The sequence below is a fragment of the Cyprinus carpio genome, chromosome A4, assembly GCF_018340385.1.
Source record: "Cyprinus carpio isolate SPL01 chromosome A4, ASM1834038v1, whole genome shotgun sequence".
Taxonomy (NCBI): domain Eukaryota; kingdom Metazoa; phylum Chordata; class Actinopteri; order Cypriniformes; family Cyprinidae; genus Cyprinus; species Cyprinus carpio.
Genome location: NC_056575.1, coordinates 3204013 through 3276101, shown reverse-complemented (window position 1 = coordinate 3276101; position 72089 = coordinate 3204013). Strand labels below are relative to the sequence as shown.

The 72089-nt window shown below is 36.8% G+C and overlaps 2 protein-coding genes across 2 annotated transcripts in view; both read right to left on the bottom strand.

Moving 5' to 3' along the window:
- The window catches only part of LOC109046943 (transmembrane protein 229A-like), a 1573-nt gene extending 761 nt beyond the window's left edge, over positions 1 to 812 (bottom strand). The window contains exon 1 of the mRNA XM_019064711.2: positions 1 to 812. This exon is cut by the window's left edge and continues 761 nt beyond it. Within this exon, the coding sequence (XP_018920256.2) occupies positions 1 to 680 (680 nt within the window). The 5' untranslated portion in view covers positions 681 to 812.
- A 38078-nt stretch (positions 813 to 38890) lies between these two features.
- Positions 38891 to 48885, bottom strand: LOC109065517 (prosaposin receptor GPR37-like). The gene is made up of 2 exons (XM_019082484.2): positions 47129 to 48885; positions 38891 to 40245 (listed from the first exon to the last, which is right to left on the bottom strand). The coding sequence occupies exons 1-2, from the start codon at positions 48140 to 48142 to the stop codon at positions 39415 to 39417; spliced, it is 1845 nt and encodes a 614-aa protein (XP_018938029.1). The 5' UTR covers positions 48143 to 48885; the 3' UTR covers positions 38891 to 39414.
- Between the last annotated feature and the right edge of the window lie 23204 nt (positions 48886 to 72089).

Sequence of the window (72089 nt, the reverse complement as noted above, 5' to 3'; positions counted from 1 at the left end):
GTTCCCCATCCTCTCTTGAAGTGCAGATGGAAGTAGAGCTTCTCCACCACGAAGCTGCAGCTCCCATACATGAGGAAGGACCACAGGGACGTGTGGCCACTCAAGGTCCGGTCTGCTTTCTCAAACAAGTTGAACACAGAGGTGAAGACCACCTCATCCAGAAGGCCATGCATCCCGAAGAACACGAAGCGCAGGACGCCGGGTAACCCGTTTGGGGAGGATGACCTCAATAACACCCGCTTGTCCTGATACTGCAGACTCAGGAAGCCTTTATGAAAGACACTTGTGAAGTACAAAGCCAGGATGTAATGCACAACGAGCTGCGTGATGGAAACCACTCTGATGTTCTCCGTGCAGGTCACCACATTCCCAATTAAGATCTGCAGGCAGATGTACAAGGAAGGGTAGAAGACGAGGTGGAAAACGACAGGTCGCTCTTGGAAATATCTTTTTTGCAGGTAGATCTTCTCCAAAACCAGATGCGTGATAGAGTGCACGATGCACAAGTACGGAGAGGAGAACCCCAGCAGTCTAAAGTCGTTGTCATCCAGGAATCGGCGCGCGGAGGACAGCAGGATGTCCAGCGTGACTCCGTGCATCCCGTAGAAATACATGCGCATCCACTGCGGTAAAGCAGGCTGAGCTCGCAGGCTGTCCGCTCGTCTCGTCGTCATCCTCATATCTGTCCTCAAACGCTGTCAAATGCGTCTTTGTCTGACGGTCATTTTACGCCGCGACTCTCCGGTGACACGCTGCGCCCCCACGAAGGCCAAAATCGCACTAACCGCATTTGTACTTGCACGAAAAGGGAAGAAAAGAAAAGACAGACACATAATAAAACCCACCACAAGATGGCGCTGTCCTGTTCACCCAAACCTATACAAGGTGCAACGTCTCAAAAGTTTACCATTATACACAGCTCCGCACATCAACACAATATTATATTATATTATATTATATTATATTATATTATATTATATTATATTATATTATATTATATAAAATAAAATAAATAATTATTATAACATATTATATTATATTATATTATATTATATTATATTTATTATCACACTTATTTTAAGATCCAATTCAATGCTATTAACAAAACATTAACTATGATTTTTGCCTCAATAAACTCCTAATATGCTGCTTATTAATAGATAGTAAGGTAGTTGTTAAGTTTGGGTATTTGGGATGTAGAATATGGTCATGCAGAATATGTGCTTTATAAGTACTAATAAACAGCCAATATGTTAATAATAGACCCACTAACAAGCAACTAGTTGATAGTGAGAATTGGTCACTAAATTAAAGTGTTACTTATATTATATTATATTATATTATATTATATTATATTATATTATATTATATTATATTATATTATATTATATTATATTATATTATATTATATTATTATAATTTCTTTATATGTTAAAATTAAAATTATTTTATTTTATTGTTATATTGTATTTAATTTAAATATATATATATTTTAGATTTTATATATTACATTTAATTAAGATAATTAATTTTTGTGTTATTTCATAAAATAGCATACTATTTTATCATATTAGATACTATTATGTATTATATCAATTTATAAACATGATATATATATATATATATATATATATATATGTGTGTGTGTGTGTGTGTGTGTGTTACATTACATTTTTATGTATATTATTTTAGATATTTTATAATATTTAATTATGTTCATTTTCACATTTTCTTTGATAAAAATACTATATTACATAAATATATTAACACTTTTATATTTATACCTATTATATATCGTTATATACGTTATCTTTATTATATATATTTATTATTGTATTGCTCTATATTATTTTGGATTTTTCTACCATTTGATATTAATTATTTTTAATACTTTTAAAATATTTATTTTATTTTGATTTTATTTTATAAAATTACTATAGGTTATATAAATATATTTATAGTTTATGAATAAGTTTGGCCCTCTTTTAACGATCTGAGCGCACGGTCTGAAGCGCGTGGCGCAGGTGCTTTTAGGGCGTGTCCAAGTTTAACGACGGAAAGAACGGTCGGCAATGGTCAAAAGGGTCATGGGTGTGTTTTGGGCGTAACGTGCAAACCAATCAGTCTCATCTCCCCATCCCTTTAAATTGCTTTGCTTTAAATTGCTTTGAATAAAAGTGTCTGCTAATTAAAATGACATCATTCTGCTATAGCACTGTCAATATTGAACCAACTATAAAATGTCTATATAAATATATTGGAAGAAAATAACAAATTACTTACAAAATGGCAACAGTTCTGTGTGATTTTCATTTGTGTTTCACTGTGCAACATAATGGCAAAAAAGTAAGTTTTTTAAATTTATTTAATTTATTTATTTTTTTAATTCCTACAATTAACAACGGCTGCAGCAACACTGCAATTAATAAAGCGGCCACTAGATAGAAGCAAAGTGAGATTTTAACCTGCGCCACTGCTCATTCTGTCCTTAGGGAAAAAACATAATTGTATGTGAATGGCAAATTATTAGGAAGCTGGTACATGACAGGGTCTTTGAGAGCATGACAGCAATACTGAAAGTAATAAATCGCTTTAATTTATTCCAGCACAGGCACAGCATCTCAGAGTAGCAACACCTGGCTTGAATATGTTAATATAGGCTATTATCAGATTTGTTTTTTTCTATTGTAAGTCTATGGCCATGCCGTGTGTTCACTTACACTATAATCACTTTAAGATAAAGCATTTGTATTGACTTATGTACGTTTGTCTCGATTCAAATTCAAAGTTTTAAATCCCATTAATAGACATTAGTCAGGGAAGTGCCATATTTATTTTTTGACAGGAATGAAAACGAGGGTGTGAGGAATAGATGTAAATGCGTTCAAATTATTTAAAAAAAAATAAAATAAAATAAATAGAGAACATTATGTAAACAAATATGGAAGGAGTTACAATACAAAAATATAAAATAATAAAAAAATATATAATAATGAAAAAAAAATAACAATAAAAAACCACAATAAAAAAAAAAAATTTAACAAATCAATCAAAAAAAAAAAAAAATACTATTCACTATATAAACAAAAAAAAAAAAAAAAGCTTTTGACTTGAGAGAGAATTTAAATTTATGTATATACAGTTTTGTTATATAAGATATAAATATGAAGTAAATATATATTTTTTTTCAAGTAACAAATCCAAACAAAACATTTCCCCAATGTATAGATTTAAAAAAAAAAAAAAAAAAAAATATTCTCATTAACAAATAAGGGGAAAAAATCAACAGCAATTTAGACCAATGACAGTGTCAAAATAAATGCACTATAATCTCTGGCTGCTGTTAACAAAAAGTACAGTTTGGATCAATATCTTTTTTATTTCTTTAAGAAAGTATTAAAAGGATTTATGCAATGGATAATTCAAAATGACATTTCTTTTATCTTATTTGTAATTAAGTATCTATTCGGAATCAGCCAAACTTTCCTCCAGGCAATATCAGAAACAAAAGCATTCCAATAAACTGAAACATTTGGAATTGATACAAATTGATCAAGAAATAACAAATGTATTGATTTATTAGAAGAAGTTGTTGTGATTTAGTAGAAGAATGTTTCCCCACCACAGAAACAGAATCTAAAGAAGGTAAAACAGAAGGATAGGGATCTTCTGAAACAGTCTAATAACTCCAGATGGAACATTATTTTGTGTATTTGGTGTAATTAAATGTTTTTATGCAGTTTAAGGTTTAAAAAACACATTATTTTCCACATACTGTACATTATTGTCTCTCCTCTATGCCCCGCCTTCTGAAACACGTTGTTTTTTTACAAAGCTCATCATTCTGAAAAGCGAGGTGTGCTCTGATTGACCAGCTATCCAGTGCTTTGTGACAAGACAAAAACAATAAAACCTGTTACCAACGAGGCATTTGTTGCATCCAGTGGAGACATAATTATGGATTATGATGACTTATACTGTCTTTTTATGTGTTGCGTTGGATCGCACCGCGTAAACATAAAACCATGTCTGCATTTGTGATCAGACAAATGACAAACAACAAGTGCTACTCTACACTGCTTAAAACTCAGATTTGAATCATCAGTGGCAAATCCTTTAAATATGTAAACGTACTTACAGGCTGTGAGTCAGAACAGCCGGCATTGTAGTCTACTCTCCCAGGATCAGGAAACAGTCCTCCATAAGATGCGCTGCACATACTGAATCTTACATCTTACAATCTTACGACAAACAAAACCGAGTGATAAAACCAGTGTCACCTGTAAGTAATTAAATTTTTATTAATTGCACAAATATAAAACTAATCTAAATTTAACAACTTATATGCGTTATACTTCTCTAAGAGGGTGAGAGCATAAGAACATACCCATAATGCATTGCAATATCAACAGCCAGTCAGAACTCTTCACACTATCTGTAGATCCTTTTTTAAAAAAAACATTTTAAAGCACACACAATTCGAACCTGGATTCTCAACAGGAGGGCGACACTCACATCTCTGACCTTTTAGAAAAGCTTCATGTGACAGGCTGCTCATGAGCCTCATGTGATCTTGGTCTGTCAACTAGTTAGTCTCAGTAACTACCAAACATCCCCAAAGCTCTCAGAGAGTCTCAGGAACTCCTGACTGAAGCACTTCTTTCTGCTCTGAGACTCATGATGTTTGATGAGCTGAGAAGATCAGTCACAGTAACGTTTTCAATTTGAACTGATTTATGATTTATTCATTTAAGACTATAAGTAATTTAAAAGAGACACACCAAAACATCCTTTATTTACATTATTATTTCTGTTTCACAACTCTAACACATAACTGTTACTAAACAGCAAAGAAAGTAATTTCTTTTAGACACCATTTCTGAAGACTATACAACGCAAGCCAGAGGAAATTCTTGCATTCAATTATTTTGCATTGAAAAGTATTTACTAAATTGATTATTCAATAATGAGAAATATTTATAAAATATCTCTATTATTAAAAAAAAAATCACATAAATCTGTAAACTTGTATTAATATCAATTAAAAATTTAAATGCAGGAATATCTTGTATTGTTCTGTTAATCTCATGATTTGCTAAAATACATTTTTAAAACATCCAAGTCAAAATATCTTTAAACACCTCTTGTAGTGAATTGTTGGAATTGCACAGAATTTATTTCAGCTATAACTTGAGCCAGACATAAACCTTGAATTCAATTATTTTGCATTGATTTAATATTTATTCATAAATTGATTACACTCTGAAGCAAAATAAAACAAAAACACGCATCTGGCAAATAATTTATTTTGCTTAGTACAAATATATCATTAGATTTTCATCCGTCCATCCCTTCTTCAAACTGCTTGTCCTCTGTAGGGTCGAGAGGATCTGGAGTCTGTCCAATGTCTCGGACCGCAGACGGAGAAACGCTGGACACATCGCCAGTCCAGTCCCTCACAGGGCTTCATCTGTAATATATTATACACATATATCCACAAAAATAAGTTTTTATAATTTATAGATATGACCAACAGCTTTGCATGAATGATGTTGTCATCTATTTTGTGCCGTCAGGCCTGTGAAAAAGATGAACTCAGTGCATGATTTCAATGGATATCTAAAAATGTAATTTCAGATCCCATTTCCTCCAATTTGCATCTCATTGGTTTGAGCGGCTCTGTGCATCTGGTTTAGTGTCAGAGGGGCACAGTCGGGTCACGAGGGGGAGGAAAAAACAAAGTCCCACAAGTCACTCTGGTTTATGGTTTCTAGGCTTTATTAGGCATTCCCTTCACTTCCTGCTCTCCCTCGTTCCTCCGTACCGAGCCTTGCATCCATAATGAGGTTTTAAATGATCTCGGTTGAGATTTCCACAGCGTCCATGCTAGTCTAGACAGCTAGTTCAGAGCCAAGAGTGAGCGGAGTGAAGCTCCGACCAAATCTGCACAGAAACTGCCAATATATCTCCATTACACATACACCCGAGCAATTGCTTGACGCTATCTTTACCTCTCATCTGTAATTCATATCTCTGAGGTTACATTCTAAGGCTGATGAAGGTCATCGCCATGGAGACAACGACTTCAGCTGCAGTCCTTCTCCTCACATATTCACATTCGGTCAGTTAGCATGTTTACAGCTGAGGCCGGATAAGCATCAGAGCGAGGAGGTGAAAGGTAGGAAAGCGGCGTTTTCTCAGCGTTCGACAGAAGGACAGCTGGATGCTGGAGGGCTGCGTGTCCTCAGCACGTCCTTGCATCTCGCAACAAATGCTGGCTTCCGGCTGTGCCATCACCTAGCTTTATCCAGCAAAACACCTTTGCATTTTACATCTGCTTGTGTTAGCCCTGTGTGAGAAATAAATAAAGACATTTTTTAATGAGCTCCCATGGCAACCTGAGTATAACCTGCAAACTAGTCTGAATGTTCTTGTGTTTGAACCGGAGGAAACAATGCATTTCAGGTTGAAAGGCTACAGGACATGTTTCACGTGACTGCTGCTGAGGGAGAACAACATCCTGCCAAACTTGAGGAATATAGAGAAAGACTACAGAACAAACTGACAAAAGATGTAGAATAGAACTAGAAAGGGTATCTTCTTGTTTTAGGGAAGTTCATGTTTGATTATATATCCGTCAATAGCCTTGACATCGTAATATATTATAATATAACATTTTACTTAGTAATACTTTTAATAAAATTTTAAATTCCAACATAAAAACAACTTTCAACAAAAAAATATATAATAAACAAAAATAAACCCCGAAAACAAAACAACTGTTTTCAACAAACCATTAGATAATAATCAGAAATGTTTCTTGAGCAGCAAATCAGAATGTCTTCTGAAGGATCATGTGACACTGAAGACTGGGGTAAGGATGCTAAAAAAATTCAGATTTGCATTACAGGAATAAATTACATTTTTAAATGTATTCAAATAGAAAAAAGTTATTTAATATTTTAATAATATTTCACTATATTACACTTTTCCCTGCATTTTTGATCAAATAAATGCAGCCTTTGTGAGCAGAAGAGATTTATTTCAAAACAAAAAATAATTGTTTATAAATGAATAGCATGATTTGAGCAATAGCAAAAGTGATGCTTGTCTTAGCATACACCTAATAAGCAGTCTGGCACTTCTGGTGTTTCCACTTGAGTGGTAACTCCTGGGAATATGTAATACAGTAAGGGCATAGAGACAATTAACTAGCTGAAGACGGGCATTACTATCAGTGGTTAGTATTGGTTTACACTGAGGTCACGGGGACAGGATATGATGTCGTCAGCAACTAGATTATCTACAGGATATGGCCACTTAGTGATAACTGAGAGGGTATTAGTTGTGTTCCTAAACCTAGTGAGCTCATTGCTGTCTGCACAGACTACATCCTTATAAGCAGGGTTATTATAGTTACTAAAACTAAAAACTAGGGCTATTTTTTAATCTAAGTAATAATAAAATGTGGTGATTATTAATCTAATTAATTGCAAATAAAGTAATTATTGTGCTAAATAAGCAAAGCATCGAATGGACATTACAAAAAGCATCTTTAGAAAGATTCAGTACAGAATTTATTACACCTAAAATGTGTAGGCTACAACTGCCATTATTTTATTTATTTATTTATTTTTAGTAGCTGCAGCTGAATTGGTATTTAGATATATTTACAGACTGTTTGTTGCAGCTCAGGGGTGGCATGAATGCATTTAAACTGCTATTACACTTACATACATAAAGCCATGAGATTAATGATTATTTTAAAAGGCCATTAAAGGGATAGTTCACCCCAAAATTAAAGTTCTGTCATCATTTACTCACCCTCATGTCGTTCTGTGGAACATAAAAAAAGAAAATTATAATAAATGTCTTTTTTTATTATTATCATTTCTTTTTGTCATACAATGGAAATCAATGGTAACCAAAACAGTTTGTCCAAAAACCAAAACAGTCATTTTTCAAAATACCTTTTTTTCCCAGCTATTTGCTAAGTAATATTTCTTATTGTCATTTACTTTAACTTGATATAATAAAATAAGTAAAACTAAAATAAAATAAAATAAAAATGAATAAAAACAATATTTTATTAACATAAAAAACTAGTAAAAATGTCAAAAACAACAACAACAACAACAACAACAACAATAAACTATAACAGTATCTCTTACAGAACAGTATCTAACACTGAAATAACACTGTTTCTAAATTTGGGATCTTTTCCCCACCGACCTCAACACAGTGCATTCTGGGACTGTAATCTCTGCGAAGGTTAGCTCTAGTTTTATGTTGAATCTTTAAAAATCTAAATAACTAGGTTGGTGCAAGGTCTGCAGTCTGACAGATTGGCTTGCCTAAAGTTTGGAAATATTATTTGATATATTATTGCCATAACTGGTGTAAAAGACTGCTGAAATCCTGTTCATTAAAATGGAAAATATTGCTGAGGGAAGGAACAAAGAGCTGCTACATCAGAGATGGACATTTTATCAAACTGCTGAGATTTCAGTATCCATGCAGTTGTTGAATAAAGAGAACAGATGCATGAATATACAAATCTGAACTGAGTTCAAATATACTGACCAGAGGACAGAGGTCTGGCTATGTGAAGGTCATGCATTGTTGCTGGATTGAGTATTTGTTTGCTCACCCTGGAGAACTCAATTATTATTTATAGTGTTACTCATAATAAATGCAAAAATCTGAAGGGCTGGGTTTTTCATATCCTCTTTAGAAACGTTTGGATAAAATGCCAGAAGAATGTCAAACTAATGTCAGCAATTAGACCAGAGTCACAATTTGCATCAGCTGCCACATCCATCATATGAGAGAAAACTTTTGGGGAAGCCATTAGCCTCGTTAGAAAGGCAGGAAAGGTGGAGTTTTCAGAGGCTTTTTGCACCAGCATTTCACTTTATTAATTATTATTAATTGTTCTAGCGAGATAATGACATAATTTAGCATTTTAAGATAAGGTAGAAGTGACAGAGAGACTGAGCACTCATCATCTCTCCACATCTAGTTACAGATATCTGCTCCACTAGGGACACAGACCTGCACAGAGCAAATCAAATCATTTCCCTTTTTTAATCACTGGCCTTCCAGAATTGACTTAAAGCAGGAGATTCATATAATAACTACAATTTTATATTGTCTTAACAAAAAATGATTGGTGCTTTTACTGAAATCATTGCCATGAAGCTAAGATAGAGTAGGTGCCAGAATGTTGCTATGTGGTTGCTAGGATATTTATAGATGTTTTAGAATGTTGTTACAGAATAGGGTTGCTAGGATGTTTAAAGATGTTTTTAGAACATTGCTATGTGGTTGCAATGATGTTCATAAATGTTTTTAGAACGTTGCTATGTGGTTACTAGGATATTCACAGATATTTTTAAAATGTTGTTACAGTATACAGTTGCTAGGATGTACATAGATGTTTTTAGATCGTTGCTATGTTTGCTAGGATTTTCATAAAGGATTTTATTTTGTTACAGTATGTGGTTGCTAGGATGTTCATAGACAGTGCTGGGTAGATTACTTACAAATTGTAGTCTGTTAATGATTCCAGATTACATGATGAAAACTGTAGTCAGTAATGTAATCTATGACTTATTTTAGTTAATGTATTCTTACCACTTCAGAATTACTTTTAGATTACTTTTTACCTAACTTGTTTATTGATTTAAATGGGTTTAAATAAGGGATTATAAAATAAGAAAGGAGTAAAATATATGACCTTAAACAAAGATCACAGAACATGTGTTGTTAAATGATTGAAATATTCATTTTAAATCTCAATGGAACTAAGTATTAAAGTATAAATATTTTAGATCTAAGGGGTTTGTCTGACAAAAAGTCTGGGAATCCATGCATCGAATGAACAAAAATGAATAAACATGAAAACAGCAATGACATGGTCAAAAGTTTTTAATATTTTGGTCAGTTATACATAAACAGTGTTTAGGAACTTGCAAAATTATTCATCTCACACATGATGTAATTGACTGAGAGATGCTTTTGTCTCCAAATTCAGATGCATAAATTACTGCCATTGTGTCAATAATTTGTAATCATTTTTTGATATAATATTCTTATCTGGCTTGAGTCCCCCTTAAAAATCTATAGGGTCTATAGGTAACATAGTATTTTTTTTTTTTATTTAAGATAAAGAACTTAAAGCAATATTAGAAGAAAAAGACCAACAAGGATATAGCAAGATATCTGTGTGATGTTTCTTAACTGTTTCTGTTCCTGATCTCCTGGGTCAGGGCTGGAGATTTATGTGTTGATGAATCGCTGAGGCGTGAGGCGTCTCCTTCCATTTCCAAATCCCAGACCTCCAGTCCAGATTGATTGACTGCAGAAGGACAAACATCACTCACTAACCATCCAGAATGAAAATTGGCTTCATGTTAATCCATTAAAATGCCAGAATCATTCTGTCAGCCCCACAAAAAGCTAAATTATTAAAGCCCTGTGCTGTAATACAAACACAAAACATTCATGCAGTGAATTAGAAGCATTCTTCTGATATTGTGACCGTATCTGAAATTGTATTCAGCGATAGATGGCTTAGCTGGATATCAGATGAGTGCCAATGAAAAGTTCTGCTCTAACAACTGCATTAGCATGCCGCTCACCGCATGGCGCTCAGGTTGTGCATGGCTCCCGTGGTATGTCTGTGTATGTATGTGGTAAGCAGGGAATGCTGGGTAATGTCACAGCTTTGGGACAGCTCCCCTGCGTCGAGGTCACTGGGCCGAAGTGAATCTGAACAGTCCAATTAGGATTTGCATAATAAAAGATTAACAGCTTCAAACAGAGGCCCGTCTCTACAGGTGGTGGCCTTTAAACATGCCAGCAGCACAATAAACAACATACATGCATGCAGTCCCCGGGTGCTGCAGCATAAATGGCTGCCCACTGCTCCGGGTGTGTGTTCACGGTGTGTGTGTGTTCACTGCTGTGTGTGTGCACTTTGGATGGGTTAAATGCAGAGCACGAATTCTGAGTACGGGTCACCATACTTAGCTGTATGCCAGAGTAATATTTCACTCTGAAACAAAAGAAAGGAATTACTACACAGTTGATTGTATTGATTCTGATTGATCTATCACACCAATGAGTGACCACATATTATGAATGAATGAATGAATAAATGAAATGTCAAAATGTTTTTTTTATGTTTTTCATAAATTATATATTTATTTAAAAAGGTATTAATATATTATAACATAACATAACATAATAATAATATTAATAAAATAACAAATAAATAATAATTAATAATAATAATATATATAATATAAAAAATTATTTGATATAATAATACAAAAAAAAAAAAAACAAAATAAAAAAATATATGAAAAAAAAAAAGTTTTTTTCCCGTTTTGATGGGTTGAAATCTGGATATGCTTTTGTATCAAATAATAACATAATGATTTGATACAAAAGCATATTCAGATTTAAAATTAATAAATTTTAAAAAACAACTATTTTAGAAATAATATTTCTAAATAATAATGATAATTTTTTATATTAATTAAATAATATAGGCACTTTTTATATTAAATTATGTTATTATTTTGTTTATATTTTGGGGTGTTATGTGATTTTTTTTTTTAAATAAATGAATAAAAAAGGAAGGAATCGTAGCACAGGTCCTCGCCACTGAGGCCCCAGAGGATGCTGGGTAGTCTCTGACCCACTGACACACATCTTACACCCTCTGAACATCCATCTGCTTTTGAGACTCCGCTGGAGACTAATGCCACAGTGCCAGCTCCTCTAAATCACAGGAGGGAGAAATTGTGTGTGTGTGTGTGTGTGTGTGTGTGTGCATGAGGACGCATCGCTCAACTAGCTTAATATTTACTCTCTCTGTCCCAGCCAGTCTGTATAAATTATTCAGCCTCACACACACACTGTCTGCTTCCATGTTGTCACTGTTCCCCAATGTCACATAGCAGGAGCTGCTAGTTAACATTCAGACGGAAATGAAAACATCTTGCTCTCTCATACTAGTTCTGACTAGTTCACTACCAGCGTTCTCTTCACTGCAATGTGCAAGTGTACATCTCCAAATGGGTCATGCAATGAATAACAGGATTTCTTGCTTTTTTGAGTTTGATGCACTATGGAGAGATACTCATTATTTACATAAAGAAGTCTTAAAGGCACAGCTGAGCATATTTCGCTCCTGATTCAGACAAGATTACTTTTTAACTGCGAAAAAACAATATTATGGACAGAAAACAAAATATTTAAACAAAGCAAAGGTTTGAAGTTAAAATTGTCTTAGTGATGGATTAGTTTCTTACAAACACGCACCTTTTCAATGTTATGTTAACTGATGTACTGAAGTGATGTGGATTACTTGTGGACTATTGTAATGTTTTTATCAGCTGTTTGGACTCTAATTCTGACAGCACCCATTCACCACAGAGGATCACTTAAGCATGTTAATATCTCATGAACATCTTCATTTATCAGATTTCTCGCTATTTTCACTGGTAAAAAAAAAAAAAAAAAAAATCTCCTAATTTTCATCCATAAATTCCTGTAGTTATATGCCACAGTTTACTGAAATACTCAACCTAATTATGAATCAAATCTGCTCTCATGAACCGAATCTGCTCTCATTATCTGCATTAATTATGAAAATGTGTGGCTGAGGAGAGAATTGATTGAGTGGCGCTAATCTGAGATAATGTGCTGTCAGTCAATGTGAGTTTAACGTCACAGTTACGGCCGGACATGAATCTAGCTGCCAAAACGCGACCAGTCACTGACCCGCTTCACCAGACTTACTCGATCACTGACATAGATTCACATTATCGCAAAATTTGGGGAGACCGAAAATTGCTGTGTGTGTATGAGGGAAACACATTTACTACATAAATGCCTTGATGCACAACACAATTCTCAAATGACTTTGCCTCGACAGAGGATGTGATTGGATAACTGGACTCATTGAAATCATCATAAGGGGTTTTTATTGAACTGTTACAACTATCCTCACTGCATAGCTAACTGTTTGAGCATGTGGGTTTGAAGTTAGCGTGAATGCAAAGTATCAAAGGGAAATAGCTACTTTAGGTTAAGTCAAATACTTGTACCTACAACACAATGATCTTAATGAAAATAATTACTTTCTTTACTAAAAATCTGTTTTTTTTGGTCATAAAATGTACAATGTACATGCCACTTTTCCTGTAACCTTAAAAAAAGCAAGGGGACTGTATGATATTGATAACATCTCCACAGCTCTTTTCTGACTTGGCAAACTAACTGCGCTACTACACTCCCCTACATCTTCAGGAGTTGAATAAACCCAGCGCTTTCACAGTAATGTGGCTGTATGTCGCTTTCTGAGGAGCAGGTGTCAGAGATGAGCATGGAGATGATCATATCGGATCAGACTAATAAAAGTAACAGGCTTTTTCCCAGATGATGTATGATGATTTATACGCATACAGACACTCACTCGATTCATGTTCTCCCACTCTCTATGTCTTTCAAATTCAGACGGCCTCTCTCTCCACATAACGACAGCGATGGAAAAGGAAAACAGATTTTAAAGCTGAACTGAGGTGACATGAATGATATTTCCCACAGAATAAAAGGTTTTCAAAGCCGTATTTACTTGAGAGATCATCCCTCTAAACCTTCCTGGGTTATTTCATCTATTTGACTGAAGCTCATGAAAATATGTACAGTTCATATTTCAACTCAAAATCAAAAGAAAAAATATATAAATACAGAAATTGCAAAATGCATACATCAATATTAAAGATAAAACAGTTAATCAGTAGTTAAATAATATAATCGTTAAAACTAAATTATGAATATAATTTCATACTACTACTACTAATTCATGATACTAATAATGACATTTTCATATCAATTAAATTATTAATCAATTAAATAAAACTGATTGACAACTAAATTTCTTTGTAATTCAATGGTGATTTTCATTATCATTTTTATTAAAACAAATACTGTAATACATATACTAAAGGCAGTAAAATGAATACTTCAATGATATATAAATACTAAGAAGTTTAAATGATATAATTATTTTTCTATGCATTACAGTAATTAGTTTTTTTGCATTCAATAATAATAATAATATTGCAATTTATTTGTAATGTGCTTTTCTAAACCCAAAGCACTACAGTGAAATACAAACATAATAAATAATTAAAGCTGCAAGCAGCGATGAACGGGCCCTCGCACCCGGGCTCAATGCCAGCGGGTGGCTTTTGTAAAACAGCGAACGGCAAGATATATGTGTTTTATGTGGTAAATATAAGAGAAATATGTCAAAGTCATTTATATGTGCCAATCTTCCAGCTGCCAGCTGGTGGCGCTATGACTATAACTGGATTTCGGCATGTACATTTCTTCAGTCCAGCACTGTTATCAAGCATATGAAATTTAGTGCAGATTGAACATGGAATGTTTGAGGTTAGTATAAGGCATGAGGTGTCCTATTGACAACAGGTGGCGCTATGATTATAACTGAATATTGGCCTTTAGATATCTTCAGGCCATGACTCTTTCCAAATATTTGAAGCTTGGTGCAGATTGGACATTGCATGTTTAAGTTAGTGCAAAACAAGCCATTTCCTGTTGCCAGCAGGTGGCACTATGATTATAGTGGAATAATAACCTTTAGATGTGTTCAGGCCAAGACTCTTTTCGAACATGTGAAGTTTGGGGAAGATAGGACATCTTATGCCTGAGTTACAACAACTTCTATTCCCATGGCGAGACATCAAACTTTGTCACGGCGCCATGGCCACACCCTTTAATGAAACCTCAAGATGTTCACAGTTTAACATCGCAAAGGCCTTTAGATTAGACTGACCAAAAAAAATTATAAAATGTCATAAAATATCTAGGAGTAGTTTGTTACGGCGTAAAACATGTCACTTCCTGTTGCCAGCAGGTGGCGCTATAGCGATATCTGAATTTTGGCACGTAGATATATTCAGGTCAGGAGTCTTCTCAAGCATGTGAAGTTTGGGGCAGATTGGACATTGTATGTCTGAGTTATAGCAACTTCCTTTCTCATGGCGAAACATCGAAATTTGTAAGGCCGCAACAGACACGCCCTTAAACGAAACCTCAAGATCTTCGCAATTTAACATCGCAAAGGCCTTTAGATTACACAGACAAAGTTTCGTGTTGATCTGAATAAATCTCTAGGAGGAGTTCGTTAAAGTACAACCCCTGAAAATGGCAAAAAACGACACAAATTTTGCAGAGAAAATTCAAAATAACTGACTTCCTGTTGGGATTCGAATTTCGTACCAAGAGACTTTTTTGTAGGTATTGCTGTGTTACATGTGTGTACCGATTTTTGTACATGTACGTGAAATGTAGCTCGAGGCGCACTCCGTTGAAAATGTATAGGTGGCGCTATCGAGGCATTTTGCCACACCCAATGGAATATTGGCCTTCAGATTTGTTCAGGCCAGGACTCTTATCGAACATGTGAAGTTTGGGCAAGATCGGACATTTTATGCCTGAGTTACAATAACTTTTATTCCCATGGCGAGACATCGAACTTTGTGACGGCGCCATGGACACGCCCTTTAACGAAAACTCAAGATCTTCACAATTTAACATCACAAAGGCCTTTAGAATAGAGTGACTGAAAAAAAAAGAATTATGTCATAAAATTTCTCGGGGTAGTTTGTTACAGCGTAAAATATGTCACTTCCTGTAGCCAGTAGGTGGCGCTATGACTATAACTGAATATGAGCATATCAATCTGTTCAGGTCAGGAGTCTTATCAAACATGTGAAGTTTGTGGCAGATTGGACATTGTATGTCTGAGTTATAGCAACTTCATTTTTCATGGCGAATCATCGAAATTCGTCAGGCCGCCACAGACACGCCCTTCAACGAAAACTCAAGATCTTCGCAATTTAACATCGCAAAGGCCTTTAGATTAGGCATACCAAACTTGGTGTTGATCTGAATAAATCTCTAGGAGGAGTTCGTTAAAATAGAAGGCATGCAAATGACAAAAATGATGCAAAATTTGCTCATAAAATTAAAAATAACCGACTTCCTGTTGGGTTTCGGATATTGCTCCAAGAGTCTTTTTTGTAGGTACTGATGCTTTACATATGTGTGCCAATTTTCGTGCATGTACGTGAAACACAGCTCGAGGGATGTTGATTTTTTTTACGATAGGTGGCGCTGTCGAGCCATTTTGCCACACCCTCTTCTGAAACCTATATCAGCCGTAAATTTTCACCAGGTCTGACGCGTATGCAAAGTTTCAGGACTTTTCGAGCATGTTTAGGCCCTCAAAAATGCGATTCATTTTGGAGAAGAAGAAGAAGAAGAAGAAGAAGAATAATAATAATAATAATTAAAGCTGCAAGCAGCGATGAACGGGCCCTCGCACCCGGGCTCACCACCACCGGGTGGCTTTTGTAAAACAGCAAACGGCGAGAAATATGCGTTTAATGTGGTAAATATAAGAGGAATATGTCAAAGTCATTTATATGTGCCAATCTTCCTGCTGCCAGCTGGTGGCGCTATGACTATAACTGGATTTTGTCGTGTAGATTTCTTCAGTCCAGCACTTTTATCAAGCATATGAAATTTAGTGCAGATTGAAAATCGAATGTTTGAGTTAGTATAAAGCATGTTGTGTCCTATTGCCAACAGGTGGCGCTATGATTATAACTGAACATTGGCCTTTAGATATCTTCAGGCCATGACTCTTATCAAATATTTGAAGTTTGGTGCAGATTGGACATTGCATGTTTAAGTTAGTGTAAAACAAGCCATTTCCTGTTGCCAGCAGGTGGCGCTATCATTATAATGGAATATTGGCCTTCAGATGTGTTCAGGCCAGGACTCTTATCGAACATGTGAAGTTTGGGGAAGATGGGACATCTTATGCCTGAGTTACAACAACTTCTATTCCCATGGCGAGACATCAAACTTTGTCACGGCGCCATGGCCACACCCTTTAATGAAAACTCAAGATGTTCACAATTTAACATCGCAAAGGCCTTTAGATTAGACTGACCAAAAAAAATTATAAAATGTCATAAAATTTCTATGAGTAGTTTGTTACAGCATAAAACATGTCACTTCCTGTTGCCAACAGGTGGCGCTATAGCGATATCTGAATATTGGCATGTAGATATATTCAGGTCAGGAGTCTTCTCAAACATGTGAAGTTTGGGGCAGATTGGACATTGTATGTCTGAGTTATAGCAACTTCCTTTCTCATGGCGAAACATCGAAATTTGTAAGGCCGCCACAGACACGCCCTTAAACGAAACCTCAAGATCTTCGCAATTTAACATCGCAAAGGCCTTTAGATTACACAGACAAAGTTTGGTGTTGATCTGAATAAATCTCTAGGAGGAGTTCGTTAAAGTACAACCCCTGAAAATGGAAAAAAACGACACAAATTTTGCAGAGAAAATTCAAAATAACTGACTTCCTGTTGGGATTCGAATTTCGTACCAAGAGACTTTTTTGTAGGTATTGGTGTGTTAAATGTGTGTACTGATTTTTGTACATGTACGTGAAACGTAGCTCAAGGCGCACTCCGTTGAAAATGTATAGGTGGCGCTATCGAGGCATTTTGCCACACCCGATGGAATATTGGCCTTCAGATTTGTTCAGGCCAGGACTCTTATCAAACATGAGAAGTTTGGGCAAGATCGGACATTTTATGCCTGAGTTACAATAACTTTTATTCCCATGGAGAGACATCGAACTTTGTGACGGCGCCATGGACACGCCCTTTAACGAAAACTCAAGATCTTCACAATTTAACATCGCACAGGCCTTTAGAATAGAGTGACTGAAAAAAAAAAGATTGATGTCATAAAATTTCTCAGGGTAGTTTGTTACAGTGTAAAATATGTCACTTCCTGTTGCCAGTAGGTGGCGCTATGACTATAACTGAATATGGGCATATCAATCTGTTCAGGTCAGGAGTCTTATCAAACATGTGAAGATTGTGGCAGATTGGACATTGTATGTCTGAGTTATAGCAACTTCATTTTTCATGGCGAATCATCGAAATTCGTCAGGCCGCCACGGACACGCCCTTCAACGAAAACTCAAGATCTTCGCAATTTAACATCGCAAAGGCCTTTAGATTAGGCATACCAAATTTGGTGTTGATCTGAATAAATCTCTAGGAGGAGTTCGTTAAAATACAAGGCATGCAAATGACAAAAATGATGCAAAATTTGCTCATAAAATTAAAAATAACCGACTTCCTGTTGGGTTTCGGATATTGCTCCAAGAGTCTTTTTTGTAGGTACTGATGCTTTACATATGTGTGCCAATTTTCGTGCATGTACGTGAAACACAGCTCGAGGGCTGTTGATTTTTTTACGATAGGTGGCGCTGTCGAGCCATTTTGGCACACCCTCTTCTGAAACCTATATCAGACGTAAATTTTCACCAGGTCTGACGCGTGTGCAAAGTTTCAGGACTTTTCGAGCATGTTTAGGCCCTCAAAAATGCGATTCATTTTGAGAAGAAGAAGAAGAAGAAAGAAGAAGAAGAAGAAGAAGAAGAATAATAATAATAAAGCTGCAAGCAGCGATGAACGGGCCCTCGCACCCGGGCTCACCACCACCGGGTGGCTTTTGTAAAACAGCGAACGGTGAGAAATATGCGTTTAATGTGGTAAATATAAGAGGAATATGTCAATGTGATTTATATGTACCAATCTTCCTGCTGCCAGCTGGTGGCGCTATGACTATAACTGGATTTTGTCATGTAGATTTCTTCAGTCCAGCACTTTTATCAAGCATATGAAATTTAGTGCAGATTGAACATGGAATGTTTGAGTTAGTATAAAGCATGTTGTGTCCTATTGCCAACAGGTGGCGCTATGATTAAAACTGAACATTGGCCTTTAGATATCTTCAGGCCATGACTCTTTCCAAATATTTGAAGTTTGGTGCAGATTAGACATTGCATGTTTAAGTTAGTGTAAAACAAGCCATTTTCTGTTGTCAGCAGGTGGCGCTATGATTATAGTGGAATATTGACCTTCAGATGTGTTCAGGCCAAGACTCTTTTCAAACATGTGAAGTTTGGGGAAGATCAGACGCCTTATGCCTGAGTTACAACCACTTCTATTCCCATGGCGAGACATCGAACTTTGTCACAGCGCCATGGCCACACCCTTTAATGAAACCTCAAGATATTCACAATTTAACATCGCAAAGGCCTTTAGATTAGACTGACCAAAAAAAAATCATAAAATCTCATAAAATTTCTAGGAGTAGTTTGTTATGGCGTAAAACATGTCACTTCCTGTTGCCAGCAGGTGGCGCTATAGAGCAATATCTGAATATTGGCATGTAGATATATTCAGGTCAGGAATCTTCTCAAACATGTGAAGTTTGGGGCAGATTGGACATTGTATGTCTGAGTTATAGTAACTTCCTTTCTCATGGCGAAACATCGAAATTTGTAAGGCCGCCACAGACACGCCCTTAAACGAAACCTCAAGATCTTCGCAATTTAACATCGCAAAGGCCTTTAGATTACACTGACAAAGTTTGGTGTTGATCTGAATAAATCTCTAGGAGGAGTTCGTTAAAGTACAACCCCTGAAAATGGCAAAAAAACGACACAAATTTTGCAGAGAAAATTTAAAATAACTGACTTCCTGTTGGGATTCGAATTTCGTACCAAGAGACTTTTTTGTAGGTATTGGTGTGTTACATGTGTGTACCGATTTTTGTACATGTACGTGAAACGTAGCTCGAGGCGCACTCCGTTGAAAACGTATAGGTGGCGTTATCGAGGCATTTTGCCACACACCCAATGGAATATTGGCCTTCTGATGTGTTCAGGCCAGGACTCTTATCGAACATGTGAAGTTTGGGCAAGATCGGACATTTTATGCCTGAGTTACAATAACTTTTATTCCCATGGCGAGACATCGAACTTTGTGACGGCGCCATGGACACGCCCTTTAACGAAAACTCAAGATCTTCACAATTTAACATCGCACAGGCCTTTAGAATAGAGTGACTGATAAAAAAAAAAATGATGTCATAAAATTTCTCGGGGTTACTTTGTTACAGTGGAAAATATGTAACTTCCTGTTGCCAGTAGGTGGCGCTATGACTATAACTGAATATGGGCATATCAATCTGTTCAGGTCAGGAGTCTTATCAAACATGTGAAGTTTGTGGCAGATTGGACATTGTATGTCTGAGTTATAGCAACTTCATTTTTCATGGCGAATCATCGAAATTCGTCAGGCCGCCACGGACACGCCCTTCAACGAAAACTCAAGATCTTCGCAATTTAACATCGCAAAGGCCTTTAGATTAGGCATACCAAATTTGGTGTCGATCTGAATAAATCTCTAGGAGGAGTTCGTTAAAAATACAAGGCATGCAAATGACAAAAATGATGCAAAATTTGCTCATAAAATTAAAAATAACCGACTTCCTGTTGGGTTTCGGATATTGCTCCAAGAGTCTTTTTTGTAGGTACTGATGCTTTACATATGTGTGCCAATTTTCGTGCATGTACGTGAAACACAGCTCGAGGGCTGTTGATTTTTTTACGATAGGTGGCGCTGTCGAGCCATTTTGCCACACCCTCTTCTGAAACCTATATCAGACGTAAATTTTCACCAGGTCTGACGCGTGTGCAAAGTTTCAGGACTTTTCGAGCATGTTTAGGCCCTCAAAAATGCGATTCATTTTGGAGAAGAAGAAGAGAGAAGAAGAATAATAATAATAATAATAAACAAAGCAGATACAATAGGGTCCTCACACCATCGGTGCTCGGGCCCTAATAATTAAAGCTGCAAGCAGCGATGAACGGGCCCTCGCACCCGGGCTCACCACCACCGGGTGGCTTTTGTAAAACAGCGAACGGCGAGAAATATGCGTTTAATGTGGTAAATATAAGACGAATATGCCAAAGTCTTTTATATGTGCCAATCTTCCTGCTGCCAGCTGGTGGCGCTATGACTATAACTGGATTTTGTCATGTAGATTTCTTCAGTCCAACACTTTTATCAAGCATATGAAATTTAGTGCAGATTGAACATGGAATGTTTGAGTTAGTATAAAGTATGTTATGTCCTATTGCCAACAGGTGGCGCTATGATTATAACTGAACATTGGCCTTTAGATATCTTCAGGCCATGACTCTTATCAAATATTTGAAGTTTGGTGCAGATTGGACATTGCATGTTTAAGTTAGTGTAAAATAAGCCATTTTCTGTTGTCAGCAGGTGGCGCTATGATTATAGTGGAATAATGACCTTCAGAAGTGTTAAGTCCAAGAAACATCTCAAAACAAGATAATCACAATTAAAAACCGACATCTTATGCCTGAGTTACAACAACTTCTATTCCCATGGCGAGACATCGAACTTTGTCACGGCGCCATGGCCACACCCTTCAATGAAACCTCAAGATGTTCACAATTTAACATCGCAAAGGCCTTTAGATTAGACTGACCAAAAAAAATTATAAAATGTCATAAAATATCTAGGAGTAGTTTCTTACAGCGTAAAACATGTCACTTCCTGTTGCCAGCAGGTGGCGCTATAGCGATATCTGAATATTGGCATGTAGATATATTCAGGTCAGGAGTCTTCTCAAACATGTGAAGTTTGGGTCAGATTGGACATTGTATGTCTGAGTTATAGCAACTTCCTTTCTCATGGCGAAACATCAAAATTTGTAAGGCCGCCACAGACACGCCCTTAAACGAAACCTCAAGATCTTCGCAATTTAACATCGCAAATGCCTTTAGAATACACAGACAAAGTTTGGTGTTGATCTGAATAAATCTCTAGGAGGAGTTCGTTAAAGTACAACCCCTGAAAATGGCAAAAACGACACAAAATTTGCAGAGAAAATTCAAAATAACTGACTTCCTGTTGGGATTCGAATTTCATACCAAGAGACTTTTTTGTAGGTATTGGTGTGTTACATGTGTGTACCGATTTTTGTACATGTACGTGAAACGTAGCTCGAGGCGCACTCCGTTGAAAATGTATAGGTGGCGCTATAGAGGCATTTTGCCACACCCAATGGAATATTGGCCCTCAGATGTGTTCAGGCCAGGACTCTTATCGAACATGTGAAGTTTGGGCAAGATCGGACATTTTATGCCTGAGTTACAATAACTTTTATTCCCATGGCGAGACATCGAACTTTGTGACGGCGCCACGGACACGCCCTTTAACGAAAACTCAAGATCTTCACAATTTAACATCGCACAGGCCTTTAGAATAGAGTGACTGAAAAAAAAAATTATGTCATAAAATTTTTCGGGGTACTTTGTTACAGTGTAAAATATTTCACTTCCTGTTGCCAGTAGGTGGCGCTCTATGAATATAACTGAATATGGGCATATCAATCTGTTCAGGTCAGGAGTCTTATCAAACATGTGAAGTTTGTGGCAGATTGCACATTGTATGTCTGAGTTATAGCAACTTCATTTTCCATGGCGAATCATCGAAATTCATCAGGCCGCCACGGACACGCCCTTCAACGGAAAACTCAAGATCTTCGCAATTTAACATCGCAAAGGCCTTTAGATTAGGCATACCAAATTTGGTGTTGATCTGAATAAATCTCTAGGAGGAGTTCGTTAAAATACAAGGCATGCCAAATGACAAAAATGATGCAAAATTTGCTCATGAAATTAAAAATAACCGACTTCCTGTTGGGTTTCGGATATTGCTCCAAGAGTTTTTTTGTAGGTACTGATGATTTACATATGTGTGCCAATTTTCGTGCATGTACGTGAAAAACACAGCTCGATGGCTGTTGATTTTTTTTTTTACGGTAGGTGGCGCTGTCGAGCCATTTTGCCACACCCTCTTCTGAAACCTATATCAGACGTAAATTTTCACCAGGTTTGACGCGTGTGCAAAGTTTCAGGACTTTTCGAGCATGTTTAGGCCCTCAAAAATGCGATTCATTTTGGAAGAAGAAGAAGAAAGAAGAAGAAAAGAAGAAGAAGAAGAAGAAGAGAAGAAGAAAGAAGAAGAATAATAATAATAATAAACGAAGCAGATACAAGAGGGTCCTCACACCATCGGTGCTCGGGCCCCTAATAATAATAAACAAAGCAGATACAAGAGGGTCCTCACACCATCGGTGCTCGGGCCCCTAATAATAAACAAAGCAGATACAAGAGGGTCCTCACACCATCGGTGCTCGGGCCCTAATAATAATATGCATTACAATACATAAATATATAACAGTTATATATATATATATTCAAATGGAAACATAATATTAATAATGTGACATTTTTAAGAAAATTAAAGTAATATTAAAATTAAATGACCATGCATCTGGACATTTTACTGATTGACTTGTTTGACAATGAATTTATTTGTAATTCAGTGGTTGATCTCATAATTTAATTAAAAATACTGTAATATAAAGGCAGTACAACAGATACTGATATGTAAATACTTTACAGTTTAAAATATTTCATTACAGTAATGAGGTTTTTTGTATAATATTGAGATTCTGCAGGAGAAATGTGCTTAATTGTCACAAATATGTCACAGTGCAGAAACAATTCTTTATAGGCTTCATTTACCCCAATCAAAACATAATTTTAGTCTTTCTTTTGATTTTAGTGTGAAATATGACTCAGATATTTTACAGTCGATGTAACTGGGGACTGATGGCCTTGCAAAAAAAAACAAAAAACAAAAAAACAGTGACTCTCTCTCTCTCTCTCTCTCTCTCTCTCACACACACACACACACACACACACACACACACACACACACACACACACACAGTGTCTCCAGTAGCAACTCTCAGTAAGCCCTGATGAATCATCACAGTGGGCGACTAGAAGCCCATCCTCCCTCAGCGGCAGCCCTTGTTTTCTATGTTTATGATCTTCATTCTATCTGTACTTCGCATTGTTTTGTTTTGTTTTCTCTTATTTTCTCTATTCTCATCTGAACTGGTCATATTGTAGCTCCATGACAACTGCATATTCTCTCTGGTTCACCCTGCAGCAAGCATATGTGCTCCTCGACTCAGCTTATTAACCACTAAGACGACTTCAGGATCACAGCACCCCTGCTTTACCTAAGTAGCCTTTTATTGAGATGTGATGAGCGCACATAGGGCTTTCATTTCAACCTGAAAAGAACTCTGGAATGGCAAAGTCAAGGGGAGATGTTCGGTTACTATGGCAATGGCAGGAAATGAATGGATTGTGTCCTTTTGAAGAACAGTGAGGCGAGCAGAAAATTTCCATTCGCAAGCAATTATGGCGATGGCTGAAACACGCCCAGGAGAGGCCTGTAACCTCACTCCAGGAGAAAGCACTTTAACATGTTAACGTAAATGCAGAAACCTCCTGTCCTCATTTCAAATTGAGCAGAAAATCACAGCTGATGGGAGGTTTGGGGGGTCGTGCGATCAAGCTTCACTACCATCCCAATGTCAGTCTTCTTCAGAAGTATAGACCTAATGCTTCTACCTGTTACTTTTCGATTACTTTTGACCTACCTTGTTTATCCCTTAGATTTGACTGGGATTATTGTTTATCATATTGATATATTAAAAAAGAGAGAAAGAAATATTTTTCCATTCTTTATCAACAACAACATGAAGTGTATTAAAAATTATATTACAACAGCGTTTCCCAGAATGGGGTAGAGAAATAAGAAGAATTAGGTAGATCCATAAATTATGAATAGTTTACTGCCATGTAATCATGTAATCCATAAAAAAGTAACTGTAATCTAACTAAGAGCAGTTTAAAATGTAATATAATCTAATTACAAGTACTTACTTTTTAAAATCTGATTACATAATCATGTAATCAGTTACTATCCAGCCTATATAATATAGTATACATAACACACACACACACACACACACACACACACACACACACACACACACACACACACACACACACACACACACACACACACACACACACACACACACACACACACACACACACACACACATATACGGAAAACAAATTGGTCGTTTGGATGCTGGTCTTCCTCATTCTTTTGTTGTTGTGTATTTGCTCATACAGCAGTCAAACGTATCTGTCATTTCCTCCTTATCTGACCTCCGCGCGGGCAGCTGGATGTCCAGCAGTGGCACGTGTCTTGAGAAAGAGGTGATGTGGTCTTCCACATACCACTCGTGCGAAGAGCCACAGAGCAGGCATTGTTTCACGCCTGGCATGTGATTTCAACAATGACGCACATTTGCCACCTCTGTTTGTTCACCCATTGAGCAGACTGCCTCTGAAAATGCCACTAAAAGTATAACAAAGGTTTCATAAGGGGGTTTTTGAAGTGATGCCATAGAATAACCATTTTGGTTCCTCAAAGAGCCTTTGAGTGAACAGTTCTAAAAACAACCAATTTTTTTTAGTGTGAAGAACATTTAAAAATCTAATGAAACTAAAGAACCTTGAAAGATTCCATGGATGTTCTTCATGGAACCACCAATGCCAGGACAGACATTTTTGCAGAGTATGAGATATATGTGCACAGAACACCAGCTGACACCCCTGCAGCCCAGATACGCTGTCAAAACCAGTGAAAGCTGAGATGGAGAAATCACAAAGCAACAGAGAAAGACAGAAATGAACACACCGCCCCCGCAAACCAGTGGCGTGGCATAGCCAGAGCTTCAGAAGGGTCTCTGTGACACAAATGCTTATACAGTGGGAACAATGAGCGCTCTGTGGACGGCTGTCGGCTGGTGCATTGTGTTCCATCTCTCGCTTGTGTTTCCCCGTCTCAGCAGGCTTCACTCTTCTGGGTGGAGGAGGAGGAGGAGGTCCGGCTCTCAGATGATCTCCAGGGACTCTGATCTGAGGCTTGATAAGCATGACTTCTCAATTCTGTTTGACTGAACTGCTTGGATATCGCCCAAGCGAGTGGCCTCTGTTCGCCCCTGATACCCAACAGGAGCAGTTATTTGAGAGAGAAGTGTAAGGCTGTCTGATCTGATGAGCTGGTGCAACATCAACCTTGTGGGAGATGAGCACTGTTTCATCCAGAAACGGAATGCAAAAATAATGCAATGAAACAGCTTACGCATAATCAGAATTCAGATCCGGACTAACAAAACAAAACTAACAAAATCCCACAAGAGGCTGTGTGTTCACATGTAATGTTCAGTAATATCACACACTTTAAAGAACGCTGTTAAAAATGATAGGATCAGTAAGTCAATGGCAATATTTTCCCATTACTTTAACTCACCAAAATAATTTAACCACTTTGCATAGTATATATTTATTTCTACCCTTTCTGATCTTTCTAGTCTATCTGTTATTATGGCACTATTGAACTGCAACCATTGCGATTAGTTTTCTGTGATTTATGTTTGTTGCTGTACCGCCTCAATTTCCCTCAGGAGATTAATGAAGTACCATCCCATTCTATCCTACAATAAATTGCTGATTTTTAAAGAGCACATCATAAAAGCCTGACAATGCATAAACCATGTCTTGATATGACTCTCTTTATGTGCGAATCACCCACTGAATCAAATGACTGAATTAATCACAACCGATTCATTCATAATGAGTGATTCAGTAAGCAACTAAACAAGTGCCCGTCTTTATGAAAAGTCATTGAATCATTCATTCAACCTATTCATTCAAAAACACAGATTCATTCATCAACAAAACAAATAACTGTCTTTATGAGCAAGTCACTGAATCAACGATTCAACCAATCTGTTTTGTACTCAAAAAAGTATGGTAGTATGATATTCATAATTCAGCCTGTCATTGAATGAGTGTGTTCACAGCTGACTCATTCAAAAATCACAGGTTCATAAAGGATCAAATTTAAATGCCTTTGTTTACGAGTGAGTCATTGAACCTAATTTCAGATCTCACTGATTCATTAATGAATGATAAAAAAAGCCTGTTTTTGATTGAGTCGTTGTATCATTCATTCAACCCATTTGTTCTAAAACACTGATTCATTCATCAACAAAACAATGAACTGTCTTTATAAGTGAGCCATTTCTCATTCACAACTAATTCATTCGAAACACTGATTCTTTAAGGAAGTTTGTGTCATATAAAGATATGGCAGAAATAGTAAACATTACATGATAGTATTCAACCTGTCTTTATGAGTGAGCCACTGAATCATTATCTTTAATGTTTTTCAGAAAACACTGTTTTAATGTCAAAACTTTCCATGATATAATATTAATCTTAAAGAAAACACAAAATAATGTTGCAGGCTTTTAAATGGATGAAAATTTCACAGCCAACCTCTAACCTGCATGCTAATACACACACACACACACACACACACACACACACACACACACACTCACAGATGTGTTTACAGCATCAAACCAATGTCACCCCTGGGGCGGTTTTCTTGGAAGCGGCTTAAGGCTAGAGAGGGCGGTAGAGGAAGTGTGTGTGTGTGTGTGTGTGTGTCGGAGTCTGTTTGTGCGAACGTGTGTGTTGCAACTTAGTGGCAGCAGGCTAATTCATCACAGGGGGCTTTAAATGGAGTCCCATTACCACCTGCTCTCCTCCAGACTGACACTCTCCTGCTCTACACAAAAGATACTGGGTCAGAGCATCTATGAGGAGAATCCTCATTAAAAATGGATAAGCAGGATTTTTCTTTAGCCTGGCAATAGAAATCCAAATGTATTCATCTCAACCTCAGGTACTGTATGCTGGATTCTCAACAACTAGAATAATCCATGAGAAGGGAGAAAACAAAAAGTGGGTGAAAATGAGAATGGCATTCTGTAGATAAGAGACCCAGGAGATTGCAAAAGCAGAGGTGCTGAGCTGAAACTTATTCAAGAGCTTCTCGTCACAAAACAATGAGTGCACACTGAATGCCACTGAAACAGGTTCATTATATCACCAGACATCACAAAGAGCATGAAAGACTGTGAAACTAGGAGTCTTGATTTTAAAAGAGATGTGAAACACAATGGGAACTATATTTAGAGCCCTTAATAAACCAGTAACGCTTTCAAAGGTTGTCTTGGAAACTGCCGCATGAATAAGACAGATAACTTCACCGTCAAGGAAAAAGTTGGGTGTAATTTTAGCATTTTTAGCTGCGCAGCAGTTTCCGAAGCAGTGCTTTGGTGCAAGAAATGTCAGGCGTACTGTACTCCGGGCCAAAGCGGTTCATTGCGCTGACATTTGCCAGAATCTGAGACATTCTGTGACATTTCTTTTCAGAGACATACTGTCAGTCACTGTTGAAAATATCCTGCTCTAGAAACATTCAAATAAGAGCTCAGGACCAACGTTCACTGGCTGTTCTTAACGAACAAAGGATTAATGGATTAGAAACCACTTATCTTAATGACTTTGAGCAAACGAAGTAGCATCCAGTGTCACGTCAGGCACAGTTCACATGTTAGTCATTTTTTGCGAGTGGTGTTTGCATGTGTAAAACTCGCTGTCATGATGCTAGGGAGTTGTGGGTGGTTGCCATGGTGATGCATAGCCGTATCTAAGGTGCTCTGAGTCATTGTAACAGACTGCTATGTGGTGCTGTGGGTGGACGGTTTGGCCCGAGCCAAAAGAGCCCACCTCATGAATTTATGATGTTCTTGTCTCTATATGGCTTTATCAATACTTTTATGAGGTCTGTCCTTAAAGGAATAAAAATTTGCTGAAAATTGACTCACCCTTAGACCATCCACGATGTAGATGAGTTTGTTTCTTCATAAGATTTAGAGAAAGGTAGCATTCCATCACTTGCTCAGCAATGGATCCTCTGCAGTGAATGGGTGCCGTCAGAATGAGAGTCCAAACAGCTGATAAAAACATCACAATAATCCACACCACTCCAGTCCATCAGTTAACATCTTGTGAAGTGAAAAGCTGCTCTAAAAAGAATAAAAATCAGTGTACCTGAGGAAAAAGAACATCTTTAAACGTTTGTATGGTCACCCTTTATACAGCTGTAAAATACAAATAATGGTGAATGTCAAAGTCATTATTATTAATGAGACAGAGACATATAAAATATATAGTTATTTACTAATGAAATATTAAAATGGTCCAATAATTGAGACAAATAAAATAAAATACATATGCATGTTACTGGGATCAACTCCAAAACAGCAGAATATGAAGCAATACAGTAAATAAAAAGAATAAAAATCAGCATACTTGATGAAAAATTTCAGTAAACTCCTTTAAATGTTTGTCACACTTATATGTTTGTAAAATACAAGTAACGGTGAACATGTCAAACTGAATAATAATGATTAATGAGACATTAATAGAGTCAAAATAGAGTCTTATATAGAACTAAACATCAAAATTGGCCAGTAATTAAGGCACATTATACAAAATACTTAAAAAAGTAGAAAAATAGAAGCAAAAATGACTTTAAAAGCAAAAATAATGCAGCAAGATGAAAACCTTGAAAAAAGGAAGAGGTGGAGTCAAAACAGGAAATGATTAGAGGGACACACTGTAAGGGGTCAGGTACTTAAATGGGCAGACATATCATACAGTATATTAATATTAAGGTACATTCAGATACATTTTGTGTGATTCTACCTAAAAGAAGAAAAAAAGTAGCTTGCAAAACTACGAGCTGTGTATAACTGACAGTACTTAAACTACAATTTCAATAAAAAGTAGTTAACATCATTGAAGCCATTTAAGGGACAATATCTTTGAGATAATTACTAGATTAGCCTATATAACTTTAAATATTGATAAAACTTGACCACCTAAATTTACGCTTAGAAAATTACTGAAAACATTGTGATGAATGTTAATATTTATTCAGCTTCTGGTAAAGAACTAGTAAACTGATGCACAGGATTTTTTGTGAACATTACTTACTGATGATTATTGACATTACTGAATATGAACTGGCACATAAAAAAACATCTGGATGAACTGGTTTATTTCTAGCACATTCTAAAAAGAGAGAGTTTGATTATTGGCTTGGTTTGAAATAAGCCAATTAGCTATCCATTGGCTATTTGTTGGAGAAATTAGATTGCTACTGGAAAAGTGGCAGTATTTTTAAATCAACTGTGTTACTGTCATGCAACTGAAAAACGTATTTAGTAGCCTTGCTAACTGTAGTTACTTACTCCCCAAACATCAGTGTATGTGTATGTGGACTGTGGGTACAAGCTGCGGCTGTCGTGACATAGGCTGGTGGGATGCGTCTGCAGGGAGTGGGAACTTTAAATAGACTGTCATTAAAATCACACAGTGATGCAAAGCAACAAGCTGTCAAGGTGGCCCACTGTCATTTACTCTGCTGGATGTGATGCATTTTCACATCGCATTCCTCTTTCTCAGGCTCAGGACAATCAATGATAGCGACACCCATATCCATTGTTGCCCCGAAGGCTTCGGGAATGGCGTAACAATGCCATTAGTTTTCCATCAGCTCTTATATCTGGAGGTATTTTCTGCTGCAGTGGGCTGAGAAATTGCCAAACATCCATGTCATTTAAAGAGGAGGATTACGATACCTACGTTACTCACAAAACCACACCGATGAGCCTTAGCCAGTAGACTCACGTCTAGCGCTCGCTATCAAACACAATCAATATCTCATTGTTTGAGAACTTAATGTGGCGCAGCCGTGTGTGTTAAGCAAGCCTTCCAGCTGTATTACAGATTACAGAATTAAGGCCGTGTATCAGGTCTGGATTTAAGCCAGTCTGCCATGAGCTTGAATGAATGTTCTTCCGATGCAGATGAAACAAACTTTGGCTGCTACAGCTCTGGATGGTGGGTATGAGAAAGGTTTTGTGTCATTACAATGGTAGCGTGCTTTTGGAGTTTCCACAGCGATGGTGAATGTGAGTGGCTGCCCGTCGCAGTCAGTGGCGGGTAATTGCGGTGAATGATTACTGTTGATGGCCTGATGCAATTAGCAGCACGGTGTAAAAAAACGCACTGAATATGTGTCTGATTCAAAGGCATCAAATTATTTCAAATGGAAATTTTTGCTTTTTAATGCAATCAGGGTGCATTAGTGTTGTTTGCCAAGACGAGCATCAAGTTGAGCATTTCTGTATTACATTAGAGTATTGTGCTCACAACACTGATGTCATGGGTTTGAGTCTCAGGAAATGCATCAACAAATAAGTGCAATTTAAATGGCTTTGGATAAAAAAATTTGCCAAGTGCATAAATGCATCGCAAAATGCAAGAAACTATTAACCTAGAAATTAATACACTGCAAAAAGTAATTATACTAATTAGTAATTTTGTCTTGTTTTACACTAAAAAATTATTTTTAAATAAAATAATTTTCACTCAGAAAATTGCTAGTAAGTTTCACAAATTCTTACAGTACAAACAGCAAATAACACATTGAATAAAATGTGAAATTTTAAAGTAGAAAGACGAAAAGACAAAATTGTATTTTCTTGAGAATACTTGTGTTTTCCTAGAAAATACAGTTTCAGATATTTTGGCAGATATTTTACATCCATAAATGCAGTGCAGATTTCAAGAAACTATCACATTCGAAACTGTAATAGTTGCATTTATGCATGAAAAATATCTTCCAATAAAGTAAGAAATGTCTACTTAATTCAGAGGGAAAACAAGATAATTTTTCTGACCCTATTGGCAAAAATACTGAGGAAGAAAATAATTTCTTGCAATGTACACTTTGATGCATAATTTATCCTACAGGATTTGTGCCGCAGATATGAACGATGCCTTAAATCGTATGGTTTGTTGTGGAGAGATGTGTTAATGCTTTGCTTGAATTAATAATGGGCACAAAAATCCTTTAAAATATCAGCAAAGCACCATAAAACACCCACAACATCATACGGTCATTTTTGCATGGGCAGACGCACCTCACATTTTCCTTAGAAAATCAAGTTAATGTGATCAGCATTTTAAATATAAAGTGAAAAAACAATGTCATAAATGACAGCACAAAACGATCCCCCGAGGCCGATACCAAACACTATGACCTCCAGGGCAGGGAGTCTGTCAACTGTGTTAAACTCCACCCACGTCTTCTCTAGTCACCATGGCGATTCCCACTGCTAATTAGGACTACTCAATTAAAGAGAGAGCAGCAGGTGTTTCCTCAGGAGCCATCCAGAGTCTGATTATCCCAACCTTTACCGGCAGAAAGACACAAGGAGGGAGGGCCTGCAGAGAGGAACGACACAACACAAGCCCTAATCCTCACACACTCCACGGGAACACAGAAGCCTGGAAGATCTCAAGATAAACTGGCACCTGCTTCACAAACAACAGAAGCACACCTAAGAGCCAAAGACAAGAATAGCCACCAGGGTATTCTGAACGTCACATAGTCAAGCCTCAGAAGTCTGACTAATCTACAGGATGCATTTGGATTTAAAAAAAAAAAAAAGCTTTCACATTGCTTTAGTCATTGAAAAATTCAGATTTGCTTAAAATGTTCTCCTCGTCATGCCATCCAAGATGTAGATGAGTTTGTTCTTCATCAGATTTGGAGAAATGTAGCATCACTTGCTCACCAATGGATGCTCTGCAGTGAATGGGTGCCGTCAGAATGAGAGTCCAAACAGCTGATAAAAACATCACAATAATCCACACCACTCCAGCCCATCAATTAACATCTTGTGAAACAAAAAGCTATGTGTTTATAAGAAAGAGATCCATCATAAAGTTGTTTTAACTTTAATGGACTTGGCAGAAGAACAAGCATCGTCTATTTCTCTACTGTCTCTTTCATACATATCTCTAGCCATGAGAGAAAGGTGTTGGCTGAATTGTGCCAAAAACCATGGCTAGAGTTCAAGTCTTACAATAACGGTAATCAAAAAAGGAATGGATGTATAGAAAACCCCCATGAATTCATCCTGTAAGATGAAGAGAGAAGGAATGACATGAACTAGACCAACCGTCAACCAACATCCTCATTAACCCAGATGAGCCATGGAGGAGAAAAATTACTCTTGAAGGATGGCTACTGCATTTTTTTATTCCACCTATTCCAGTGGAAACTGTGATGCACTGAAAATGGAACTGCTCTGCAGCCATTCAAGCATTCAGTTCCAGCACTGACCTAGAAATGAAGACAATCATAAAAGAAGAGCCACTCGTTCCCTCAGGAGGACTTTCATAGGGTCACTACGACAAAGACTGAACAAGAATCAAGCACAATTCAGTACTGCAGTGGATAAACTGATCATTAAATAATATCTTTTTCTTCTTCTTCTTCTTTTTTTAAAGCAATTAAAGAGAGAAAATTTAGAAAAATATATTTGTGGATAAACTATAATACACATTTATATAGCACATGTATAAAATATTTAATAAATCCTAATTTAATAAAACATACATATATGACATGAGAACAGAAAGAACATTTAAATAAGTGAGACTAAAGAAAAAACAATAAATAAAGAAATAATAATAATGTGGTATACATCTGGAACAGAAGTTCCAGATTTTGTGGAGGTTTCGATTCAGTGGATCAGATCCTGTTTGTGCCCTTATAAATAAACATGGGAAAACTGGCTCCCTCCTCCACACAGCTCCACATGCCAGAACCCACACAGCCGAGGAATCGGTGAAATATTCATCCCCGCTATTTCTTTCACTTCAACAATTATTCGTTTGTGCTGTTGAATTATGCATTTTCTCACTGTGAAGCTGGACACTGGTGTTTCTGTTCTTTAAAACTGGCTTTGAATATGTCTATAAAAATGTATGAATGAATCCTGATCAATGGTGGGGAACTTTATGTCCAATGAAAGACGACCTATAACACAATCTGATTTCCTTAATTAAAGCTATATTTTAAAAGTTACATTCTATGGTTTGAAAATAAAATCATGTTTACAGTAAAGATCTTACAATAGAAGCATGTTACAGCGCTACAGTTGAAGAACTAATGTTACTAAAATAAAAAGGAATTAAAGCTACATAAACATATTTAAAATTACTAAAACCCAATAAAAATAACAAAAGCACATAACAAAATTACTTAAACAAACTAAAACGAAAATTTAAAATATAAGATAAAAGCTAATTTAAAATATTAATAAATTCTATAATAGCATATAAATAATACTATACATATAAATGGATGTTTTAAAAACAGAAATGTGCAGTTAGTGTATACATTAATTTCTCCATATAAAACTTTATTTTAGGTATAAAATGTCCTTTTAGTGGTCAGACTACTGTTATAGGCATTGCATTGTTATTGTTAACTAAGACTACTACTAAAAAAAATAAAGCTGGAATAAACTAACATTACATGAAAAAGAAAAAAAAATCCTTACTGGAAATTAGAAATGGTGCCATGGCAGCTAACTGAAAGTTATTAAATAAAGAAATAAAGCACTAAAATAAAAAAATAAAAATACATTCATAATATAAAAATAATGAAAAAATTAAATAAAGATTAAACCTACAATTCAGAAATATATAAAAACCCCACTAATAATAATAATAAAAAAAGCTAATTCAAAATATTAATAAATACGATAGCATATAAATATTACTAAAACAACACTTTTTGGGCAGCATAATGACATTTGATTTAATATTTCTCCAAGTAAATATTCCCCTTCTGTTCTCTTTACTCTTATGACAGGTGTTTAAGTATTGCATAACTTGGTCTTTGTACAAACAAAGTTAGTGTTTAAATATTGTGGCAATATTTTAGTTTTTTTCCTCCACTTTAGGTTATATATGATTATATGTAAACACATGATGTTGATAACACTTTTTGTATAAAATGCAAAATGAAGGTATTTGCTCAAATCATAAATCACTTGTTTTCTGTAGCTGCTCAATTCTCAGGAATGCACATACTGTACTAAATAAATCTGCTAAATGTGAATAAAAACATGCATTTATATTCATTTAAATATTTCACTTACAAACAACAACTAAAGTTCTGCTTTCATAATAAGAGAAGTGGTTCTCTACATCCTGTCCTGACAGTGATGGGAAGAGAATAGCAGTGTTTCTGGCTCATCAAACCTCCACGCTACAGACCGAACGCATTACCATGAACGCACTTCTGCAGACATCCACTGCAACCTAACAAGGTCTGGGGGCAAGTTATTCCTGGCAGTTCCTCAAAAACTAACCTCATTAAAAGAGACAAAACACACCTGTTCTCCTCGGACAGGGCTGGAATAAAGCCATAAGGAGTCCTGGAAGAAATCGGCATCACCTACACAGCTGTAGAGCTTCATAACTCGCTTTAGTTCTGCTGTTATTAATGGAGCATCTGAAAGGAGAGCAGGGATTCAGGCTAACAGGGTTTTACAATAGCCATCGGCCGCAGGAGGGTTTGATTGAGACACTGTAATGACAGACGTCATGCTGCTCCTCGACAATTACCAGCCAAATATGGCAGATCAATCTCTCTGCCCTGGACAAGACGTGACAAAACAGCACAGATTCTTCTGACGGAAAGACATGAGCACAGAAATCTGTCACAGAACAAAGGGCATCTATGAAAAGAGTCTGCATCCCACGAATCCTGTCAGGAACATCTCATATTAGTCGTATCTTATCATGATTTATCGTTATTTTCTACAAAATTGGTAAAAAGATTTCTAACTTTTAATTTTAAATGATTTTTTATTTATCTAAATTATTTTTCATTTTATTTTTAATAATTTATTTTGTTTAATAAACCAATTTTTTAAAATAATTTATATTTAAGCTTTTTTTTAAACGTTTATTTTCACTTTAAAAATTATATGATCATAAGTCATACAACTTGGATTTACAATACTTTAACTCGTTAAAATAAATTGAGCAATTTAATTATTTTTTTTTTCATATAAGCTGTATGAGATTAAACTTTTTTAAAGCTAGTTTAGAGTTAATTTAACTTAAAAATTTAAGGCATCAACTGAATTTTTTACAGTGTTCGGCAAAAGTCCATTGATAAAAAATAATTTTCATAAAAAAGTAATGTAGTGTTCAAACACTTTAAAATGTGTCAAAATTATAATAAATTACTTCATATGACATTAAAATATATTTTATTAGTTCATCAAAAGGTGTGGGAAACCTGTTTTTTCAACTTCTTTCTTAAATAAAATGATTTTATTAACAATATCAAAGATGTTTATATTTTTGATAGGAATTTAATTCATTCATTGCATATTTAAAATAATGTTTGGCAGTTACTTGAAATAAAAATATCCTATCTAAGTGATTTTCTTTGAAAATATTGTTACGGGAAAATATGTCATATTAGTCATATTTTAAAAAGAAATATGTGATGTTTTGCATAATTAAAATGATTTGAACTTAAAATTATTAAAGCTTAAATTATTTGCAGGTTGATTTTAAATCAAAATGAAAATAAAAATAAAAACGGTTTATCTGAGCATCTTGATCAGACTGACAGAAACATTTGTTTAACCAGTGCTGTGAGACTGGGGCGGGACTATTTGTTTGTTCAACCAATGGCATGTGGGGAAGTGTAAGAAATTCTAATTGTAAAAATTCCATTTAAAAATATAAGAATTTTAAATTCCAATTAATTGCTAAATTTAATAAAAATTTTGTTAGGTTCAATGGCAAATTAGTTTTTATGCTGATTTATGCAAATGTAGGCTGAATTAAATTAAATTAAAAGATCATTGTATCGCATTAATTTGTACTGTAATGCAGTAGTGAAAATCACTATTAAGAACGAGAATAAAACAAACGTTAGACAAACGTTAAAACAAAAGTAAGACAATGTACACATTTAAATAATGAGAATATGGAAGGAAAATGTGCTTAAAGGCCATAAGTAATGTCATAATGCAAAATTAATTTTTATTAAAAATCAAATTTTTGGTCTCGTTTTGGGGCCAGTTGTGACTCAGACATGTTTTTGTGAGATTTGCCCATTTTAGCAAGATTTGCAAATCTTCAAAGCTTTCCAGAATGGTTTTTTTCCACATGCGCGATTGAGATAAAACACGAGTAGGGGACAAATTTTGGGAGTCTGATTACGCCGCAACAAATCAAAGCGTGGTGTTGCTGCTGAAACATTTTCATATGTAAATTGCCCAAACACAAATGTTCCTGTCTGTCACTATCTTCCCACAAAGTGTCCCAAAAATAGCAGATTGCTCCGTTTCTGACATCTCAAATATGCCAGATGCGTTTGAAACACAAAAAAAACACCTCATACAGCTTGTGGCAGGGGAGTCCGCCATGTTTGGAGTAAGATTTCATCTGGGCCTGTTCAGTGTGAAGCCTGACAGCTAATGCTTTTATGTGGATAAACAATTCCTCAGACACATGCCGGGACGGATGTGAGCCGCTGGCCTTGAATAATGCAAGGGGAAAAGAGTGTGACAGCTTAGAACAACATAGGAAATCTTTGTTGGAGACTTTAGTCGTGCAAAACACACTATTTGTATTGAGAATTATCTTTCTGAACACACAAAAGACGGTTTATGATTAGCACATGCACGCTACAAAAGAAATGCACAAAACCACACTGCCACTTTCATATATCAGTTTGCCATTCTTCTAGCAAACGTGTTTATTAAAGAGACATTTTGTTTTGGTTATATAAAAACGTTTAGAGACCGTTAACTAACGAGCATCATGTGGGTGTTGACAGGTATAAGACATACAGATGCTCTACAGACTTCAAGAACGATTCACAAGAATCACCTTCATCAAGAGAAAGGTCACGGCACGCAACACACAGCCATTTAGAAACATTAGAGAAATGTTACTTTCAAGAAATGCAGAAACACACCGTGCGACAGTAACACCGTGTCTACACCAGACGCGATCGACACACGCTAAAAACTACACACACCCTTTAGATCAAGTGAACCATCTGTGTTGGAGCGATGTGGTATAACTTTAGTTCAGCTAGTCTTTATTTTCAGTGTTAACACGATCATGGAAACTTGCAACAGTGATTTTCAAGCCTGAAAAAGTCAGGGAAATAAAAAAAACATAGAAGTAGTAAAGGGAAATCATGGAAATTACAATATCGGATGTAATTATTTATAAATATATATATAAATAAAGCAAATTAATGAATTGTAACTAACAATTTTTTAAAAATAATTTGTATTTTATCTTATTACCTTTATTTTCAACAAAAATCCATTGGTAAAAATTTAAAGTAATTGCTTAAAGCTAATTAGATGTGTAACTTAGATGTGCCATTGAACTCAATAAATATTTTAGAGTTGAAAAATGATTTTTATCAAAACACTTGTTAAAATGATTTTTAAACCATTAAAAAATATTTGCAATTTATTGGTCAAACTGTGTGGAAAGCCTGTATTTTCAACTTAACAATATCACATATGTTTATATTTTTGCTATAAATTTCATTCATTCATTGTGGATTTAAATAACTTTTGCCAGTTACTTTTTTTTAAATTAAATAAGAAATAATGAAAATTTAAATGAAAAATAAATTAAATTAAAACTATTAAAGAACATAAATAAAAAAAATATGGAAAAAAAAAATAAAGAAAAACTTGAATGGATTAAAAATTAAAAATGGATTTTTAAATATTTCAAATTGATTATAAATTCCTGGAAACATCACTGAAAAATATTTGAAAAAGGTAGGAAACCTGTATTTTCCATTTCTGTCTTCAATACAATGATTTTATTATCAATATCAAATATGCTTATATTTTTGCTATGAACTTCATTCATTCATTTATTCATTCATTCAAGTATTTAAATAAATTTTGGCAGTTACTTGAAATAAAAAATAAAACCTATGTAAAGTCAATTTTTACAAATGTATTTTTGCTGAAAGTACAAGTTCGAAAAAAAAAAAGTTTAAGAAACTAATAGCAAAATATTAACGTAAAGTAAAATAAAGTAAAATATATAAAAACAAATTTAAATTAAATAAAAAACTATGGAAATTTATTTATTTTTTTTTATTTTTTTACTATTGGATTCTTGTTGAAAATAATATTATTTTACATTCAATAGATTTCTTTAATTTTACTTTTGGCCTGTACCCTCAAACCTACACGTGACTGGTCTGTGGTTAGTGAGCATCTTAATTTGATCAACACTTCCAGTGCAGACAGACTCAAGTTGAAGCAGAGTGACTCGATGTCGATCGCCTTCAGTGTAGAGGAGGTGCAAGTGCGAAAACAGATTGAAGAGAAAGCTAAAGTGTTTGGCAGTGCAAAAAAACTGCAAAATTAAAGCAGTCACTAGTTCAGTGTATATAATATATATATATATATATATATACATTATATATTAAGGACAATTATACAAAAAAAGTACTTACATAATTTTCAGTCTACATTACCTTCTTTAAAAGAGCAACACACTGGTGGTCAAAGTATTTACACAGTAAGACAAAAGCATGTGCTTGTACAGTACAGTACAGTACAGTTGGCACTCGAATCCACACACGTACACTCAGCAGTGGGATCCAGTAGCTGTGTAGCTGGACATCTCCCGGCGTATAGTGCTGAATGGCGACAGCTCCAGTTCTGTCGTGCACTCGTGCTCGTTGTCGTCGCTGGCTGTGGCCGAAGAGTGGGCTGCGATCCCACAGGTGTCTGCACAGCAGCAGCAGCAACACTCCAGAAAGGCACGACCGAAGGGTCTGCAGAGGCATAGCAGCAGCACCGGCGTAACGGCCGCGCGCAGGAACAGCAGCAGCTGACTGAGCAGATGCAACAGCGCCATGGTGCTCTGTGGGACCCCGGCCGCCATGTACGCTGAAACCATGTTGCACACGTTGTCGGGAACCACACATGCGCCGTATACGATCGCCAGCGCGACCACGGTGCAGTTCATTTGGCTTTCCAAGCGGATTTGTTTCTTGTTGCCTCTGGCGCAGCCGCGTTCGGCACGGCGGATGCGTCGGGCGGTCGCCACTGAGCTGCCGATGGTGAAGAGCGTCGGCAGGCAAAAGTAGCAACCGAAGCACCACCAGAGACGCGCACCTTCGTAGGTCAGGCCCAGGACGTACAGCATGTCGGGGAGGGAAGTGGAGATGCGAATCAGGCAGCGTTCAGACGCCGGGTCGTCTAGCGTGCCGTCACCGTTTTCAGACACCAGCTGGCGGATCAGGAGCTCGGGGAGGGCCAGGAGTAAGGCGCCGATCCAGATGACGGCCAGCTTGGCGGCGGTGGAGGTGCAGTTCTCAATCATCTCGTAGTACATCTGGACGTTGGATGCGGCACGAAAACGGTCGATGCAGAGCGCACAGAGGGTGAAGGTGGTCACGCCCAGAGATGCCACCTGGAAAAATAATAACACAAAACACAGTTTCATAAAAAAATTACTAAAAAGTTTCACTAAAAACATCTAAACAAAACTGATTTTCAGGCCTGGAAAATCTTTAAAAAGTAATGAAAAATTTAGAAAAAAATCATGAATATAATTTTTATAATATTATCTTTTATTATTTATAAAATATTGAAGTTCTATTTATCCACAACTATATATATATATTGTCAAAATTGTGTGGGAATCCTGTATTTTCCACTTCTGTCTGAAATAAAACTATTTTAATAAGAATATCAAATGTGTTTATTTTTTGCTATGAATTTCATTAATTCATTATGTATTTAATTACTAAGTAATTTTGGCAGTTACTTAAAATAACCTATGTGAAATCAATTTTTACTTTTTTTTCTTGATGAAAAAAAAAAAGAATAAATAAATAAACTAAATAATAAAAACTTTAATAAAATAATTTATGGATTATTTATAATTATTTATTTATGGAGTTTGTTATTTACATATAAATAATCCAAAATCTAATGAATGTAAAATACTAATATTTTTGACAAAAATTTAATTCCAAAAAGTCTAATATGATATATATATATATAAAAAACATTACACAGAATCTTGTATTTTACAATTTGCAACTAGACGGATGTACTGTTACTTCCTCTACAGTCAAAAATCTGGGTGTTATATTAGACAGCAACTTGTCTTTTGAAAATCATATTTCCCATGTTACAAAAACAACATTCTTCTATCTTACAAAAATTGCCAAGCTACGAAACATGTTACCTGTTTCTGATGCAGAAAAATTAGTTCATGCATTTATGACCTCTAGACTGGACTATTGTAATGCACTGCTAGGTGGTTGTCCTGCATCCTCAATAAACAAGCTACAGGTAGTCCAAAATGCAGCGGCTAGAGTCCTTACCAGGTCAAGAAAATATGATCATATTACCCCAATTTTACAGTCTCTGCACTGGCTACCCATTAAGTTCTGTATCAGTTACAAAATATTATTACTTACTTATAAGGCCCTTAATGGTTTAGCTCCTGCGTACCTAACTAGTCTTCTACCACGCTACAATCCATCACGCTCCCTAAGGTCACAAAACGGCGTTCGGGGTTCAGACACACTTTCTCTGTTTAAATCTAGATTAAAAACACACCTCTTTGGCCAAGCATTCAAATAATGCATCTCATAATCTTGGACTGCAGTTATATCTGATCAAATGCGCATTATTATTCTTTAGCTTTGGTTAAACTAATTAATTTTACTTGGCTGGAACAGCAGCTACACTAATTATGTCTCTATTTGTTTCTCTGGATTTACACAAGCTTCAGTCTGGATCCAGAACACCTGAGAAGAGATGATGCCAACCCCTCAGAGGACCTCAGATGATGCTAACCCAGAGACAACATACAGAACTACCACATTTTGTTATAAGTTTGATTGCATAATTGCTGTTAATAGTGTTAATCGTCTGTTTGTTTACGTCTTTAATTGATTTTTCTGAACATTTCTGCCATATGCACATAAACTGATAAGCTACTACTAAATATTGTAGAAACTTAATTTTCTATAAAGTTGCTTTGCAATGATTTTTATCATAAAAAGCGCTATACAAATAAACTTCAATTGAATTGAATATATATATATATATATATATATATATATATATATTTATATACATTTATATATATATTCAAAAAACTAAAGCCTTCCTTAGTTTTTGCTTTTCTGTTTAAGAAATGGAATTGAAAATCACTAAATTTGACTGGTATTGGTATCAGCCGTCAAAATGTTGGTATCATGACAACCCTGTTGTTTGCGGTATCTTTGAGAACTGTGTTATTTGTCAGTAGGAGTCTAGTGTAAATGGTGTAAGGCCAGTGGCGTAAACAAACTGCTTGACAAGAAAGTCTGAATTACATCTGGCATCTCGCTGAAGCCAGTCCTATAGCTGGAAACACTGTAATCGTTCAGCACATAGCAGCAGGTTTGCCAGACTAGAAACAAACAGCTCTCATTTTTACAGACTTTATCTGCTGCATTATTGTGACAGACAGTCAACCTCCTGCAGGCCCTGCAATTAATTCAGCCTGAACAGAGCAGGGCCCGAAAACACTCCGAACACACCCTTCCCACTGCGAAACGGGACATTTTGCGTGACTATTGCCACAATAAATTGGGTGATATAAGTATTTGCAGAGGCGACACAAAAGAAACAACTGCAATGAATGGGAGACAACTGGAGAGCTTCTTGGCCACGTTTGAGCAGCTGCGTCCCAGAGGATGATACAAACCCAAGTGAAAGAGCCAACTAAGTGTTTGTCTTCATTATCATAATTACAGAGCAATCAGGCACATCAGCATCAAGGAGGAGACAATTAGCGGAATGATTTCGTGCTGTTGTGCATCGCTGGCTTAACAAAAAACTAGCCCACATCTTTCATTTCCAAAAGCAGATCTGTAAGATCCTTCATCATTTTAACAAAAAGCAGACTGTTCAGAATGCATTATAGACCATTGTGTCCATTAAGACACCGTATTGGCGCTATATTACTTCCATAGGTGTGAAATGCATCCACCGTGCCCCATTAGACGCTCAGCACGTTGAATGATCATCGGTTTACTGCGTCGGTTTGTGGGATGGGAATATTCTCACAGAACGAGCAGGTCAGGAAAGTGATACTTCCAGACTACAAACTACTGCTGGGTTCCTCATGCATTTTATGTGCCCATAATGTTTCCAAAAGACTGTCATTAAACAAGTAATGATCCTCTCTTCTCTTGCGAGAGCATTAGGAATTTTCAAGCAATGGCATTAGTTTGTAAGTTTGATTCATTTCTTTGAATCAGTTTATCATCAACTGTATACATATATTTACAGTAAGTAAGTGTATATATATATATATATATATATATATATATATATATATATATAAGAATTATCACAAATGTTGACAGGTAAAAAACTTCTAAATGTTTAGAAAGACAAAGGAAAAACAAGACTGCAAGCAAATGTACACGGAGTCAAGACCACGGGCTGCATGATTCATGTGGTTTGAAGCAGACTTTCACAGTAATCAAATCTAAGGTCTCTCTGGTCTCCACACACCTCACGCTCTGGCAAACAGTCCAGACCATGACCCACATCTCTCTCAGTCTGATCTGACATTCACATGCGTTTGGACCCATTTTCTAGCTCACAGGTTTCCTAGCAGCAGGTGATGATGGCGTTGGCTGCGATGGTCTTTACTAACGCCTCATTAGTTCTCTGATTAAGAAGCTCTTCAGAACAATGGAGGTGCTGGTTATTAATCTGGTTTAACGGCTGTTTTTAGATAGGGTGACTGCAGGCCATTGTTGGGCTACCGGCCAGCAGGGGCAGCAATAATTCTTACTTATTGACAAACGAGATGCACTGAGGCATGAGTGAGCTGGAAGCAAAAGCTATTACAAGAATATTGTTATATGTGATGACCACAGAATGAAACAAATATATATTCAGCTACATAAATTCAGACCATTAGAAGGGGAGTTAACATCCTGGATCAAAAACATAAACACAAAATGGATTAATAATAGAATAGAAAGCCAAAAAAAAAAACAAGCCAAACAATAAAATTAAATAAAAATACCAGTGACCCTACATAGGACAAGCGGTTTAGAGATGGATAAAAAAAACAAAATTAAATAAAAAAATCCAGTGACCCTACATAGGACAAGTGGTTTGTGAAATAAAATAAAATAAAATAAAATAAAATAAAATAAAATAAAATAAAATAAAATAAAATAAAATAAAAACTATATAAATAAATACCCACAACCCTACAAAACGACAAGTTGTTTGGAGTATAAAATAAAAAATAAAATAAAAATACCCATGACCTTACAAAATGAGAAGCAGTTTAGAGTTTGGATGGGGAAAAAACTAAAAAAATAAAATAACATTTCTGGAAATAATTTAAGTGGTGTTTACTTGATAAAAATTCACCATCATGATGCTAAGGTTGTTATTCAGTTCCTAAAGCGTTCTGAGTGTTTTTATGTTGCTATGACGATGCTAGGAAGCCAAAAGCCGTCAGATACGCCTCTGCAGCATGTTTGCTCAAATGAAACAAGGCCTTCGTGCAAATGTCTGTGATATGACTGATGCAATCTCCAAACAGGTAAAGACCAGTCAAAACACAAGTCAACACTGCACCAACACACTGCCCTCAGATTCGCTTGACCTACTGTAGTGAGAAATGTCAGACCTCTGATAAAACAAACCCAATGATCAGACAAGATCAACTGGCGTTCGCTGAACTTGCCTGCAGTGGAGCAAAACTCCATAATATATTTCTCCACCCTTGAGCAACAGCCCTCTGCAGGAGACAACAAGTGACATCAAATGTGAAAAGTGACAGGTTTGAACAAAAGCAGCAACAAGACCCTCTCCCAGAATACAGACTTCCAGCACACATGAACTATCACGCACCATGTTTTGCATGCGTGTGTGAGTAATGGAGCCAGAGGCGTTTTCTCCCTGTGGAGCACTTTGCCATCAAGACTGAGTTTACTCACCACTTGCATGCAGCCGCTGCTGATCAGCATTCATAGGCAAGCTGCAGCCGGAAGGACGGACACATGCACAAATGCACAGTGACTTGTTTTCATTCAACTTCACTATTGTCAGGCCCAGCCTCCTGGCCCTCTTTGCCTATCCCATACAATCACAGCAGGCAAGCTGTGTGCCAACAGGCCTTCCCTCCAAAACCCATTCTTAACACCCCTCACACCCTTCACCTTCTACTTCTCTAAGGTAAACGGATGGGTGAATCTTACCAAAGCCTCTTGAAGGAAAGGCAGTTCAATCAGTGGCCATCTTGGTAACACCCCTGGGCAGCTATTTTCTGTGAATACAAGCACAGCTCCTATCTGCTTGAATAGAGGAAGGCTGAAGTCTACACTCTTAATATGCACTACACTTGAGGTACTACTATGCATCTTTAAGGTACTTACATGCACCTGTTAGGGGTAAATAAGGTACAAAGATGCACCTTTTTAAAAGGTACCACCCCAGCAACTGTTCATATACAGAGTATATGAAACTGTTTGTCAAGATTACATTACAATAGCAAGGGCAGCGATAAATGCAATACATTTGGTATTATTGTGCTTCTTTAACTAAGATTGGTGCCTCCATTGATGCAATATTGTTCATTACAATTTCATTTGTTGTTGTCTGAGTAATATTTTACCCTAAATTCACAAGAACACAATAATAAATTATATTTTGTTAAATTAAGCCAGTTTTGAGAAACATTAAAGGGATAGTTCACCCAAAAATGAAAAAATGAACACAAAAGTAGATATTTTGAAGAATGTTGGTAACCAAACAGTTGACGGTAGCCATTGACTTCAATAGTTTTTTTTTCCATACTATGGAAGTCAATGGGCACCATTTAGTTACATATTCTTCAAAATATCTTCTTTTGTGTTCAATAGTAGAAACTTATACAGGTTTGGAACAACATGAGGGTAAGTAAATCATGACAGTTTTCATTTTGTTAGTGAACTATCCCTTTAAGATATTTTGCATTATGGCATTGTTTGCATGACAATTAAGCACATATTACATCCAAACTTTTTATTTATTATAATGTTAAAAAATATCCCTCTTATTACTGTAACGTAAGATTCAATGACAGTAAAGGCAGCACTGCCTTCACATTAAATCAATCCTTTAATAAATGAAAAAAGTATTACTGTACAAATTATTTAACAAAATATCTAATGAGAAAAAAACAAGATTAGGAATTACCAAAAAAAAAAAAAAAAAAAAAAAAAAAAATCATATAATTTTACTTAATGCAGAATATAACATTTTCTGTCCTATTTGATTTTAGGATGAAATATGATATATGTGTATATATGTTTTTTGAGAGATTCACCGGGACCGGTTTCCAGCCATAGAATGAGTCCACATTTATTTGACACTAAAGAAGCGTGGGGTTTGGATGGTGTAAAGTGAGCTCTACTGAAACTGGGTGTGGTGAGGAGATGGCAGCGGGGTGCTGCAGATTTCATGTGTAATAAACGGTTATGGTTGCACCATACAGTATGTGACGCCAGTGGGACAGAGGTCAGAGCAGACTGTCAGTACAGGTGTCCTGAGGGCAGGGTGGATGGGAGCACTGACGTCTCCCGAAACGAGACAGAATTACCTACGATGCCATGGTTTCAATACCCTACCCTCAAGAAAAAGCAAACATTATCACTACTAAAATTATGCATGGAAAACTAGATCCTTACAATGTAAAAGACTACAAAAGAATATATTTTGAAGAACATGTTGGTCAACATTGGAGCCTATTGACTATCACTGTGCACTCCAAAAATATTTAGGCCTAAATGTAAGATCTTTAACTGAAAAAAGTAAAAAAAATAAAAAGGAATTGTTTTTACAATAAACAGATTCATGCTTATTCTGCGCAATTTGAAAGAATGCATTTTGAAGATATGATAATTTAAATCAAATTAAATAGATTTTTTTGAATGCTTCATTTATATATGACTGACATTATTTTTTTTATTGTCCTTTTTTATGTTAACATTTTATATGAGATTTGAATTATTATTTTTTATTTTATAAATTATACATTTTATATACAAGTTTTTTGTTGTTGACAATAAACACTGAGCAATTTTTATGAAGGTGATGAATTGACAAAATTTTCATTTTTGGGTGAAAAATAATTTTAAGTGCCAAAATGTAAAGTTAATGTTTACTCTAATCAAGCTAAAATGCCATTATTAAAAGCAATGATTTGCACCTATCCCACATAATCATATGTAAACAAACATTTAAAACCTGTTGTGAATGAACATGGAATCCATTACCTCAATATAGGGTATGACTTTACAGGTGAACTGGCCCAACAGCCAGGTCTTTGTTAGCTCGTGAAACACCACGAGTGGCAGGCAAAACAAGAGCAGTGCAAAGTCCCAAATGGCCAGGTTGGCCAGAAGAGCATTTGAGATGCTCCTCATGTAGTAGTTATGGCACACCACACACATTATTGCTATGTTCCCAGTTATTCCAACAGCGAAAATGAGGACCGAAATGATGGTGATTGCATACGCCCCGTACGTCTCGCTAGTGACAGGGTAGAAAGGATTGGGGAAGAATTCACTCTCCTCATCCTCGGCATACGGAGGGGTCATCGGCGTGGCATCCCATGGGTCGTCTATCTGTTTGGTGTTGAACTCAGCATATCTGGTGAGGTCAAATGGGAAATCTGTGGAAGTGAGAGCTAGAGGCTTAGGCATCGGTTCCCACATGGATAAAGAGGATGTCAGGGCGTTATAATAAGTTTCGACTGGTGTCAATGGGACAGCGCTTTTATTCTGGCCCCTTTTCAAGCTCTTAAACACTTTCTTGTGGTGTTCCTTTGTGCCTCTTTTGCGTCTGTGGTTTCTTCCTCGCTTGCTTGTTGAATACGGCTTAGAGTTATTGTGTCCACTTACTGTTCCCATGGTAGCTGGCATCCCAGCATTCAACTTTTTCCTTTTATGTCGCCGCAAGCGCTTATGCAGGTTTGTGCCACTCTTCGTGACTGTGTGTGTTCTGTTCGACAAGAGATGTCCGTATCCATACCGCTTACCTCCGCTCTCCAAAAGCAGCCAGAGATGTGAAGACAAGTTACTGTTGTCTTCTGAAGTCTGTCTGATGTTAAAGGCAGGTGTACCTGCGGCTCGATGCCTCGCAGGGTGTGTGGCACTGGATTTTGCATCACGAAGGCTCCTAAGAGTGACTGGTTCTTTGGTGTGTGCATTACTGTTTTCTCCGTGCAACAAAACATGTGGACAACCTGCAATGAAAAAGATCGTTCTTAAAAGCAGCAGCATCTGCATCTTCACGGCTTCAGTGTGCTGAAGATGTTAGAAAACCACTCTAATGTGGTGCATTGCAAAGAACACACACTATTTTCCCAGATTCACATTAAGGTAAAAGTTCAGACGCGAATGATCAGTAAAAGCTAATTAGATCCATGCAAATGACTTCTCCTGTTCCATCAACTCCGGTGTTGTGCGGCAAATAAAAACCTCCTCCTCTAGATTCTTCGCGTTCCTCGTCTTAGCAAAGTACCAGAAAGACTATGTTTTCCCCAAACGACATTATTTCACCATCATTTGCTTTTCTGCTTCTGCATCCCAGCCAGCTGCAGGAGTCGGTCGCATCCCGTGTTATGTTGGGCGCGGCAACCTGGACTCGTCCTGCGCCTCTGCCGCGAGACGCGCTCCGTGGCGCGAGCGAGCGGCGAACGGGCGGGGTGCTGCTGCTACTGTGAGTGAGAAGCGGATGAAGAAAATGGACGGACTCTCTCCTGGCGCATAACCTTGTTCTGTCAAGCCGGATCCATCAGCATCAGCCCCTTGGACCACCGCAGCTGGAGGCGACCCCGCCCCACCCGTGCGTAGTACATTCATTACCATGCGTAATTACGCAAGTCAACAACAGAATCATTATCCGATCAGTCTTGAGAGTAACATGGGTTTATACGAGTTAAATTACAGCCGTGTGTCACAGTAACATGCAGGAAAAGTCAAACTGCTAAATAATTCACAATGCACTGATACAACGAGACACATACTACGATAATAAATCAAGGTGAAATATTACATTTATGGTTTTCATATAGTCTATACGATATATTCGCAGATTCTGCACATGTGCATGCAAATAATAACAATCCTTGTAAATAAGTGTATACAATAAATAATTATTAATATATTAATCACGAGTCACTCCATTTTCATAGTCTATGCGTTATATCTGCAGACTCCAAACATGCAAACAATATTAAACAATATAAAACGTGAATCATGCTATGCACAGATTGCACAAAATGTATAGTAACAATAACATAGCAAATAGAAAAAGTAAAATGTATAAATAAAAGATATCAATATAAATGCAATTAACACACAAATATAGAGGCCTCAAATGTATCTGGACACCTCACATGTTCATGCAGCATTTGAGCACAGGTGACACTTGCTGTGATCTTTGTAATGTTGTGCAATGACAATCAGACAGCTATGTGTGCTACTAAAATGTCCAATTGCTTTCTGGGGCACTGCATCTGTTACTTTCATTTCTGAAAGCTCTTTGATGCATTTGTATGTCAAACAAGTTTCTCTGCTTATGGCAATGTCACAACAGAGCAAAGTACTCTGAGCGGAAGGGCAAGAGCTGACTTGTTAAGGTTTGTTTCCTGCTGGACAGAAACTTGGGCTCAGAGGCGTACATTCGAAAACAGCCAACAGCCTTTCATTGCCTTGCAAAACATCAGTGATTATGTGGAAACGCTCCTTATTTAGCTTAGACATGCTTTAGTTTCTTTGTTCTGCTAGGTCCAAAGTTTCACCTCTAAGTCGTGCTGTTCAATGAAAGCCTGGCTGAATATTGAAGTGTAAAACAGGGAGGCCAGGTGCAGAACGCAAGCTACTGGAGTTGGCACAGCCTTGGTTAGTAGTGATACTCTGTTGCCAAATCTAAGCATGGGGTTCAAAACACAAAATAACAGTGTGAGCCACAAGGTCAGATACTTGAAAGCTGACTGAAATGTTTTGTGAATGGAATCAATGCAATGATTTGTGCAACATGATGAGCAAGACATTCAAGATTATTTCATTTGTGAATTGTAATTCTTATTTATCTTAAAATATCAACTAAAACATTTTCTCCATTTATTTGCATTCTCTTCTTTTGATACCTTGATGAAATAGCTGTAATGAATTTCTTTTCCTAATCAGAAAGGCCTATATTTGTCTTGCTTTCTAGAAAGAAGACTTTCATGCAAAGCAAAACTGCATTGTAAAAAACGTACTCATAAAAACACATCTTGAATTTAAACATATTAGGCCACGTCCAAATGCTAATTTAATGTTGATTCAAGTGTATATTTTCACCAAATTTAGATAAAAACTAAAGAACAAAATACACTTTCATTCAAGATTTGTTTTCTGAAATAAGTTCTTATATGTTATGCAATTTGGTGTTTGGACTGCATGTTTGGATTATTATGAAAAAACAATTTGTTATTATGATTTTTTTTTTTTGTTATACAGTATATGTTAAGAATGCTTGTTTTTATGAGGGGGATTTAACTGTTCAAATCTAATGACTCAAAAAGCATAATTTCACTAAAAACTGGGTGGGTATTTTGAGTGGGACAGATTTTGCATCAATCTATAGCGCCACCTGGCGGTGGAAAGCGGTACAGCGTAAACACGAAAAATACAGCGAAAAATACAGCGTGAATGCTCGCCCCTTTGCGCCGGCCCTGGAACAGACAGACACATAATCACCCTAAAAACAGTCTTCTAGAGTGAAAGACAGGTGTACTGCATGTCTAGTACAGTGTGAACCTAATTAATGCAGTATATAGGGTACTGAAGTGTGTCTCTCTTAGGGAATGAAGCTCGAATAACCCAGGACTGTGAATTACTGTGATCAATCACCTGCTGTCCACAAGCGAGAGATGATGAATGACCCATATCTCCGAACAAGCACCAGCAATATCTCACCACTACTGTAGGTGCACAATATCACAGATAAGGGTTGGAATCAATAAAATCAATCAATCAATCAATCAATCAATCAATCAATCAATCAATCAATCAATCAATCAATCAATCAATCATGCAGGCATAGTTTATCTGAAAATGAAGCTATGTCATCCTTTACACTCCCTCATGTCGCATTAAACCTTTATGACTGTGTCTTCTGTTCTGTCGAACACAGAAGTCTAGCAAAATGTCCAGGATTCTGTTTTCCACATTTAAAAAAAACTTTTTTTGAATATTTTTTTTTTTTTTTTTTATTAAATAAGTTCCTCACCAAGGCCTAATCATCATAACACCATCACAATACCAGCAGTCTAAACCTGAGGCCACATGGCCACTCATACTGGGTCAGTAGAGGTCTGAGTAAAAGCCATTCAATTCTGTGCACAACAGAAACATGGTATCACTTAGTAAAGTGGCATGATGACAGCAGTTAGTGGTGAGTGCAGTGGAGAGCGAATGGAAGAGGACGGTCAGTAATGGCCTCTCAGATTCCTCTGGATGACTCAGACACACTCAGATCCTCCTTTCTGCGAATGCACCGACTGAACCGTGAATTAAATGTGTCTCAACAAGCAAAACAATATCATAAAACAGCAATGGAATCTTTAAAGTACCAAAAAATCATAATAAAATAACAATAAATGCAAAAAAAAAAATTAAAAAAAAATTTAAAAATAAAAATGCTAGTATAAAAGTACTGTCACAATGCCAGGGTATTGTGGGTGTTTTAAATCATTGCTTATCAGTTTCTAAGGTATACTGGGTGCTTTTTTGCTAGGGTGTTCTAGATGGTTGTTTTCAATGATTCCATGAAGAACCTTTAACATCCATAGAACCTTTCCATTGATCAAAATCTATTACTTTGAGCAAGTAATCATACAGTATACAGTAACCACTATCTAGCAAACCACTGACATTCAGAAGAGCTTTAAAATGCATCTTTATGTAGTTGACTGCATAACAGACCTCTTAGACTGCTGAAAAATACAATATATGTAAGGTTTGTGCCTCAGTGCAGCATTGGCAAAAACTCAATAAACATGTGCTGGTGAAAAGGTACATCGGGATCTGTCTGTCAGAGAAAAACCATCATTGCAAACCCTTCGCTCTCTGACATGCACACACTTCTGTGTTTAACCCAGCTGTCTGTTCTCCACTGCTTCCTCAAGGGCAATTCCTTTCGTATCTGACACACTCGCACATATTGACAGCTGACAAAAGGAAAGATAAACACACTTCCATTTATTCACATACAACCTTGTTCCAAAAGCCATTTGGAGTGCAGCCGAGAACCTACTTCTGGATGACATGAAAGAAAAGTGCTATTGGTCTTCATTCAACCAGCTGATTTGCAAAAAAATTACGAATAAAATAAAATAAAATGAAATAAAATGAAAACTCAAACTCATGCTAGACATCCCACAGATTGTGTAAGCTACCAATATGCTTTTAAATGAAGATGACTGCTGATTCTGAAATGGATGATTATTAATCATTGTGACGATCATGCAGTCGTTCATGACACACTAGTATAAGACAGGCTGAAAAGATTGTCAGAGTTAGAGACAGACGGATGGATGGAGAAAGATATATAACTCTGCACAGAAACTTTTTTATACATTAGTGTATGCTTTCATCAACTGCAGCCAGAACTTACAGTCTGCAATCCATGTGCTAAAGTATAGTAAGACAAGCCTCCAAGTGCAACTCTTTTACTGCTCTGACAGAGGTTAAGCCACATGACTCACGTAAAACCAGGCTTGCTCATGGTCTTGTAATAGAGCTGCTTTAGTGCACTGTAAAAGAAAATCATTTACAGTAAAACATACTTGCAGACATGCCAGAACCACCATGGAAGACATAATAACTTATTGTTTATCAAAAGTGGCCTTTTCTGCAACTTCAGAAAGAAAACGTAAACAGTTAGCACACATTACTCTAAAAATGCATTACATATTAAATAAATAACAAGAAGTGCAATATATTACACACATAAGCACATAATCATTAACAAAAATGAGAAGGAACTTTCTTTTAAATACATAAATGTTAGCTTAGGTAACAGTCCGTTCTACATAAATATGGACATTCACATTTCACAAAACAATATAGTGTTAGGAATGTAAATGAAATGACTCAAGTTTAATTTATAATAAGTAAATAAGTTTATAAAGTAAATTATTAAGTAACATAAATAAATATTAATATAATGTTAAATATAAGTTACTATAAATAAGGCAATCCATATACATATTTATATACAAACACACACACACACACACACACACACACACACACACACACACACACACACACACACACACACACACACACACACACACAAACACTTTACAAATAATTAAAAAAATAATATTTTAATATCTATTTATTTTTTAAACACAATACCTTTCCTGTATGAAAAGGTAATACTGTACCATTTTTAACAGCAGCTCCGTCAAGAGAACATGTATTTTTTTAACTTGGCCACAAGATGATGCTCACTGGTCAATCCTCAAGTATCACACATGAAGAGATTTGACACTGTCTTACAAGACTGCAATTTTGTCTTCTAATCTTATCATCTTGGCTGACTGTAGGACCCTTATAAAAGAAGAAAAAAACAGCATTACATTTACATGGTCTCTATTACAGGGCTAAAAAGCTGAGCCAGGGAGAGAGAGTGTGTTGGCAGCTGTACAGGAAGCCTGCTATCATCAGGTTTGCAGGCTCGACTCAGACAGCACTGAAGGATGATACACACACTGATACCAAGATGAGTCGAGAGGACGACTGGAGCCACTTTAGTCTCCCTCACAGACCAAAACATATCAGCATTTTCAGCTGCCATAGATCATTTCATCCTTCTGTATATCTGATTATAACTTATGGTCTTTACATCCCAACACCAAACATTGATCAATATTCAATTTCCAGACTGAAATAAAGTGGATCCTTCAGTCCTGGATGAAGGTATAAGGTGTCCTGGGTGCTTTGGTGGTTGCTAAGGTTTTCTAAATGGTTGCTAGGTGGTTGCTTATGGCCAAATAATACTCTGTAGTGTCTATGATATTCTGGTCTCTAGAAATGCACCCTAAATGTAAACAGTTTTTCAGTTTTGCTTTCCAAAGACTAAACTCCCAAGTCCAAATTGCTTTGAAGTATTTGAAGTATCATTCATGTCAGCAGCACAAACATTGTGGGACAAGTTAGGCTTAGAAATGGAATAATGATGGGATTAATCAAATCCCTTACCATAAGTACAAGAAATACAGTGATGCTTGTCTTAGCAACGTCAAACTACGAAGACAAAGTAGATAGGAAGAAAGACCAAGCAGGATCAAAACAAGATACTTTACTGAGGATTATTGGACGATCTTAAAGTAATGAGAGCGCAACAAATCCACACCAAACTACCAAAATACTCTCTCCAAGGAATAATTCATATACATACGCTCTTCAGAAGCCGCAAATAGCAAACAATTCATCATCACTGAAGGAAAAATTCATCATGTTTGATAGAAAAATAATAAAAAGAAAACAAAAACAATTCTAAGTGGAAACGGTGGCATATCACAATAGCCTATATGAAATCCAGACACCAGGCGAATGGTTATATAAATCATAACTCTTTCTGCAGTAAGCCTCCCTGTCATATTTCATGAAAGTGGTGTTAGCGACAAAAACACGTCTTTGCCACCTTAGTATGGTTCATTCCGATTCAGTGTGAGGTTTAACTGCTGATTGGAGAGAAAAAGAAAGTCAGAAAGAAAGTTGCAGAGAATAAGGAAGACAACGTGAGGGAGATTTGCAGTGACGACTTTATTATCTTCAGCAGGGTGTGATGTCAGTAAAGTTTCACAACAACTAATTTTAATGGCCAATTAAACAAATTAAGTTTTCCAGTGCCATGGCACGTATGACCCTCGAGATAGACACCATCAAACCCGACACAACGACAGCTTTTGCACCGATGCTCCAAACAAAAATATGAGATCAAAAACTCCCTCATTAAAAAGTCTCCTGTCGCCACACCTCTAAGACAACGGATTAGGATACTGATCCAGTGCAAGATAAAAGCATGACACCCCTAAAGGTCTCATCTGAAGCAAAGCTCTGTTGCTTTTGACAAATGTGTCTGGTCAAAGTTTTGTGCGCTCATGCTTCATATACTGTATACTGACTTTTTGTGATAAGACTGTGTAAATGCTTTATAAGAAAATGCATTGTACTTACCCATGCACAACCAGCTCTACAATGCTGGGATGGTTGCCAGGGTGTTTCTGAATGGTCCAGGTCTAAAAATTACAAAAAAAATCAGCTTCAAGTCTCTGTTATGGTCTGCAGATATGGTTCAGGGGCCAGAGTCACAAGAACCTTAAGAAAGAAGATAAGGAATTTCTTAAAATAAATTCTCAGAAGTTTGTAAGAACATGCAATTCTTTTAAAGTTCTTTAAAAAAGTTTTTGAAAAATGACTTGCTCATCAGTTCAGTGAGAAAACTTTGAAGGCCATCTTTTTGCGCTGCTTTAAGATTAACTAAATAATCATGAAGAAAAATCTGCAGAAAATGTAAAATATTTTAAAAAAAGGTACCTTTAAGTCATATATGTAGAATTATTACTGATACATTATTGATCGATGGTGTCACTTCAGATTACTTGTGCACATCTTTAGAAATAGTAATATGTTTTTTGTTTTGTTTTTTTGTTGCTAGTGTTACATTGTAATGCTTAATCTTTGATACACCCCAATAAATTAATTAAAACATCTTACCTTTGGGGCTTTAAGACAAGTTGGAGGTTATCCTAACTTTAAGAAGTATTTTATGATGATTTTCACAATCATTCTTTTCAGGGATTCAAAGTCTTCAAGTTTTGTTTTTAGAATAATGAAAACATAAATCAACTTAACATTGTTTTAACAAGGTTTTTTAAGATATTCTCCAGATTGTTTTGGGAATCTGGCTCCTGGTTCCTCTTCCAGTGTAAGTCTGTGGGATTTTCTCCTGTTTAATTGTCTGGACATATTTTTTTGGTTGCACAAATATCTGTACATAGAACTAAATATATCGTGCCACTAACTACAGAATTTGATCAGCTGGATAAATTGTAATCTTAGGCCGATGTGTCAATCAACTGTAAAGCCCTTCCAAAGGGGCTTCTCAGTGAGGACTATGGGATACGGATTGGACGTCATAATTCTGACAAATGGTTCCGGACTAGAAACATTTAATCAGCACATTTTCGAGTGTTTGTAAATAGTTTTGGTATATTTGGCCGAAAAAAGGGTCCATTTGTCACTCAGATCACTGTGGTTGTGTGTTGGCTTTTATTACAAGTTGGGTTTTTTTGTGGAAAGGCTCATGACTCAAGCTGTCAGCAGATGGCACTGTGGCCCAGTGACAGATGCGCAGTCATTACAAGTGCGTGAGAGAATGCAATTACAACCACTAGGGGAAACAATTAAGTGGTAGAGGTAGAGGTTTCTACACCGCTGCAGTCTGGGAGAGAGCCCACTTCTGTGATTCTCAGCTTTAGTGCCCGCAGGCCATGGTGAGGAAGAGGCTGAGACAGAGAGAGAGAGACCCTCTGGCAGCGCTGCTGTGCTAGCCACTAATAGGCTGCAGCATGCTTCAGTGGGATTGTGTTTGATAGCAGCACTGTGAGGGAATGTGAATGTGTGTATTAAACTCTAGGAGATCAACAACAATATAAACAAGATTTTCCTTTTGAAAATCTGAGTGGTGTTTGCCCATGCAATTGTCACTGTTACAATGCTAGAGGAAATTGCTATCCATTGGTGTTCTAGTATGTTCCTAAACAGTTGCTAGGGTGTTTTTTTGCTTGTTGTAGTGTGGTTGCTATGGTGTTCTTGGCAGTTGTTAGGTCATAACATTTCTTAAGATCAATTCACACCGCACCGGCAGACATAGACAGTCACCAGATAACGGCATGTCACTTCTCAGTCATTCCAAGACCAGACAAACATCAATTCAAGATGCTCAATCAGTAAAAATAAGTGCCAACCAATGACAACAGATGCTGACGGGGTAACACATTGATCTGACAAAACCTGACGAACGTGTCTGTTGCCATTTGTCCCCGACTGTCGGTGCAGTGTGAACTGGCCTTAATGTGTTCTAAGTGTTTTAATTTGTTGCTACATGGTTGCCAAGGTGTTCTGAGTTAATTTGTTAACTTGCTGTTGCTATGGTGTCATGGATGGTTGTAAACCCTGTTGAAAAAACCAGCATATGCTGGTTAGGCACTTTTATTTTAAATTTTCACTTTAGGTCTGTTTTGAAGCTGGGATGCTGGTTTGAGCTGGTTTAAGATAGTCTTTGCTGGTTTATGCTGGCCCTTAGTTGGTCATTTGCTGGTCTTAAGCTGGTCTGACCAGTTTAGGACCAGCACATGACAAGCTAAGGACCAGCATAAACCAGCAAAGACCAGATTAAACCAGCTCAAACCAGCATCCCAACTTCAAAATATACCTAACCAGCATATGCTGTTTTTTTTTCTTTCAACAGGGAAGGTATTGCTAAGTGCTTACCTGTGTGTTCAAAGTTTTTTTTTTTTTTATGGTTTTTAAGATTGTATTATATGCCGTTTCCAGGGTGTTCTGGGTGGTTACCAAGGCTAAGGTAAGCGGTTAGTGTTTTAAGCTTGCTGCAATGCTGTTTCTATAGCAATTTTACAGTAACTTGCTGCTATGGAGGTGTACCTATAGAGTTTCAAAGGTGTTCTGAGTGGTTAACTTGTTACCTGGTGGTTGCTATGGTGTCTTGGGTCGTTGTGAAGACATTGCTCAAAGGTAAGATGATGCTAGAGCATTCAGAGTATATTCTGTGGAATGTGGTTGCTGTGTTGATGGTAGTTGCTGGGCATAGCATTCCTTAAGTGTTCCAAATGTTTTAACTTGAGGCTGTCCAGTTGTCAAGGTGCTCCTATACAGTTGCAAATGTGTTCTGAGTGGTTGTTAAGTTGCTGTTGCTAGGGAGGTGTCCTATGAATTTGTCAAAAAATTGCCAAAGTTATTGCTAAGTTGTTCCTTATTTTTTCTTGATTTTTGCTGGGGTTTTTAATGTTTTTAATCTTTCAGCTTGTTGTTCTTATGTTCTTGGTAGTTGCTTGGGAATTGCTATGTTGTTTTTAAGATGTTGTAAGTGTTTTTAGCCTGTTGCTATACAGTTGCTTTGGTGTTCTGAGTAGTTGCCTAGACATTATGAGGTTGCTAAAGTGTTTTTAGCTTGTGAGAGTGTTCTTATACAGTTGCAAAGATGTTCAGGGCGATTAACATGTTACCATGCAGTTGTTAGGATGTCCTGAGTGGTATCAGGGTATTGCTATGTGGTCGCTAGGGTGTTCTTAGTGGTTTTAATTGGCTTCCATCATGGTTTTTAGCTTGTTGGTTTGCCTCAAAAACATTGTGAGATGTTTAAATTTAATACTTAAGTTTAGCGATTTGAACAAGCCCTGAACCCAAAGTATGTGCAACAGTAACAGTGATGCTTAACTCACTAACAAACACTAACAAATGTCCAAATGTGTATATGTGATGTGAAAGCATCTGAGGGTGTGTGACAGTTAGAGAATGATAAAGACTGATGTTGTGGGTGTGTGTGGGCTGAAGTTGCCACACTGAGCGAGTCTGTCTGGTTGTTAGTGTGTACGTGTGTATGGCTAACAGTGCAGTATGACAGAGACAGCATTTTACTGCATCATTAATCTCGCCATTGTGAAACCCAGTGCTACTCACAAATTCATCAACCGTTTCATAATGTATACAATTCTGTCAATCAGCAGCAAACAGGGTTTGTTTCTTGAGCTAGTTGTGTCGCTGGTTTCTAGTCTGGAGAGATTCCAGCGGGGGAAAAAACAAGGTACAAGAAGATACCATCTTAATCAATCCAGCATCAGCAGTTTTCAGTTACCTGTGATTAAGAGTTCACATGTGCGGCTAACTAAAGACAGCCAGGTCAATTTGTCCTGACCTCCTCTATCTTCGAGGCACTTTCCAAACCATCACACTTTGCGCAAAGCCTAATGTTGCCTTTATATAAGGGAAAGTCTATTAGCATCTGTTTCAGCTGTGGAGAAAAAAACAGCAGACCTACGCATTAGATCAACGCAGTGTGTTTGCACAGGATGAGAAAAATTAGCAGAAACGGTGGCCAATAAGTGCAGCCCACAGCATGATTAAATGCTGCAGTTACTTCTGCAATTTCAGTTTATACTGTAGTTGCTTATAAAAAGTTGCTCTGAAAAGGGAACATTAAAGGCACTGAGAGCCACTGTAACGAATCTATTTGTGTTTCATGCATTGAGTGCAATTCATTGTGCATCTATGACACTGTTAATAAATAGATTAGGGTTGGAATAATGTGGCAAATATGCAGCTATTACATTTCTTGTAATTGTGTGGCGTGTGAAATGTGACCTGGACATGCTTTCATGAGATTCCCCTACACGTGGCCCAATGCATTAACAGAAAGTGACTAAGTCTCAACTCTTTCCCATCATCTCCTTGTAACAGAGACTGACACCAAACACTTGTGCTCACCTTACCCAGCGCACGCACAAAAACACTCCCAGCACAGAGAGTCCTTCACACGCAGACGCTGAAGCACCGCTGCTCCGGAACTGATGTGACCCACTGTGCATTATGGGATATCGAAGGGGGAGGGAAACGATCAGGCCGAAGTGCAACACAAGTCCATACTTATCTGCAGTGCTCTTCACTCCAAACTACAAAAACAACAGAAATTAAATGAAAAGCAGACGGGTGCTATTGACTGAAGAAATGGGTATGGCGTGGGTGAAGAGTAAAGGATGAAAAGGCAGAGGAAAAGCAGCGGCAAGAGAAAATGAAACTAATTTCATAAGTTTAATTCATTTAAAAGTGAAAATAAGTTTCTTTTTCTCAGGCCATTGGCACCTTTTCTTCTTTTAAACATAAACATGAATAAATATGATTTATATTTCTCTAAAAACATGGCCTAATGAATTATGGCACCATGCTTTTCTTACTAGAAAAACAAGACAAAAATACTAAGACAATTATTTTTTTTAAGTCATTATGGCTGCATTAATCTGCATATATACAATTTGTGTTACAAAAGAACATTTTGATATGAGGGACAATTCTGTTTATTTACTCCTGCTCAGGCCATCAAAGATGTAGGTGACTTTTTTCTTCAGTAAACATATTTTTAGCTGATACCCGGGTCTTAGTTGATTCATAAAGTGCAAGTCAACAGTTACCATCACTTGAAAAAAATGCAGGCTCATGCAGGAAATACAAAATTAAAGAATGACTTGGCTCCTGACAATATATTGATGTCTTATGAAGTGAAATTATCAGTCTGTGCAAGAAATTGAATATTATTTACAACATTATTTCCTGTAATTCAGAGCCTCATGCAACAGGGAATTATGATTCTTTTTTGTGAACTTCGACAGTTCGTTTTAACGAACTGGTTCAAATAACCAATTCATCAGTTTGTTTAACAATCACACAATGATGTAACGTATACAGAATGATATTATTAAAGCACCCAATAATGATGTAAAATGTGATGTTTTACATGTTTAAAGCATAAAAAGTACTCTTAAATGAACTCACCTTTTTACATAAACCATTAGAAAGAAAGACCTATCATTTCACTCCATTAAGTGCCTGTTCACGCATGCTCATCAGTTCTTCAGTATGAATATGAATTGTTTTGTTCATTGACTGTTGTAGTAACTGGAGCACTACAAAAAAATGCCAGATGCTGGCAAAAAACAGCATCATAGGATCATATACACTGTATATTGATATTTGTGATATATTGGCTAAAGATGTAAAATCTTCTTTACTGTTCTACTAAAGAACAAATAAAATAAAATAACTCACCTACATCTTGGAATGCCTGAGGGTGGGTAAATTAACAGCAAATTTTCATTTCTTTGGGTGAACTGTCTCTTAAAGCCAGTCCACCTGCATAGGTTCAATCTTAATGTATGCACACCACTTGTGTATTGATTCGATCCACCTACAGGTTGTGCTTTATACCACAGATTTAGATCCAAGGCTTCTCCACATTCTGCTAAACTATTAACACATGAAAAAATTAATGATCACAGGTGGCTTCCTCTCTGTAAGGAGAGTTTCCTGTGCTTTGTTTTTGTGCAGATATTGATGGAGGCGTCAGACAAAGGGAGTGGGGTGCTGGAGTGTTTGGTGGAGGTGGCTGCTGTCTCAGCAGTGCTTCAGGTGGATAGTGTTGCAGTCTGCTTCGATATCTGATGCTCCGCCGGGAGGGGAGACTGAAAATGAGAGGACAGATGGTGAAGACTTGGGTACATGGAGCTGATTCAGGAGTTTTATTAGGCACTTTGAGACAATATTGATGCGGTACACTGCAGTAGAGTTTGCATTCATTAATATTCACACATGCATTTATGTTTGTATCGCTGGTCGTAATTCAATATCTCCTTGATTGAATTATGCCGTCTGATTACTAATGCTCTGCAAAACAACATATTCATGATTGTGACAAATGGTTCAGCAGTCGAAATTTTTCATCAGCACATTTTTGAGCATTTGTTAATAACAGAGTTATGGCTTTATTTTATTTATTTATTTATTTTGAAGAAAAAAGGGCCTTTTTTATGATTATCATTTTGGTGGTGTCTTATAAGTCGACAGCTTGTTTGTTTTATGTATAACATAAAATGTGTTAATTTTTTCAACACAATTACTGAGGAAAATGTTAATTTAGGGTTTCTTGATTTTATCAACAATATATATGCACATTATGACACTAATTAAACAGTTCTAATTAAAACATTGTGCTGACATAATGTCTGAATTAATTAAAAAATATATATATATATATTCTCTTACTAAATACTAAATTTTCTTCGCTATTTATCCATTGCAAAATTGACTGAAATTAATATGGCAATACAATATTGACCACATTTAAAGACTAATACTACAAATAATAATAATAATAATAATAATTAAACAAATAAAATAAAATAAACATAATAACAAATAAACAAAATAAAAATAAAACAAGAAAATAAACAAAAATATCTGTATAAACATATCTGTAGCATGCATTTTTATGCATTTAGCATGTTGATGTGAAAAATCCACAAAGAACATTTTAACTCAAAACATGACCTAGAAAACATTTTTAGGCATCATATGCATTTCTGATGCAAATCTTGTTCCAAAAGCTAGGCATTATAATAGCACTGCCTTCTAAGATACTTTCAGGCCAATTCTAAACCTATACGTTACTTGTTTTACATTTCAGAATGCATTGAAAAAAAAAAAAGGTCTAACATGGTCAAAAAAGTTGAGAATAATTCCGATTATACAGGAATTCTTTCTCTCTGTGCAAAACGACAAAATACTAGTATCAGCAATAAATACCCTTGGAAAAAAAGTAGACCTTTTAGAGGTTAGACCTTTCAATCTGAAGTGCAAATTGCAAGGTAGATCTGAATAATGTCTAATATGAATCCTATTTGCTTTGTGTGGTTTATGACATCATGAAATATGCATGTGCATTCATAAAACAACATGCCTGCACTGCCACAGTATTCAATCTCATGTGGGTGCTAGAAAGGTTGTAAGACAATGATGAAATACCTGCCACTCAGAGACTGACAAGCATCAACTCTGGAAAAAGGTACAGAGGACACAGATTCACAGGGACCTTTGCTTTCATAAACCTGGTCATCATCCCTTCTTATCCAGCATAAACTGTATCACAGTTTAGAAATCGAACCTGGCTGCCATAGTGACAGTGTGCGGCTCTTCCTCTGAGAACATCAAATCATTTCATGCATGAGGGCACATGGGGATTCTCCAAATTGCTCTGGAAGTACAAACTTTCTCTTCAAATATTTACAGAGCTGAGAGAAACGGGGGGAGATATCATGGATGGATTTGTTAGCTAGACAACTGGAGGAAAGCGGTGAAGTATAAGACAATTTCTAAACAAGTCATCTCAGACTCTCTTTGGGGATGTACTCAGCTCCCCGTGTCAGCTAGAAATATGAGGAACATCGCCAGCCTCCTGGCCTCAATAAGATGAGAAAGTGGAGTGGAAAAGGAAACAAAAAAAAACCTGCTAGATACATCTGCTGCTAGCGTCACTTTCACAGGCTACATCCTGCAAAACACTAGAGAAAAAGATAAACAATGACAACACATGGAGAACAAAATTCTACCACTGTTCTTTAAGCTAACTTCCTTCCAGTGGTGGTGAATAGAAGTAACTAAAAGTGGCAAAACTACCAACTTAACTACATTTTACAGTAGCATATATTAACATACAACATTTCTGTCCAGTTGTATCAGTTTTTTGCACTTGTAAAGGTTCCAAAGGATGGTTTAAAGAACAATTCAAACATTCTAAAAATCTAAAGAATCTCCTTCCACTTTAAAAGTGACTTTTGTGGAATGGAAAGGTTTCATGGATGCTAAAGGTTCTTCATAGAACCATCAATGCTAATGAAGAACCGTTATTTTTAAGAGTGTGGGATGGTTTGTTACAATTAAAGGGAGACTGAGTTATCTTCAAATGTCTGTGCAGTTGAGAATAGAAAATGTCTATCAGCTCTTTGCTAAAGTAAAAGGAGCTGGGAAGACAACACAACAGACTGAAGATGGCTTAAACCGGAGGAGGACAGCTTTTGTTTGCTGTGTGGCCTGTCTGTTGTTCTTGCGGGTATTGTGCATACAGTGGAAGGGCCGCGCGGAGGCGTTTGAGCGTATTAGAGACTGAATTGATGAAGCATCTTAAGCATTGCATCATAACACATCAAACCCTGACCACACAGATGAATAAGCACTTCCACTAGGCAAGCAAACAATAATTCATCACCATCGGTCGCTCTGAGGGATGCTTTGAGGAATTCTGGAGTAGAAACTGAAAAATTGATAAAGGGAATGAATAAGGGAAAAGTAGAGCAAGGGAAAATAGCAAAATATCTGTTAATAAGATGGGACATTGTAATTTTGGAAAACACTGGATGGATGACTGAGACTGAGAAAATGAAATCCCATTGTGGGTGTTAATGTTTGAGGTTTCAAGTAGATAAGTATAGTGAACTAGGATAAATACTGATGTAGTAAGTCAAGTGGGTTTGTAAAATACTGACAAAGCCACAAAGAAATAAGGAAAATGCTGTTAATACTTGTTCAGTGTGACATTAAATTGATATAATGTTGGCTAAAACAATGCAACAACCAAAAAAAAAAAAAAAAATCACAAAGATGATGAAGCTTGTCTTTCCATTTCCAGATCAAGCAAGACCCTCAATATAATTTTTATTGAGAACCTCCTAGACTGGAGGGGAAAAAACGTATAAATATCACAAAAATACAAAGAAATGGAAAGTAAAAAAAAACAAACAAAAAACAAAACAAAAAGAGACTGCAGTATAATTTCTTGTAAAATTGTTTTACACTTATTTACAACTCCAAAAATATTTTTTACAGTGTAATAATCCTTAGATTTGTGGAAACCATTATATATCTTCAAGATGTCTAATTCAGTTCTTTAATGCAGAATCGCTGGACAGAGGAATAGCAATCAACTGGCAGATACTGTTAATATTTCCTTGTCTGAAATGCCACATCACCACAAATACGAGACACCAAAGTTCAAGCGTGGCGGTTTTCTGTCTTATGCAAGGTGTTATTAACCCAATCATGCATTTGTGGTTAATCATATACCAAAGCACACAACTATAATAAGAAAAAGAGGTTACATCGAGATCCATCAGCGCTCAGTGATGTCATCAAAACTAGTCTGTTAAGAGGCGGATTAGAACAATTAGATGCCCTTTTATTTGTTGTTGAGTAAAAGCACTGTGAATGTACGGTAAGTGCCTGTAAACGGCAAGCAAAATGCCACATGCAGTGAAGACTCTTTGTGCTTCTAAAAATGCTTAATATGAATCATATATCCATCTATGCTCGCGTTTCAGATTTAAGAGATTTCTATTAATCCCATTCTTCTGCTGTAATATGATGCATTTCAAGGTGAAACAGGATTTGAAGTAACATGCATTAAGTAAAGTGTGCAGTTTGATTCATGTTTCAGAGATTTTTCTTAATTTCTCCATGGTCGAATTCAATTTGAAAGATGGAGACTATTGTTTTGAATTCTCATCACTGAGAAAAAAAGACCTGTTAAGCTAACATGCATCATTTTAGCAGCAGGCTGGTAGATCGATAAGCTAATTGAGTCGCTAGTGCTCCATCACTCTGCCTCTGTTCATCTACTTGCACGTGATCTCATTTCGCCTGGCTTCAGTGGCAACAAATTTAACTTCAGTGGATCAGACAATAAAAGGGTTTTCTTCCATCCCACACAAAGTCATTCCCAGCACTCCATTTTAACATCAAACCATTCCTTAATAAGTTAGAGGATTGCCCTGCTCAATATTTTCCAGATAACAAAACTCCCTTTTTTCATGACCTATTCCCAGCAGGAGCCTTTTTTCAAAGCTTTCCGTTTCCTTTAAATCAAGACCTTCATGTTCAAAGGATAATTTACGTCAGCAGAACGACTCTGCATCTGTCTGTTTTGTGCCCTCAGACGAAAGGAAAAACAGGGATATTGAATGAATGGGATTAGTTTGTTTGTTTACAGCCTTCAGAAATGATCTTGTACATGGAGAAAATCAATATAAAAAATGTATTGTTTTTAAAAATTAAACTAAACTAACTGAAAACAGTGGACAAGAAAAAAAGCTTAGCCTTGAGTTAAAATATGTTTAGGCAATAGCCTTGTACACTCAAAAACAACATTTTTACAGCACTCCACTCTACAAAATAATCTATATGAATATGCACTGCGCAAAACTGTCACTTTGAATGCAGCTTTGACTTAGAGGAAAATTGAGATGTTCTTCACTAATAGGCTGAGAAAGGGCACTATCAGTTTTTTTTTTCTCTGTTCACTAACATACTGCTTACTGTGGTGAGTCTAATGTTATATGACAACTATATGTGAACACTTAAATTTATGTCCTGCGTTGAGCAGAATTTGAGTGGTTGCACAACTTGCACCACATGTTTCATCTTTTAAGTTTTTTTTATGTATTGTGATGGATTATACAATCTTTTGCAACAGTGAACGCATCTTAACCCATAATATTACTATGGACTCTTTGACTCAGGTCAGCAATTAACAAAACCGAACACCCTAGCAACCTCATAGCAACATAAATAAATAAATAACACTCAGAATACCTTAGCAACCACATAGCAACAACTTGGGAACACAGGGTTGCCAAGTCTGAGGTTTTCCTGAGGAATTGGGTTACTTTTACATTGTTTCTGTGGGTTGATTTTAAGTTCGTGGGTTAAAGTAATTTCCCCCATTACGCAATTTTGATGGCGACTGAGAAAAACCGTGGAATGACACAACTGGGCTGGTTTTGTTTCACAGGCCTGGCAATTCCACTCCCAATTTCTTTCTGTAGACAATTAAGTTTTAAAATACCATGGAGAAAGTGCTGACAAAGTGCTCTGACATTTTTGCATGCTTGATCTTATGCATCATGAAAAACTATGTGGCCGTAGTTGTATATAACTCTGCACTATCTGTGTAATCCCAGCATGACATTGAGTGATAACCCTCTAGAGGCACCCAGGAGCAACGTTTAAAACTTTTATCGACCCTTTAAAACAAGCCTTCCCTTTCTTGCACTGATGGAAAGACATGCTAAGAATAGAGCTCCTTTTATTGTAAGACTGACATCAAGGCATTAAGCCTTGCTGCAGTGTGTTGGCCATCCAGGGACTCAACATGCCACTCAATGTGCTCACCACTACAGGCACTTAGCAGGACACCAAACAGGGGGCCTCACTGATGGACACTTTTCCCTATATCTCAAGCAGCCAGTCTAATGCATGCTCCACTTCAACCATGTCCAAACTGCTTATGAAATACAACTGATGCACACTAAAACAGAGGTTTGCATCCCAAAAATAGGTTACAAGTTCTAAATCAAATCAGTTGGACAGACTAAACAATGCAAATGAAAAAAAAAAAGAAAAAAAAAAAGGTTTGTGCCAACAAAGTATTTCATCCTTCAGATGCTTGCTTGCTGAGAGCAATTCAAGAGACATTTGGAAACTTTCATTTTAGAACTTTTGTTCTTTTTTTTGACTTACGACCATTTTGCTACTGTTGTGTCTTAACTTGATGTCCAATGTAAAATCAAGGTCCTGAGGCAAAACTATTGGACTATTGTACACTTAAGTAAATAGAAATTCCCTGTTGAAATCCAATGAAAAAAATGCATTGATTGTTTAACAGGATTCCTATATCTCTCCATGACGTTTGTACCCGAGGTGAGGTACTTAAGGATGGAGATGTCTGGGGTGTACTGTAGGGCTGGTTAATATTTAAGAGGTCTGTGCTTTCTGTGAGACATACGTAATGTTCATTATTTTGCTCTCATTTCTCTTCATCTTTTTTTGAGGCAGGCAATATTTACAGCACCTCGAGGGTCCAATGAATGCGTGGCAGATCCCTTCAAGGCAAAGAAATGATACGGCTTCTTCTCTGTGTATCTTAGAGGCTCAGTGTTGATTATCATCTGTCAGAAAATTCACTGCTGCATGAAGAGAATTTTCAGGAAGAGGGACCCTGACTCAAAGAAAGTATCGCAAATCAAAAACAGGCTTCGGAAAGTACTGACAACAAAAATCAGCCTCCATTTTTACGGTCACGGTGCAAACACCAGTTTCAGGGTGGCTTTCTATTGATCCTTTGAATCACCACACAAAAGCTCCTGATTAAAACTGGATGAGAGGAGCCAAAGAGTCTCGCATCAAAACCCAGTCAAACATCCAGTGGGTGGAATAAAAATTGATCTGCCCGTCACTCTTGCACTGACACTGTGACCGTGGCCAAGTACAGATCAATGATTTAAATGTGCTAAGGTGCAGATAATCACAGGTGCCGTGCGGCGGGGCCAAGATTGGGTTGAACAGTTCTGTTTCGCTAACCCCCAATTTACTACAGCGCTTGATCAAACAGGATTTAAGAGATGCAGGTGATGAATTTTATGGCCAATCACAAACACACCACAACTTATGAGCACAGTGGGAAGGTTAGACGTGTCTTCTTACTAGCCATGAAACCTAATAGCATACCTAAAAAATAAATAAATAAATAAATAAAACATCAAGGTGCACCTTCATGTGAAGAATATGTGAGTCGCTACTGAATTCTGAAAAAAAAAAAAAAAAAAAAAAAAAAAAAAGAGTCAGATTGTTCTTAAATCAAAATTATTTAATCTCAAATCAATATTTCAAGACTGTAGCCATGTATTAAACAGGATAAAGCACAGTCAGGTAATCTTTATTGCAAAACAAACCACTTTAAGGAGATCCAAATCCACAAGGGTTTATTTTGCAATAATCATTGGTTGACTGCATAATATCACTTATTTAAATGCCATTTTCTTCTCAAGTGAGCCTTAAAATGTTTTTGAAGCATTGCTGAAAAATTTATTTCAGCAGGTAAATTGTTTACACCAGTACCTGATTACTAAGTTGAAAAAACATTCATTTGCTCATTTTGATGGCATGAAATGCAGTTGCATATATTTTTCAACAGATGGCGCTGTGGTATCTATATTCACCACACGTGGCTCATCTATGGAAAACACATGAAGAAGAGGAGAGGGCTGATCTTATCACCGATAAACAAGATTTCAGAGAGTAAGATGAGAGAAAGAAGAACGACTCTCTTCACAGATTTCCACTTCAATTTTATACAACCTACAGAATACCTACACATTCATATTTACACATCCATAAATATTTTAGTACCTGCAGCAGATTGGTGACTCAGAACATGAGCAAGCCCCTCGAGAGATTGTCCCATCTGCGTGTCGTGTCAGTGTCTCCGTCACAGTTCAATCCCGTCCCCTCATGAGCCGCTGTGAATGTTTTCCTTCCTCTTACACTTACCGTGTGGAGATCCATTTGCCGTGTTCATCATGTCCTTGTTCTGTGGGCAGTGGAGGTTTGCAGCTAATTCCCTCGGTTTTCACATCAGCAGCGTCTAGGAGAGACCGTTTGGAGAAAATAAATACCCTGAAATATTGCGATGGATGTCGTGTCTGCTGAGGGCGACTTGAAACTTCCCACCCCACTTGAACAAACAATCTCTGCTGAACACCACATTTGATTATATTTCCAAGGGTTGCTAACATCTGAGGCCTGCAAAGCAAGTTAGAAATAAAGTCAAATTTAGCCCTGCCTGAGGTGCCAGAATGCAGCTAAGCCTTATACAGAAGTGGTCATATTTTACACTTTTGTAGCATTTAAATATTTTTTCCCCCCTCTGGAGTCCACTTATAATGGTAAAGTTTCTTGCACAAAAAATTTGTAATTCCATTTTTCATGACTATTTTCCACCTCCTCTAATGCTGGCTGTTTTTACTAGATGACTTATATCATGATTGGCTAAAATCTACAAATCGGCACACTGTTTGATTGCTGTGTAAATCTTAGTGGTCATAAACACTTAGGATTGTGCATATATACTAAGATCTAAACAACCTGTCACACCTTTCTTTCCGTCAATTTGTGTGAGTTTAGGATTGTGAGCGTTCAGTTGGATGCCATGCAATTAACAGCAATATGGTTTCTTTATATTTGTTTAGTTTCTTTGGGGAAATGCCTGTCTAACGTGAGAGGCATTTTATAATGCACTCCAAGAAAGACATGCAGACATACACTGAATGACTAAACATTTCTTGTTGCACTACATCATGAGCACAACAACATTTAAGCACATGCTTCCTCTTTTGTGAATGTGCCTGTTGATGCGACGGTAAAACGTGGCATTACATAATGCATGGAGCTGCACTAGAGCATGAAGGGTCCCATGGAGATCACAGCAAGGTTTGCATAAAGGGCAAGAGTGGAGGGGGGCTGTCAAGGATTTGGTGAACTGTGATGGTTGATTTTTAAAAGGGATGCATGAAAAACAGAGCAGCTCATCTCTTACTTAAATTAAAAGTAATTTTAGTTATGTTTTTGGGAGAGTTGGTTTATACATGTGCACATATTTTGTATTATACTCAACTCTAATCATGCTGGAATTATGATTTATGAAATGAGTGCACCTAAACACCCCCACAGTGTTGTAAAACCAGCGGGAAATGTCTTTGCGTCCTTGACTTTCCCAAGTGGTGGTGTCAATTACAGAATCATGGTCAAGCAATTTCTTATTAATCATAATAAACTATAATTGTTCATGTTGGCATTACAGTTTAGTTTGTGCACATTTTATTACTATTAATAAAGAGCAGCTACAAAGCTTGCCAGATGTTTGACTAAAATGCTAAATACTGACAGGCTTGAGCAACCAATATTTTATATTAATATCCCACAAAATTATCAAATAAGCAACGAGAAAACAGGTGTAACTTTGATCTTACTATGGGTAAGGGGTGTCTACCTGGAATTAACGGAATAAACTATTCTTCCATCAAGAAATTAATTTTTTTTAGCTTAGCTATAAGCTGTTTATGGTTTGTGGGAGAGCAGGAACACAGCTTTTGTTTTTCGCTATGTACCAAAGATCAACTCTGGTGAATTCAGTTGATCTCGACTTCAAAGTTCCATGGCTTATTGCATAGCAGAGAAAAGTAAATACATTTTAGGTACTAAATGTAACATTATAAGCCCTAGAGCCAAACATTATATCCTGCTGCGGGTCTAGAGTAATGTTGCATGCTCGAAGTCTTCACTTCACCTTTACAATGCAAACACACCCCAGTCAACCTCATGACTGCCACTGGCTGTCCACAAAGTACTGATGTTGTCATGTGGAGCTGCTATTAGTTTAACTAAACACACATAAGTGCACAAACTGACCAGGCAGGGCAGCAGTGCAGAAAGCTGGGTCCAGCAATTTCAGGGACCGGTTGCATAAACTGCATAGACTAGTCTTAAAACATTTGTTTTCTTCTAGACTGGTCATAACTGTTTGAAGTCAGTTACAAAAATTTAGATTGGCCCAATTTTAATCATAAATATGTGAGACTGACTATCTCTTGACTAAATGCTAGTTGGTCAAACTAGGTCTTAACACAGTGTCTATGTTCATACAACTGGCCCCAGGTCAGAAGTCAGCAACATGCAGATTTGATGCATAGACACCTCAGCTTGCGGATGAGTCACGCAGGTAGCACTCTGCTGACATCACCTCCTCTGGCTCAAGGGTGGAAGCCCCACACACACACCCAGACAAAGAGCTCATTATATTTGAGTGCTGCTGTCTGTTTGTGTGCTACTAACAAACTTCAAACAGATTAGCTCAGAGTGTGTGAAAAAGAGCAGTAAATAAAAGAGTATCAGCTCTCATTACGCTGAGATGTGTCTCCTAAAGCATCATCATGTTCTTGTGCCGTCGAGTGAGGTGAGAGGGAGTAATGAGCACATGCGGTTCACGAGGTCGACCGTGTGAACTTCCACTTCGCCGTCTGTCCTTCTACACAAAATAAGTATATAAATAGCAAAAAATAAATATATATATAATTACATGGTCTTGGAAGAACTTGGTGAGAAAGGTGTACAAATGAATCACTTAGATCCTATCTGTGTTCTTTTTTTTTTCATTCAGGACTTCAGAAAACACCTAACAGCTCCATTCAGCATGTTACTTACAGGCTCTCTGTGAACCACTGTGTCCAGCAATGTAGAAAACCCTGAAGCAAGGGAATGGAAGGGATTGAAAGAATAAAAGACGGGTGATGGTGGTATTAAAAGTCCCTTGTGTCCCTGTTGGTGACGGCAAAGTTCTCTTGCCATTAGTGCTGCTTTTTGGCTCATGAAGAGCTGTGGTGCTCCTACCCAGCATGCACCTGGCGGACAGGGACCAGGTGAGTGCAGCAGACAGATCTGTTAAATTGAAAGCAGAAACAGCAGTCAGACAGCATGAGTGCTTTCTCCTGTAAACCTGGAGTGATGGCAAGCAGAAAAGTACTCCATACTGTCTTGAAACTACCTGCTCAACCAGATCGAATCCAAGTGAAACGTCCTCCTTTCAAAAGCAGCAAATGCACCTCTAGATGGACAGATTCCTTGAGGAAAGAGACAAGACTCATTAGAAACATTGTGACTCTGAAGAAAATTGTTCTATTTTAAGGTGTTTTTGAGGCTCTGTGTGAATACAGTCTTT

What these genes read in the sequence shown, in the direction of transcription:
- LOC109065517 (XM_019082484.2), bottom strand. Translation starts at nt 48,142, where the DNA reads ATGCAGATGCTGCTGCTTTTAAGAACGATCTTTTTCATTGCAGGTTGT. An exon ending in AAGTCATACCCTATATTGAG is followed by an intron (nt 40,246 to 47,128) that starts GTAATGGATTCC and finishes TTATTTTTCCAG; the next exon opens with GTGGCATCTCTGGGCGTGAC.